At 35.9% G+C, this 53,329-nt stretch overlaps 4 protein-coding genes across 8 annotated transcripts; 2 read left to right on the top strand and 2 right to left on the bottom strand.

Annotated features, from left to right (window-relative positions):
- Nucleotides 1–5: 5 nt before the first annotated feature.
- LOC118751835 (mannosyl-oligosaccharide glucosidase GCS1-like) lies at nt 6–2,223 on the top strand (the record flags this gene model as incomplete). The annotated part of the gene is made up of 2 exons (XM_036486657.1): nt 6–146; nt 209–2,223. Coding segments are annotated over 2 exons (1,917 nt in total), but the record flags the coding sequence as incomplete, so codon positions are not given.
- Nucleotides 2,224–3,921: 1,698 nt separating this feature from the next.
- Nucleotides 3,922–16,993, bottom strand: LOC118751833 (transmembrane protein 68-like). 2 transcript variants are annotated; one of them, XM_036486656.1, is made up of 6 exons: nt 16,751–16,991; nt 16,309–16,608; nt 16,152–16,230; nt 15,949–16,087; nt 5,391–6,057; nt 3,922–5,325 (listed from the first exon to the last, which is right to left on the bottom strand). In XM_036486656.1, exons 3-6 carry the CDS (start codon nt 16,195–16,197, stop codon nt 5,209–5,211), a joined length of 969 nt encoding a protein of 322 aa, XP_036342549.1. In that variant the 5' UTR covers nt 16,198–16,230; nt 16,309–16,608; nt 16,751–16,991; the 3' UTR covers nt 3,922–5,208. The 2 variants fall into 2 exon arrangements, with proteins under 2 accessions (XP_036342549.1, XP_036342548.1); XM_036486655.1 differs by having other exon boundaries at nt 16,152–16,220; nt 16,309–16,993.
- A 3,083-nt stretch (nt 16,994–20,076) lies between these two features.
- LOC118751831 (RRP12-like protein) lies at nt 20,077–25,341 on the top strand. Its single transcript, XM_036486650.1, has 14 exons — nt 20,077–20,317; nt 20,376–20,935; nt 20,988–21,104; nt 21,176–21,966; nt 22,053–22,674; nt 22,739–22,998; nt 23,057–23,191; nt 23,255–23,414; nt 23,475–23,747; nt 23,816–24,084; nt 24,140–24,315; nt 24,377–24,613; nt 24,695–25,010; nt 25,078–25,341. Exons 1-14 carry the CDS (start codon nt 20,176–20,178, stop codon nt 25,181–25,183), a joined length of 4,164 nt encoding a protein of 1,387 aa, XP_036342543.1. The 5' UTR covers nt 20,077–20,175; the 3' UTR covers nt 25,184–25,341.
- A 2-nt stretch (nt 25,342–25,343) lies between these two features.
- On the bottom strand, nt 25,344–27,275 carry LOC118751832 (transport and Golgi organization protein 2-like). 4 transcript variants are annotated; one of them, XM_036486652.1, is made up of 5 exons: nt 27,111–27,275; nt 26,801–27,038; nt 26,581–26,703; nt 26,092–26,350; nt 25,344–26,025 (listed from the first exon to the last, which is right to left on the bottom strand). In XM_036486652.1, the coding sequence occupies exons 2-5, from the start codon at nt 26,940–26,942 to the stop codon at nt 25,503–25,505; spliced, it is 1,047 nt and encodes a 348-aa protein (XP_036342545.1). In that variant the 5' UTR covers nt 26,943–27,038; nt 27,111–27,275; the 3' UTR covers nt 25,344–25,502. The 4 variants fall into 4 exon arrangements, with proteins under 4 accessions (XP_036342545.1, XP_036342546.1, XP_036342544.1 ...); XM_036486653.1 differs by having other exon boundaries at nt 26,801–27,060; nt 27,135–27,275; XM_036486651.1 differs by having other exon boundaries at nt 27,135–27,275.
- Nucleotides 27,276–53,329: the final 26,054 nt, after the last annotated feature.

Below are 53,329 nucleotides of genomic sequence, written 5' to 3'. Positions count from 1 at the left end.
TTTCGAAAACATTCGATCGCACATTTTCATTGATTTGGTATGTAGCGCTAGATGAACGCACCAATGGGCAAATTAGGTACGTTTCCAACGACAACAGTCCTGAGGCAGGTGTCTATGGCGAGACACTTGGACTGGGAGAGTTCAAGGTATGTTATTTTACTATTTCATTTTCATTGCGAAAAGCTAACATGTTTTACCATTTATACAGGTGCGTTTCCATCCAATTAAAGGTAGAGTTCTACATAAATCCTATTTGAGCACAGTAGCTCCATCGCTTAGCAAACTGAAGGAAACTGTCTTCGCACACTTCCGCGTATTTTCTGACAGCCAGGGCAGGCGGTTTATTGGATTGCCAGGAGAAATGATCTCGCAAAATGGCGCGCTTCCGGACGAGCCCAATTTCATTGCCATACAAATCACCACTGAAGTGAATTTTACAATGGATATCACTTATCAGTCCACATCTGGTTATTCACACGGTGAGAGTATATCCAAACCGCCCACAGCTAAAGAGTTTACCAATTCTTTGCAAGATAAATTGGCTGAGTTCGATAGGCAATTTGAGGGCACATTCCATTTGCAGGCCAAAGGATATTCAGCTGACGAAATAAAATTCGCAAAATATGCAGTGAGCAATCTAATTGGCGGTATCGGCTACTTCTATGGTTCAAGTAAAGTAAAATCAGTATACACTAAAAAACCAGTACCTTATTGGAAAGCTCCATTGTACACCGCTGTACCGTCACGCTCTTTCTTTCCACGTGGTTTTTTGTGGGATGAAGGCTTTCAATCCTTAATAATAGCATCGTGGGATTTGGATATTGCATTGGATATTATGTGTCACTGGTTTGACCTACTCAACATTGAAGGATGGATACCGCGAGAACAGATTTTAGGTGTAGAAGCACTAGCGAAAGTACCAGATGAGTTTGTAGTTCAACACAATAGCAACGCCAATCCGCCCACGTTTTTCCTCACACTTGACAAAATACTTACGCATCATAAGAAAGAGCTTTCGGTGAAGGGGCGACTCGACATATTGGAGCGTCTGTACCCTCGTTTACAAGCATGGTTTTCATGGTACAATACTACACAACGTGGTGAAATATTGGGCACATACTATTGGCGCGGACGAAATGCTTCTAGCGAGCTTGAATTGAACCCCAAAACCTTAACATCCGGATTGGATGACTTCCCACGTGCCTCGCATCCCACCAGCTATGAACGACATGTCGATTTGCGTTGCTGGATTGCACTAGCAGCAAGGGTGATGAGTGATTTATCTGACATACTTGGAAAAGATAGCATTAAATACTATGAAACAGCATCATTTCTGGCAGATAACAAATTGCTAAATGAGCAACATTTGAGTCCATTCATTGAGACCTATACAGACTGGGGGCTGCACACAGATGCGGTAGTACTTAAACGTCCAAAGGTGACAAAACAAAACTTTATGAGAAATCAGCAACCACAATTGGAAATGGTGCGTGTAACTCTAAAGCAACCGGAGCGGCAATTTGTCGACTCGACATATGGCTACGTGAATTTATTCCCATTTCTATTACATATACTCGATCACGATTCAGAGTACTTAGGTAGGTTGCTCAGCAATCTCCGTGATCCAAATGTACTATGGACAAATTACGGGATTCGTTCGTTATCCAAGAACTCGCCGTTGTACATGAAACGCAACACTGAGCATGATCCACCATATTGGCGTGGTCCAATTTGGATAAACATAAACTATTTAGCAATAAGAGCGTTACACCACTACGGTACCATTGAGGGACCATATGCCGCGCTGGCACGGGAAATCTACGCTGAACTGCGCGAGAATGTTGTTGGAAATATATTCCGTGAATACAAGAGAACCGGTTATCTGTGGGAACAGTACGATGACACCACAGGACACGGAAAAGGCTGCTATCCTTTCACGGGCTGGACCTCGCTGGTTGTACTAATTATGGCAGAGACATATTAAATTCATTAAGCGATTTATAATGATTTATTACTATAAGTTTTGAACTGCACAGCATAACTGAAACTGCATTAAATGCCAATTTACCAAAGTTGATCTCTTATCACCCCAAAAGCATTTTCTGCCGATTTCCATGATATGTAATGTGTAGAGTTTAATGAGTAAATGTAATATTAGCAATAATAAGGCCAAAAATTACGAAAGTTACGAACAATAAACGAAAAATAACCTAGCAATTAGAATTCAAGTTTTTTGGGTGGTAACAATTCGAAGGGTAATCATCGGAGATTGGATCGTATTGTAGAGTATAAAAGCGTTGTTGTTGTGGTTGTTGTAGCGGCTTCAACAACCCCGCCCAGGTCGGTTAGTATCTCAGTCGTTGTCGTCAAGCTCCACTAACGGAACCCCAGGAAGCGTGCAGCCTCAATGTGGTCGGTCCACAGGGACAAATAAGTCAGTGCTGTCGTGTTTTCCGGGCATACGAAGAGATGTTTCGAGTCGTGGGGTGTCTCTCCTGGTCTGACACATCGAGCAGCTTGTCAGAGGAAGCAAGAGTTGTTGGCGGCGGTGTGTGGGTGGTCGTGCGGTTGGGTCTGTGGTGTGGTCTGTTGTATCGGTGCTGTGGTCTATTGCGTTGTGGTGCGACAGTGTTTGTGCTGATTAGGCGGACTCTGGTGTGCCGTGGAGGCAGGTCGGTTCGATCAGTAAGGGGCCACGTATGAAGTGGTCCATTTGCCTGTGAGTCGAAAGGCCTGAGCAAACTCGGAGGTGACCCCACCCGTTGTAGGAGTTGCACCTGACAGAGGTGGAGTTATGGTGTAGTCGTCTCTTCCACGTGGCGCAGGTATAGGTTCCTGGCTCAGGGTTTGACTCGATGCCAGTCCTGAACAGAAGTATGCGAAGCAGATGTAGCCCTACGGAAGTACAACTTTTAAGGGATTTCGCCAACCTAAACGGGGTTAGATCGCCGAAATCACATCCCTTGGTCGGGAGAGATAGCTGTTTAGTCTGTGGCAGCACCCAGAATGAAGTTGTGCTAGGATGCACCTGTCCTCTCTCGGCAGTTCCGCTTAATCGATGTTAATGGGCGGCGGTCGAGCGCCTAGGATGATGTTGTTGTTGTAGCAGCATACAAGTTCGCCAAAGGGTTTTTGGGGAGTGTTGCTGGAGTGACAGTCCTTGGCCACATATAAATCTGGGTCGTTCCGGTTACGTAGACCCGACTGTCGTGGGATGATGTTGTCCTTTCGGGTGCTGAGATTCGTCCTGACTGCATCGGTTTGTAGGTGGTTAGGTGTCGCTCTGTATTTTTCTACGTCGAATGGGTGGTCTATGCACGGCTCAACGTCGGGTTTCCAGCCGCGCAGGTGCTGTCTGACATTTCGGGGGTGGATCCTTTCGAAATAGGGTGTTGTTGGGATGATTTCCACGTTTGCATTCCACGAGAAACTGCTTCGATGGCAAGGTGTTATGCTCTTCCACCGCCAGCATCTGGCTTTCTTGGTGGAGGTGATGCTTGGGTGACATGAGGTGGCAACCTGTAACCGTGCGTAGAGCTGCATTCTGGCAGGTTTGTAAATTTCTCTACTGTGTGTCGCTGGTGCCTGCCGACCACACTGGCGCTACGTAGTTTGCCACCGACCGGCCGATTGCTTTGTACGTGGTGAAGATTTCTTTGTCGGCTCCCCAAGGGCTACCGGCTAGTGAATGGAAGGCTTTGCTCCTAGCTCGCACTTTTTGTCAGGTGGCTGGTGCGTGCGCTGAGAAGGAACGTGACTATCAAGAATTTGGAACGGTTGACCGTCGGTATTCTGTTGATACGGACGTAAACGTACAGTTTCAGCCTGACCTCTTAGTCCAGGTGGTGAACAGTGTGGCGATGGATTTCGAGGCGGAGATTTTTATACATTTTGTTCATAGTTATATGGTACATATTTTTAGGCTTCGTTTTCAGCATAAAAATCCGCAGTCTACTCATAATACCACGACTAAGATAAATTAGTGGGTCCTTGGTCCTGTTCCCACAAGCAGGAATTCCAGAAGTCCGTCAACCGCGACCCTAGACTTATTAGTGTTGAAGAAATCGTACAAAAATAAAAAACAAATTTAGTTGTTGTATAACAACATGCATATGTGTATCTAAATTGATTCGTATCAGATTTTCGTAAATATTTTTTAGTTCGCTTGCAGTATTCGAGGCATCTTTATTACCATTTGTCCTACTTAAACTCTTCCAAGGTTTACGGAGATTTTAATCATATACCTTCCCCAACAAGAACTGACCTATTTATCTTATCATTAGTAGCTGTTTGCGCTTTTTTCACGAAATAATACGTCAATACGTTTTGAATAAATTGATATGATCTTTTTTAATTTTAATTTTCACATGCCATCTAATTATATAATAAAAAGTACACTTTTTATGCAGCACAATACACATTTACGTACTCAAATGAGTATGTGAATACCGATAAATTAATACGAAGTGAAATTTATTTAAAAAACAAGTATGTTTAAGTATGTGTACACTGAGCGGTTAAATGAAAGCTGGAATACTATTTCACAAACAATTTCATTGTTTTTAAACAAAATTAAAAATTTAACCTACGACTTAACTACGGGTTTTATTTATATACACACACATTTTTTATTGCTGGAATAATCAATTTCCCATTACAACCAGAATGCGCAGATGCATTGTATAATTAATTCTATCATAAAAATATACATAAATGCAAAATATAAAACGAACCCCGATGGTCATATCTGTTCTAATAAAAAAAAATAAATGTTTTTAGATAAGAGAAATTGTTCACATTGCATGATATGAGCTTAGCTGAAAGCATTTTAAGTACACTTAAGGCTATTTTATGTAAACGTTAAAAAAGCTCCAGTTACAGTTGCATATTGCAAGATGGGTTATTGATAAATTGAATGAACTTATTTATACATAGTACTATACGAGTATAGTCTACAATAGAACTATCAACTATCGTAAGTTTTGTTCTTTGTCTTTAGTTTTAGGGTTTTAAGAGTATTTTTAACTATTTATTCTGTTTTGTAAGCAAAACTCTCCCGATAGGTGCACAATAAACTATTTGTATAGTTAGCAGAAAGTCTTTTGCGTTTCCCTCCCCTTAAAAGAAATGAAAAACGAAAATTTAACACAGTAGAGTATGTAGAGATTATCAAATTTAAATACGCTGAACAGATGCCGCTTTAGCGACTTATTCCGGGACTTTTCTTTTGCTACGAAGTGGGGGAATACGATCAAGCAACGCATGAAATATACTGCCAGGAATACGTTGATGCTGATTTATCAATTCCTCCAACGCCGCGGCCACCTGAAACAGAAATCCACTCAAAAATGTTTAAGGTAAATATTTACGTATGTATGTCAAATTGCAACCTTCATTTGCAGCTCCTCTGGCGTTAGCGTGCCATCGTACGCTATCGGTCGACCCACGAATGTGCGAAACTTCACCGGAAATCCACCGTAGATAGGGTAAACCGGTATGCGCACTGTATTGTAGAGTTTCATGAAAAAGTTGCGAAATATGCCCAGCTGTCGGAAACCTTCGCGTAGATTTTGCGTAAAGCAAGGTATTATTGGCACCTTGGCCTCCAGCGCAACCTTTGCAAAGCCAACACGATTACGCCACAACAGTTCATAATATTGATCGCCGAATTGTGCTTCATAAACGCCACCTGGTGAGATGGCTAGTAAATTACCCTCTTTTAGAATGCCAACACAAGACTGCACCGTGCCGGGACTGACGTGAAATGCCTCGGATATTGTACCCCAACCGGGTAATTTGAATAGAAATCGATCGCCAATGGTGTATATAAGACGATCCTTTTGCAGTATAATGCGTGAATTTAAGTAATACATGTCGATGGGTATAGCGCCATGGTAGTACACAATCAACGCAGGTCCAGTTTCTGGTATATTCTCCATGCCGATTACTTCGTAGCCATGATAAATGCGCGCGTGAGCATCCCACAAAGCGGCGACCAATTTTCGACCGAACTCCCAGAATTTACGATCCGTGCGAACAGTGCGCATGATTACCTCCCTGAAAAGAGAGAGAGAGAGAGAGAGAGAGAGAGAGCCGAAATTAAATATTTTATTGGAAATTGGACATGAAAGAAAATAAATGTTAAGTTAATAACTATTGGACTAAATAGATATAATAGTGGCGCTTTCTATAGCCCTCGACAAAGCCGATGCTCGAGGTATGCTTTGCACACCGTTAAGGACTAGAGCCAGAGGGAGTATCTATCATCTCGGCCGGCAATGAAATTGATGGCATGTGTTCAAACGTAAACAGTTACCTCTCCGAACCTTTTCGCTTCTTCAATAGAAACCATTTTTATCACCTGGATGAAAGAGATGAGGCTACATCTTGGAATTCACGTCGACGGCGAAACATTCGAGATCTTTCGGACTAACCTTCGACAAGCTGCTTTCTTTCCCGGCGCACACAACTGCCATTGCCAACAAAGTCCTTAAATCGCTCGACGGCAGTACGATGTGTAATCATTACCTGTGGACGAGGGTGACGTTCAATTGCCCCGAAAAATCCGCGTCACTCTGCGCCTCAATTATGGTTTGAATACCGTAGCCGTCTAAACAGCTACCCATCCCAATTAGACGCCAACATGCCCACTCATTTCAAATCTAACAGCCCTCTCCCACTGCTCCGACCCCGTCGAAATATCACGTCTCCAAGGTCCGCCGTTAGTTTAGATTGACAACAACGATTGAAGGACTCTACAGTCTAGGCAGTCGCTACAGCAACAACAGAGATCCGAAAAAGGAGCTTCCCGAAGCACCGAATGCTAAATTGAGACCTCAATGGTGCAGACCGCCATAAGACGTGAGCTTTTCAACCGGTCAAAAATACCTGGATTAAAACCAGCAAATGACGGTTCGAGAGAAACTTTAAACATGTCCTGATAGATGGTTCAAAGAGAACCTTAGAAGGCATTTTGCGAAAAATTTTAAACAGGGACCAAAAATAACTGTTATCTCAAATTTACAAATTGAAAACGTTGTCCGAATTTAACTGAAATTTAACAAATTGATAACGTTGCCCGAATTTAACTGAAATTTAACAAAAACGTTGTTTCATAACAGTTATTAGATGAAAATATTTGTTACTTCGCGGATAAGAGTTATAGCCCAAGGTTTATTTTTTACGTTGTTTGATAACAGTTATTGCCAACGTTGAACGTAAGAAAACAAAACATACTTTATGCAGAAAAGTTAAGAATTTCATTTTTGTTGAAAAATATTTTTGGTTTGTCTATAAATTGACAGTTTTTGCTGCGATAAAATCGCACAGATGTGTGCGTACTTGCGTTTTCGACGCAGTAACGTCTGTAGCATCAAAAACGGTGCGGATTCGTTGCGACAGAATCGCATTGATGCATGGATACCTTAATTCTTTGTGAATTCGAAATTCGAAGATTTTTTTTTTTCCAATACCATGACGAAATAGAATAGTTGTCTCCTCTTTTCGATAAAGGTTGTAAAAAAATATTTGACACCAAAAAAATTTTGAGGGAGGTGTAAATATTGTATGAAATGACCCTTATATTTGGTAGCAGTGAAGTGTTTCGGAGTGATTTGGGAGGAAAAGTAAAGTGATTATCGTACTGATTGGTTAATCGATTATTTTTTTTTATATTAAAGTACTTCAGTATACATACATATGCACCGATTTCAAATATGTATTAGGCGCCTTTTTAATATTTTTCATAAAGTTGCATTACAATTTAACAAGAATTAGTTTCCTACGCCGGCGCTATTTATTTCTAAGATTGACGACGAAATATCTATCGGCGTAAACCGCTTGTTGGTATATGCTTTTATTCAGACACATTTTTTGAATTGCTACCTATAAAAATATTTAAAAAAAAATTATATAGTATAAAAACTAGCTACTTGTTTATGGTTTTAATACTAAATATGAAACGGCCAATTTAGTTGAAATTCGACACATAGACCATGTTCGGGAACCTCGGGGCAATAAGCGATTTTTTTATAAATGATAAAATTTATTTCATTTTTTGTTACATTTGAAATCATAACGTTAAATAGAACTAAATGCGGGCGGAGCTGCAGGAAAACCTAGTAATTATATAACAAGATAATCCATTAGCAAAAAGTAACAAAAATTGGAATAAGTATGTATTTATGGAAAGTTGCAAGCATTCATGAAGACCCCTATTGATTCATCTATTTGTTAAATGCCGTCGAAAACACAGCGGTAATCTAAATATGTGTGGTATTAAACAATCTCAAACGCCGTTACTGATAAGGAAGAAATTAATCGTTTCGATTGAACGTTGGGAAGATTGTATAGATAGTAAATATGTGTTGATATATTTCAGGGACGGTAATAATTATGTAATTATGGGTAAAATAATATAAATCAGCATTTAATCATTATTTTATGATTTTTGTTTTGTCTCGCTTAAAAATAATAAATTATAATTGAGTTTTATTTTTCGCTCAGCAGAAATAATTATTATTTGATTTTTAGTTTTTTCGATCAAAAATAATGATTATTTTATGATTTTTACTTTTTCGCTCAAAGATAAAAATTATTATTGAGTTTTATTTCCCACTTAAAAATAATAATTAATTATACAATTTAAAAGGGCATAAATACGTCTTAAATACCTCTGAAAATTTTACCTGAAAATTTTGGGACTTATTCCTTTTATTAGGGTGTCGCTACCTCTGCAAAGGATACCTCGAAAATCACGCTGGTACAGCTTTTGACTTTTTTAAATGATCATTATACTTAAGTGAAAAAAATAAAACTTAATAATAATTATTATCTTTGAGCGAAAAAATAAAAATCATAAAATAATCATTATTTTTGATCGAAAAAATAAAAATCAAGTAATAATAATTTCCTTTGAGCGAAAAACTAAAACTCAAAAGTTAATTATTATTTTCAATCTTTAATGGTTAAACTCTTGGAACTGAACTTTTAACTGAAGTTACGCTTTTGGTGGAAATGGGCTATAAAAAACCTTTCGTAATATGCTGCGATGTTGACGTCTAAATTGTAAAGGATAAGCTAGCTGTTTTTGTCTCACTCTAAAAGCCTGAACCGAGGAAGCCAGCTACGTTCATAGTGCTTCTGGTGTCAGGGTCTGGATGGAGGTGCATGCGATGAGATGTTGAGTGTTGTTTGGACCTTGTCCGCATGCTGGGTAGATGCTTTCTACATTTGCAGTTTAGCGTTGTTGGGTAATATGTTTCCAACAAACGTGTCTTTGCCTTTAGCTTAAGTGATGGAGGCAAGCGATTTGAGGACTTTGTTGCGATTCAGTACTTTACTGAACAACTGCAATTTTTGACGACCGCTTAAACTTACTAACCGCTTAAATTTTCGGTAATTAGTTATTGGCGTACGATTGCTGCTTGGTTCCCACCGCCCAAGTGGTTGTTGTTGCAGCGAAATCGGTTGGCTGTCCTTTTTATCTTTCCCCTCTAAATCCTCCAACCTTAGTCCCAGGAAGCGTTGTTGTTGTTGTAGCGGCACTACTAAGCCCCGCTTATTTCAGTTCAACCTTCAATCATTGTCGTCAAGCTTAACTAACGGTAGGCCCAGGAAACGGACTGAAAGTAACTGAGCCAAGGTAACGCGGGTCTCTCTTGGGCTCCGATTACGGCATTCATAGGCCCATAGGCCGGGAGTCGAGGTAGGTGGTGACCGACTTCCTATGAATGTCGTTGATCGCTCGGCTGTACGTCGTCGGGTCTAGTGGTTGGTCTACGTATTTTTGGACTGTGTCCTTGTACACGAATAGGTGCCCCCCTGACGTGCCTGGGCGGAGGCTCCCTCCTCTAGCAGTGGCCTGTTGGGGTGTTCACTTCTGTGGCACTGCTTACAAAGCATTTTGTTGTGCTCCATTACGGGGAGCACTTGGGCCTAGCTGTGTAGGTGGTTTTTAGGCGACATCAGAAGGCACCTAGCCGCTGTCCGGAGTGCGGCGTTCTGACAATTCTGTAGATTCGTTCACTGCGCCCAACTAGTCCCCGGCGACCAAACTGGTGCGGCATCATTTAGAACCGGACGGCCAATTGCCTTGTATGTTGCCGGCAACGCTTCTTTGTCTTTGCACCAGGTGCTGCCGGCGAGCAACTTGACGACCTCGTTGCGGTTCTGTACTTTGTTGACAACTGCGGTTGTGACCCCTAAGATTTTAGGGTTTTTTACTTTCGGTATTGGTATGTCATCGACGTGAATGCCTAATTCAAGCCTGACCTCCTTCGTCCAGGTGGTAAAGAGGGTCGCCGTTGATTTCGTTGGGGATAGTGTTAGGCTCATCGCAGTGAAGAAGCGAGAAAGAAGCGACGGCTGCAGAGATAGCCGTTTACTTTTGAGCAGAGGTCGTCAATTTCATTCCCAGACGCCAATATCGAACAGTCGTCAGCGTATGAGATCAGGGAAACTCCCTCAGGTGGCTGGGGGACCTTCGAGATGTAGAAGTTGAACAGGAGGGGGAGAGGACACCACCTTGTGGAACCCCTTGTTTTATTCTTCTTGGTTTCGAGGTTTAATCTCTGAAGATTACTGACGACAGTCGGCCACCTTCTTATCAAGTCGACGTTTAACCTTGGTTGGTTGAGTTTAATTGTTTAATTTAATAAGAAATTTTGTTTAATTTGATAAGAAAAGCAGTGCGTTTTGCGAAGTAGGTGGGCCACAGACTCCTGCAGACCCTACAGGATTGTAGGTCTTTCCATCTACTATTAAACACCTTTTTCCAGTGCTGGGAGATGCGGTCCTTAATATAGCTCAGAGGCACAAGAATCTCCTCTGCCTCCAAGATATCCAGAGCCGACCCATTCCTGGCCAGATCGTCATCCATCTTGTTGCCATGAATTGTGCGGTGCCCCAGCACCCAGATCAGAGCAACGACTTGCCTGTCAGCTAAAACCATAACGTTCGCCTACACTGATTTATTATGTGGGAGGTGATGCTTACAGAGTCGAGTATCTTGACCGCTGCCTGTCTATCCGAGCAAATAGCAATGCTGGTTCTCGCTAGCTTCGAGGCTAAAATTATTTTGCACATCTCTTTTATGGCAAAGACTTCTGGTATCGCAAAGAATTTGGTAATCGCATAGACTCTTCAATTTTTAGGTCGGTTGAAAATATTCGCGCCCCTACGCCACAATCCACTTTTAGAGCTGTCCGTAAAAATTGATACTTCGAAGGGTTCAGTAATGCAGCCTCCCCCCCACCCCCTTTACGGTCTTGCTTTTTTCTATAAAGTTACGCGGTTTTGCAGAACGACGATACCTGGTTTTGTACTTTAAACGACGATATGTACCTTATATGTACACTGGCGGCAGAAATAATAGACTCGTCGTACTTTTAAGAATCAGTAGCTCGTTTCTGTAACTATTCTCTACCGATTAATTCTCTACTGGGAAGATACGTCATTTTCTACTAGTCATGAGCAGTAGAGAAGAACAAGGCAGATAATTCATATATGAAATCGCCTTAGTAAAGAATAGTTACAGAAGCGAGCTACTTGGCTATATTTCTTTAGTTTATTTTATATTTAATATTTTTTTAAAAAGCCTAGGTGGTTATACAACAAACATCATATAAATCCGCCTTTTAAACTTTAAACAAAAATTATAAAACTTCGACAAATTATCAAAAAATTTTCAAACTTTTTATTCAAAATATTTGGTATGCAGTTTTGTACATGTGGTATGCTACAAAATACCGCTGATTTGTAAGATTTTTTTTTTTTGCTGATGGTGCCACGCATTTTTTTCCCATACAAAGAGTGCACGACAATTTTTTTATATGAAAGAGAATGCCAGGCATCGTCAACAAAAAAAAAAAATTGTCAAAAATGAGCGGTATTTTCTAGCTACTTGAAACTTGCACTTTATTATACTAAAATTGAATGGGCTACAAAACTGCATACCAAAAATTTTGAATAACAATTATAATAATCTGAATAAAAAGTTTAAACATTTGGTGACAAATTTGGCGAATTTTTATAATTTTTGTATAAAGTTTGTAAATGGGATTTATATGGCTTTTATAAAAAAAAAATATTAAACATAAAATAAACCATGGAAATATAGCCAAAACTTTTCAAAGTAAGGCGAGTCTATTATTTTTGCCGCCAGTGTATGTATGTAAGTATGTATGTTAAATTGTGAATAATATGAATCCAAAATGCAACAACGTAAAAATATAGCTTATTTTAAGCAAATTTGTTTACATTGCTTATTTGTATGTACATATCAGTAATCTACTAATGTGTTTGACCGCAGTAAATAAGACCTAGCAATAAGATTTGGATAAGGGCCATTTCATCGTGACTTGCTTTAACAACAATACCAAACGGTTTCTTAGTTTTATGTAACTATCATTTGAATGAATGTGACTGGTGGGCCACTAGAAAAAACTTTATTTTTATGTTGTAAAACATGTACTATACGCTTTCTTTTTCAGTAAAAATTAGGCTTAGATAATCTTCATAGAAATATTAAAAATTATATAAATTTGTGACTGGAGGGGCCTGTCCTTATGACTAATGTAAAGTAATTATGCATGAAATAAAAGATTCCATAGACAAAACTTCTTTTTATTCTTTTCAATGTTTTTCAACATATTAATGAAATGTAGTTATTAAAAAAAATGGTATTAATGAAAAAAATATAATTAGGGCATTTTAAAATTTATGTCGTTTTCGTCTTTTACATGGAATGAGCCATAAAGCAATTTTAAATATTAAATAAAATAGAAAAGCTGCACCGAAACGATACGGACTAGGACTGCCTTAGTACAGCGTGGCGACGAATAACTGTAGCACAGTTTTCTTTTTTAAATAGAATGGTTCTTTATAGCTTTTCCGAAGAAAGCATTTTATGGTTAATCTTCCACAGATTTTACTTTAATTTTATTAATTAGTTTTAGAATTTCAATCCTTTTTGAAATTGCCAGCTTTCTAAACTTTGGGAGATGAGTACAAAGTACTTTTTTCGCAAAATTTATATAGGACCCTTTTATTTTTCAAAAAAAAAAAACTGGGTAAAAGTTATTCGTCGCCACCCTGTAATAGCGATCTTATGACGATTCTACTATGTCACAAGATCCAGTCAAGTCGGCTCGGTAAACAAAAACATCATATCAGCTTACTCTCAAACATTACCCCTGAAATATTTCTGCTACAACAACTACAAATATTGCAAAGTAATGCAAATATGATTGTTTTGATTTTTTTTATTGAACGTTGTCGGCAACTATTTGATTAAACGCAATTAAAGATCTATTAATTTTTCTATATGTAATTAGCTTTGATAGCACGTGCGCGTATGAATGTGTATTTGGATATACATACATATCTTACGGTATCTTAGAGTGAGAAGTTGCTAAGTCCACTTCTTTTGAAAACTCATATGCGAGTGAAATTAAAAATGCATCGTCTCCAAAAGAATAAAGGTACTTGTTTTATTTAATCACGCTTATATTCAATGAAAGGCAAATTTGCTTAGTCCAAAAGTGACACAGAAAGACCAAATCAATTCGAAATATTTTAATCAACATCGAATCCGTCTCGTTCGTATGGAGTTTAGCAATGCTTTAAACACTCAAAATGTTCTATTCAAAGTTTTGCAAAATACTTGAAAATGGCTATAAGAAGTTTCTTTCCTCTCGTGTAAAATTTGTACAAATGAACTTAGCAACCTTTCACTCTAAGCTAGCGATATGTATGTACATATTTACATCTAGTCAAGTGGATTACGAGCATACAAGATTAACCTTGACTGGAGATTAGAATTCAAAGTAATTATAGCGCAAGCTTTCGCATATTCAGGCAGGTCAAGCAGAACATCGAATATGAGTGTGTACATACATACATATGTAGTATGTATTTATATTTAATTTACATTAGAAGTGTATAATAAAAATTAATATCATTACACATATCGCTAGCTTAGAGTGAAAAGTTGCTAAGTCCGCTTCTTATGAAAACTCATATTTTGATTTTAATTTTTATTTAATTTTTTCTCGGGTGCATTCAATGAAAAGCAAGTTTGCTAAGTTCAAAAGAAAATCTGATAAGGCTAAAATAATACGAAATATTTTAATAAAGGGCGAATCCTTATTGTCCGTTAGAGTTTTGCTTTGCTGTAAATACGCAAAATTTTGTATTCAAAGTTTTGCGAACAACTTGAAGAAAATGGCTAAAAGAAGTTTTTTCCACTGCCGTAGCAACTTTTCGCTCGCAGACATTTTTTATTTAGGGATTGAAGGTTTGCACGTCATATAGGAAGAGGTGATTCCAGGTGATTCGAGTATTTGTACATTCCAGCGTACTTTTATAAGTAGGAAAAAATAAAACGAATATACCATACATGCATACATACTATACCTACATACATATGTAAGTGCCAATTAAAAAAACTAATTACATTTTCAAGCATCTAATAAAAAAAAATAAATACAGCATTCTCTAAAAACTAGCAATTTATTTGTCACTAAAATTATGCGATAAAAAAATGTAAACGCAGTAATAAAACACGTCATTGCTTTCAAACAACTAGTATGTACATATGTATGAGGAAATGTTTTGTTTAGAGCAGCACCTAAACCTATGCACGTACATATGTACACACAATCATTTGTATGTAGCTAATCATGCGTGTTACACTTAGTAAATAAAAAATTATATACAAAGTACCCAAAACAGTACTACCCAGTAGGCTAAAGGAGGAGTGCTCTTAAATAAACGCCTTCAGAAAGGGATTATTCAATACTATTTCTTTTGGAAATTTAATTAGGTCTATTGGAAGCGCTGCCATTCGAAGGCAAAGTCAAATAATTGTCTTTTAATAACCCCGTTCCTTTCGAAGACAGACGTGAAGGCGCGTTTCCATGGCAACCAAAGTCAAATAAAAAAAAATAAATAAAATAAAATAAAAATCGGAGTGGACGTATCGCTATGTGTGTACTGCAAAGTCAAATACAAACTGTTTCATCATGCAAATTTTCCCTTCTGTGAAAAGCAGAAGGACTGGAAATTCTGGCCATTCCATACAAAATGAAAAGGAGTAAAGAATGTGGCAGAAGGCCCCTTTTTCCAAATTTGTCGACTGGGTAGGTATGAATGCACATACATACATATATGTGTATAGCATGGGTATAGAGATACGAAAGAACTTTGATATCGTTTTTTCGAAGGAATGTTCTTTTTTATAATTTAAAAACTTTGCTTTTCGCCCTAAGACGAAATAAACACTTTCAAAATTTGGTATTTATTTGGAAAGAAGTGAAAAGTGGCTTGTAATTTACCAATTCATCTTAAATCTAAATACGCAAATGGATCTTTTTTTACAAATATTTACTAAAGCCCGCTGGTTAACAATTTCCTGTTTTATTTGCTTTCAGTTCGGATTTTTCCTCTAGAGCATTGAGAACATACATCACCATAATGAAATACATTGCCCCAAGTTTAAATCAACTTACTGAAAGCTTAAAACCATTTGCACAGAGTTTAATTTCATTTGCCAAAAGTTTTACTTAATGTAACAATACTATACATAGTCCAGAGAGGGTTTGAGGCCTCGTCCTTTATACCATAACCAGATACGTATATTTTGCACAGATACGATAAGTTTCTACGATCTATAATTAACGTTTGTTGGTTAAGCTAATTTCATGCATTTACTTCTCTCAGCCAAATGATTTTTAATGCAGGTACTAAAATACTTATCTATACAATTGTACAAGTAAAATTATACATACATACATATGTATTTTAACTTGTTCGAGTATTTGTGAACTTATAGCAAAACAAACCTAACTAGAAATGCTTAACTAGGCGTTTTAAGAGGCACAGCAAATAGCGAATTTGCCTTAGTAAAATAAGAGTTTTATGCCGATTGCAGCTAAAAAAACATCTTACCTGTGCAGTTTGTAAATGAAAAGCATCACAAATGAAATGTAAATGAGTGCCACGAAGACTAGTGGAAGTAGGAATGTTACAATCAGCGGCCAAAGTAATCGGTAAAGCCATAGTGAGTAATCCAAGTCGATATAGGTAGCTAGATACATATAAATCCGTAAAAAGCTACGTTTTTTGAGATTAAAAAGAATGTACAAACTTACAGAGGAACTCCTGTAGACTCTTAGTCCATTCCTGTAGGTAGTCCATTGCGCATTAGCCGTTTGCCTTTTCTAAATGTACCTCAAGAGCCGCCACACAATAAAGAAACAGCGGTTGATGGCCTCAATTTACGTTTACGTCAACAAAACAAAAGCTAACCTCTGTATTTGGGCAGCAGCAAGAAGCGCTCCGACATACAACTTCCAAATGATCCGTGATGCGTTTCTACACAGTCCCACACCTCGCCAGGTTATCAGCTTACAGCTATGTTTAGTATAAGCGTTGTAATTCTTACTTTTGCCTTTTTAAATTATGCACCTATTTCTGCTATTTTCACTTTGCATTCAAAATTAGTTTCTTTTTTCTTCTCCCAAACGTGTAAGTTCCCTGAAATTATTTTATCGTTTCATCATGTGGTTAAATGATTCCTTTCTTCTGTTTTGTAAACCACACAGGAATCTATAATTCTTAAATATTTATAAATAACGCCAATCCTCTCATAACTATTTCGCCAATTTCTTTTTTACAAACTCTATCATCAATTACACATGAGCTCCGTCTTTTTCATTATCACACCTTTTTTGCAAAAGTGATTGTTTACCTTCTTTTTATACAATCGTAACAAGAAAATCGAACATCAACGACGAAAGGCGAAACAGCAACTGAATGCAAAAACAAACATAAGCGCCAGCTGTTTTACAGTCAGTGCTGTGTTTTGGCGTGTATATCAGTGTTGATATTTTGAGTACAATTCTACTATTTTTTCGGTACAATCAAAGAATGTAAAATATGAGACAAATCATTACTTTGAAAAAGTGCCGCGCCGATTTTGACCTTATACGAAATGTGTGCAACTGGAATTCGTCTCCGTTTTGACTCTGTCCGCGGCAGATTTTTGACTTTCGTCTCGAATGCGGAAAACACTAGCAAAACAGAAGAAAAGAAGTGAATTTCGGTGATTATTTTGCACAAGTGGTTGGGGAAAATGTATTTTAATTAAGAAATTAAATATGAACGTGTAAAATATACAGTAGTCACTGAAAGCGTAAAACACTGAGGAGCTTGTGAGTGAAAGTGTCTATATCAATAATAAAATATGTTTGTGAGTGCAAAATGTTTTCCAACAAGTGCCGATTGTTGGTGTATATGGAGAAAAGTGATCATTATCTTAAACAAAATGAGTGTACGTTTATATAAAAATGCATCAGTTTATTTGGGCATTTTTTGGATAAAGTGTGTATTTTGGCGGCATTATTAACAAAACTAATGCTTGTTATATATAAATTTAATTAGTCTAAATGAAATCTATGCATTTTTATATATTTTTTTTATCATCGGGCAAGAATAAATAATTATATTTTTCGCGTAAATTCATGCAAAAAAACAAACGCGAAAATGAGAAACATCAGTTGTTTCCGTCTTTCTCACATCCTCCGCCTAAACAAACTTATAAATATGAAATATAAGTTGTCTCCGTCTTTCCTACGTCCTCTGCCATATTTATCTTGACAAGTTCTTAAATTCCTGCGAAATGCCACGTCCTGACATATTTACGCGCATACAAACGTACACACGTATCGTCATTTACAGTACAAAACCACGTATCAACAAAATGCAAAACCACGTATGTGAGATTGCATAAATTATTTTTTAGAGGGCAAAAACACTCATATTTCAAAATGGTTCTCTTTTTTATAAAGCAATCAAATTTCTGGCTAGTATATTACACGACGAATGGATAAGGATTGAGCCAAGAGCTTATGTGAGCAAATTCAATTTTTGGCAGCCAATGTCAGTTACGCGGTTTTGCAGAATGACGATACGCGGTTTTGTTCTTTAAACGACGATATGTACGCTTACAGTAGGCTGCTCATAACATGATCATTTTGTAGCTTTTATTCTGGCAACACTTATCATAGAACTTTCTGTTCGGCCTCACACATATATGTAATACTTCTATACTGGTAGTATGCATGAACCAAAAAGACAAGATCACGCGGGCAGGAGACTTGCCCGTTAGAATCGCATTTAGGAAAAAAGTTGAACGATTTTGACATTAGCCGTTTGTTTACATTTCTACATTGTTTAAATTTGGTGGTGGCTTTTTACTGCAATTTTCTTCATTTTCGCTTGTGACAACGTGTGTACACATAAGATAAAGAATAATTTAACACAACGGCATGATTTATAGAAGAATTTGCATAATAAAAATGATTTTTCATGCGTTCAACAATTTCGCGGTTTTCTCCGTTCTCTTCGTTGTTTACTTCTTACAACAAAGATGGCGTCGAGATTTCGGCAGCTAGAAAATAACTTTTTTCGTTCTTTCCTTCCCGCGTGATCTTGTGTCTTTCGTTCATGGGTAGTATGCTAACATCTCAATGTGTAAGCATTCCGAAATCAAAGCGAGACAGTCTAGTACTGTTTTTGTCAATGTATTGTGTACTTGAGTGCCGTTTTTGTAAATGTGTTGTGTACATGTTTATTTATAAACGTATGTGTTCCTTTCCCTGTAGGGAAACCGCGGACTAGTGAATCAAATTTCTAGTTCCGTACTAGGTCTTTATCGCCAAAAAGGAACTAGTTCGATAGGAACTAGATCCCCACCAGTCGAAAATCGGCGAAAAAGTGGTACTTTTAAAAGACTAATTTTTTCAGTTTTTTTGACTAGAAATCTATATCTAAAGTGAAGAATTTAGAAATGGTTCGGAACTATAGAAAAAGGGATGCAGAACGAACTAGATCTTATTTGTCGAATTTAGAACCAGTTCGGAACTATCGAATAAGGGATGCAGCGGGGGGCTTGTTTACTTTACATAGATATGTGTTCAGCGGCTTTTTCGTTCAAATACGCTTCTATTCTGTGCTTCACAGATGCTTTTTCATAGCTTGGTAATACAAAACTAAAATTTGTGTTAACATTTCAACATCTAGGGACAGTCTGGAATCTAAGAAATAACAGCGAGCACCTCTGCAAACTCAGCTACAGCTAAAGGTATGTTAACGTACATTTCTTACAATCATTCAAACAAAGTTAATTTCAAATTGAAAACATATTTCTTCCAAAATAACTTAAAATCGCACACACGGAAGAACCAAAAAGATTGAAAAATCATGATACTTTTTTCTTTCGTCTGTCGATTTTAGAACTGGTTCGGAACTATAGAATTTAGGACTAGTTCGGAACTATCGAAAAAGGAATGCAGCGGGGGGCAATTGCCGGCAACACAAATTGTTTGGTGGGATCTGTACTGTAGTGTTTTCGTACGGTACTAGCTCTCATAAACCAACGACTACAGATCACGTAATCCGCCATCGTTGTATTTGTAATCGATTTTCAGAAAAAAGTTTTCGTAGCGTTTTTGATGTTTTTTGGTTCTGTTTACATCGTCTTCTACCTCTTCGTAGTGATATTTTAGCGATTTTATGTGTTTTCTGCAGCGGTTTTAATTAGAAATTTTGATTTATTACAAATTTATGATATAATATGAAGTGCTTTGTGATTGGAACAAGTTTGTGCGTCTGTTTGATTTGCCAAGAGGAGAGTGGGTGCACATTTGTGGTCAGAACGTTGGCATTGAAAAATCGGCCGGAGCCGATAATATGCGATTGTAATCATTAAAACCATATTTTATGAACTTTTTTTGCTAATTGTCATCAAGTTTCACTTTTTATATTTTATAATAAATACAAATCTAATCGCACTCAATAACCGCGCCTTTTTCGTTTTCTTTGTTTGTTTTCATATTTAGGCAGATGTCAAAAACGCTCAGAAATTTACTTTTTTCATTATTTTCCGATTGCGTGATCTTGTTAGTTGGTTCATGCTAGCTCTTACTGCCAATATAGTAGTATTACATATATGGCCTCACAGTAACCCCTTTCTTTGCATTCTGTTTTTAGCTGACATTCTTTGCTGTTTAGATTCTTTTACTTTGGCAAAGTGCATCAGCGACACGTGTTTTTGTTTTCGCAGTGTTCTTGAGGAATTTTAAATAAATTTTTGGGCAAAATAACTACCGCAGAATGGGAAAATTTCGTTCCAAACTGAAGCGCCACACTAAAGGCAAAACATGGAGCAAAGGGCAGTCATCTACTTCTAATCCTGAGCAAATGAGGCATCGATTAAAAGCCAAGTCGCGTTTCTTTCAGCCAAACTTAAGTTTAGGTAAAGTAAATTTGATCCTAGTTATTAACGTTATTTTTATTTTTATTTTACTTCGCAGCACCACCTGAACATGCTCCAAATTCCAACACGCTTACTTTCGATGCGGTATTGAAACATGATCAAAGCCTGGCTTATAATGCTGAGACAACGACAGTCAACGATGTTGCTGGCAGTTTAAAATCTTTCAGTCTCCACGACGATGGCGGCTTGGAAGATGAGAGCATGTCGGAATCGCAACAGGGCACTTTTAAAACTTTCAAAACATTTGCTTCCAACTACAGTGCTTGTAGCAATATGAGTTTTAAAAGGCTCCTCGTGGGATTTCGTGCATCGTCCGACTTGCATAAGGAAATGCTTGCAATCTTAACCGCACTTACCGAAATCATACGCGAGCGTGGGGGTACAGAGTCATCGACGGAGTATTTCATATTGCTTATGGAACAGATTGAAGCTAGCACTGAAGACAATGATATAATTGCGGGCATTTCGCTGTTATCAATGGGTATCAAATCGGTGCCAGAAGCGGTGTTGCGCAAACGATTTGGAGATACGGCTCAGACCTTTTTATCATGCTTACAACGCTTTATGGAGCCAGCGAATCAGACCATTGTAAAATATGTAAGTAAGTACACAACTTCTTTTGGATAAATCTGCTAATTTACTTTTTCAGATAATTGGTTGCTTGTCCGTACTGCTTTGTGCCCAAGAATATATCACATGGACTTACTCCTCCACTTGGCAATACATTGATGCCATACTTTCATTCACCATACATTCAAAGCCTAAAGTATTCACTTTTTTAATACTTTCAGCACAATTTTAAGCTCATTAAATGTTTTTTTTTTTTTTTTTTTATAGATTCGGAAAGCTGCGCAACACGCTATTGTATCAATCATTCATGGCAGCTCCTTCATGCGACCTACCCATGAAGAAGAGGCCGAGGATGCTGATTATGTAGCAGAGCGGAAAGCTAAGCACCATCCGGCCAGCAGTCGTGTAACAAAATTCTGTTTAAGCCAATTTAAGCCTGAGGTTCTAACCAATTCGCAGACAACAGTGCTACATACGCTCACACTTCTCAAAGACATTGTGAGTGGCTTTAAAATAGAAGACATCCGTTCAGTTTGCGAAAGTTTACTTTCCATCATGACTGCTGCTAATGTGCTCATTCGCACCAACTGCTTCCAAGCTCTGCATTCACTTTTCGCGTCACGAACAACCAATTTGAATGGTTCTTTGTGTGCGAAATTGCTAGCTGCCATACATGAATATCGTCCAGATCGTGCTGATGTGCGTCAAACGGTAGTTTGGATTACGGTGCTAAAAGAAGGACATATTCATCTGGCATTATTGGATTTGAACTTATGTATGAATGCGTTGCCAAGATTTTTCGATATTTGTGCCACTGACTTGTGGATGTCCGAGCGCACAGAAATAATTAATAGTGTATCGAATTGTATTAAGGAGCTTTTAAACGAATGTATTAAGTCGGCTTGTGACACAACTGAAAAAGCTGAAGTGTACCGCATTCCAATAATGCGAATAATCGCCACATTGGAAAAGGTACTTAACGCACCCTTCGGGGAAATAGCCAAACATGTCATACTTATATTTTCAATTGTCTTTGAAGTATGTGGCAAGTATTTTAGGTAAGTTGTCTTCGCTGATGCAAAATAATTCGTTAATATGTACATATATACTAAAGTTTTGATTAATCTTGCCTCCTTTTTTGTAGCAAAGAACTGACACCATCACTTCAGACGCTTTCAAAGCGCTACGACACACAAAGCACGCTGCGTGTGCAAATTGAGCACTCTATAATTGCGGCAATACAGTCAATGGGTCCAGAGATTATTTTGAAAACTATACCATTAACAAATAGCAAGGGCGAAGTTTTGCTCGAACGTTCATGGCTGTTACCGCTGCTCCGTGAGGGTACCAAAGGTGCTTCATTCAAATTCTTCAAGGAGTATATTTTGCCTTTGGCTTTGGATTGCAATAATAAATGGCATAAATATGCCCAAGAGAAACAACAATCAATGTCACATACTTATGAGCTGTTGTGCTGCCAACTTTGGGGTTTATTCCCAGGATTTTGTCGTGACCCAGCAGATGCTGAAAATCTGCGCTTAATTGCGCCCACTCTTGGCAACGCTTTGGATAATAATCCAGAATTTCGTGCACCTATTTTCGATGGTCTCACTGAGTTGATTGGAAATGAGGAGAACGTCGAAATTAAAGAAGCTTTGGCGAAGTATTCTAAAAACTTCTTGCCGCGTTTATTCAATATTTACGCCCAAAAACCAAATGGCACATACGAAGCGGATCTGCGCAAGAAGGCATTAGAAGTAATAAAGGTACGTGCCTACATTAACAGCAATGACCAATAGCTTTATCAAATTGTTGGTTTATATGTTTTAGTTGTACCTAACAAGAACATCAGAAGATGTACTGAAGGAACTCTTCGAAACTGCAAAAACTCAACTGTCGAATACAGCGGTTGGAACATTCGAGTATGATGCAATTTTTGATATCAATGCTGCGCTCCTGTTATTTCAAACCAGCGAAGTTATACGCGTTTTCTTCGAGACCTTCATTGTGCCCGTTTTGAAGAATGAAAAATCTAAGTTGGTATCTAAGGATGATCAAAAACTGAAAAAGCAACAACGTCGTACATATGAGTATGTGTAGCAAGTGAATCGAAAATTTTGCATATCCTCCTTATATCTTAATTTTTAGACTTCTTCGTGATATATTAACTTCCGAGGCAGCTTCTTGTCAGAAATTCGGCCGTAAGAATAGTATAGCCTTGCAAAAGCTACTTTTGGATGCATTTGTTACGAGTTGCGCCGTTTGTCAGGCTGCGCGCTTAAGGTAAAATTCAGAGTTCACCACTTTAAAATTTTTACTCATACCGTCTCACGTTTACCACTTTAGATGTTTAAAAATTCTTATTGAAAATCGCAAATCTCTTACTGTGAATGACAAAATTGTTATGAAAACTATACCAGAAGCTGTGATCTCTTACAAGGAATTTTCGACGCGCAAGGAAAATGTTTCAGAGGAGCTCATCATATTTTTGGCTAATCTATACCAGGTACCCATCCCTAAGAATACGTATTTTTTTGGAAATTAAATACTCGTTATCTATAAATAGGAAGCTGGTAAACTGAACGACTTTGTTGATATACTAACAGCAGGCTTTGCAGGCGACGACTCGCTTATTACAAATACGATTTTGGCCTTCCGCGCCGTGGTACAAAATCAGGGGAAAAATTTAACTATTACCACGCTCGAATTCATAATGGAACAAATTCTCGTTTTTCTTGTGCAAAAAGCGCGTTCCGAAGCCGAAGCTGCTGTAGCGTTTCTAATTACATTTATAAAAGTGATGCCTTCGCCGTATGTGGCTAATCATTTGGATACCATAGTAAGTATTTCATTAACTTATTTGCTTTAGTTATATAGAATTCATATTCAAAAATTTAAATTCTTTAGATGAAATCTCTATCTGCAATGTCCAAAGATACCAAACGTTATTGCCGTATACAAATTGGGTATTTGTTAAAGAAGCTTTGCAAGCGGTTCACAGCTGAAGAGCTAATTAAATTTGTGCCTGGTGATGATGAAGTAACGCATCGGCGCCTGAAGAAAATACGAAAGCAAATGCGTCGTGAAAATAGAAAGCAACTGAACGAAAAAGATAAGACCGATGACGACGATTCGGAGAATGAATTCGTCGCTGGGCTGGAAAAGAAGAGCACAACGTAGGTTAAAATATCCCTTTAAAAGACCGTATTTATTGTAAATGCATGCTTGCAGCATTGATGACATATTGGCAGATTCCGATTCAGATTTGCCAGAAGATATGAATGCGGATAATGGCGATCATAATAAGGCTGAGAAAAGGAAACCGAAACGCAACAGCACTTATATACGTGAAGATCCAGAGGATATTGTCGATTTGGCTGACATTAAGTCGATAGGAAATGTGCTAAGTTCGTACGAGTAAAAGTTATTAAAAATATATTTGTATATATATATATTTTTTTTCCATAGCAAACCGACCAGATGAAGCCGCAAGTGCTGCTGGTAGCACCAAATCCAAGAATAGGGATCCGAATCGTGGTTTTAAAACCGCCGAGGATGGAAGACTGATTATAAGTGATAAAGCATTGCGCGGTGCTGGTGGTGATGACAACAGCAGCAGCAGCGGCGAAAGTGGCGATGATGATGACGAGGCAATTGAAGCTAAACGAGCGCCTAAACGCGGCATGGAAGTGGACTCTAGTGATGGTATGTCTACCATGATTATATTAAGTAGTCATAAAAAGTGATTTACTCTTATTATCGTACTCTGTAATACGGAAACAAAAGAGGAGGAACTGCCAGCTACAAGCCGCAAACGTAAAGCTACCGATGCGATTATTATGCGTTCGGGTAAGACTTCAGCTTCGAAATATGTAGCCGGTGGCAAAGGTATTCATCGGCCCTTAGGCGCCGCCGGTAGTGACGCGATATCAATGAAATCCGGCTACTCTGCAAAGTCGGCCAAATCTGGCAAATCTACAGCGGTTTCAGCCTACGCCGGCAGCGAGTATACAACTAAGAAAGCTAAAGGCGATATGAAGAAGAAGGGCAAGCTCGATCCCTTCGCGTACATACCACTAAGTCGAAATACGCTAAACAAAAGGTAAGTTATTCAACGGTAATTATACTAAACGTTCCTGATTTAACAAAAATATATACATTTTTGACAGAAAACGAGCAAAACATGCGGGCACATTTAAGAATATCGTAAACGGAGCACGGAAAGGTGCGCTGAGAGGCGTTAAACAAAGAGTCGCTAAGCCTAAAAAACAATAAGCTAATAAAACGAATGCAATAAACTAAGGCTATGTATGTATGTGTACATAAAGATTATATATGAAGTAAGCTACAGTTACTACTGTTTCTAGTGAGAGTTATAAATCAAAAGATTGCATAAAATAAAGCTAAAAATTACTATTTAAACTTTAAAAGCAGATAGCCTCTATGTTTAATGATTTTATTTTTTAGTTAGCTTATACAATTTATGTAAGTTAAAAATACTTTAGTCAGTTCACCTGAGTTTAAAAGCTTATATTCTGAGGCTTTTGGGTATTAGCACCCAATCAACAAAATTTTTCATACGATTTGGGTACATTCAAATTTTTGAGCACTCAAATAGTTGTGTTGTTGAGTTTTCGTTTTGAAAGTATTGTTTTTCAATATGTGTTTGCCGCCACTCGCCCTTGGGATCGGGTCCAGCCATTGTGTCTTCGTAAAAATGCATTTTATTTTGTCCATCAATAAGTATAACTGTGTGTGTACGACTGCCGTACCCAGCGGATGGCACGCTTACGTTCAATGCACTCAAATATTCACCCCAATTGGGTGCGCGTCGTGCCAGCTCTGCATCTGGCCAAAACTTGTGTTCACATTTTAGTAAATTCTTTAAATTTGTGACAAGATCTGCTTGCATGTTATGCATAGCCTCAGTTGGTGCTGTTGCCAGCTTACTGTGAAAATCCTCTACAATGTTCTGAAAGCGTTGACGACCATTGATAACCTTTTGAAACGGTGCCGAAGCTAGACTGTTGCCGAACCCATAGCATTTACCCTCAGCGAAATGTTCCAAACCAGGTGGTGTATTGCTCAGCAACAGGATATTCGCTGGTGCTTTTGAGCTGATAAAGGGGAAAAATATGAACGTTATTTTGAAAATTTTCTTAACAGAAACTTGCTTTACTAACCCGATTTCGATTGAAACAAAATTAAAAGCGCTGTACTTTGTACACTCGCTCAACAGTTCGCTATTGTAACCTTGTATGTTGCAATCATCCTTAGAGGCAGCAAAATTCGAAACAATCATACCTCGGCCTAGCAAAAAATGTTCATTGTGTAGTAAAGAAGATGTGTCTGCAGGCTTGATGATTCTTGTTGTGTCAGCCTTATAGTCGTTATGATTGGGGTATATTATATTATGGTTTTTAGCTACACATTCGCCATTAACTATTAATTTTAATATAGTTGGTATTCAGTATTCAAAAAGGTAAACGAAGAAAGGAATCATGCATGTTCAATTGGAAGATAAGTTTAACAGAAATGTATGTATGCAAAATATGTAAGCAAATAAATATGTTTGTAACCAATAAGATGTCAATGATCCGTAGTGAGCAAAGTACAAAGGTCAACAACACGTTACTGTCATATACATACATAAAACAATTATCACTTCTCACCCACAGCATTCCTCGGTTTAGGCTCTCCTGTCAAATTAAGTAGCGCTCCTACTTTGAATACGCCGCCATGGCCACCAATTGCCAGCCAAGTGCCACCTTCACGACCAGGCTCTAAGTCAATGCCTGAAACGGAATATTTAAGTAAAGCATTTCGTAAAAATTTAATTTCATAGACGCGGTGCTACAAACAAAATGTATTTAATACACCTTGGCTACAAACCTCCATAAACATGCTCTGCATTAGCCCACTTTGCTGCATCCTGTGTATCGCGCGCATAGAATTCATCTCGATTAGAGGCTAATATAAGTTTGTATCCACCAGGGTTTGGATTTGAGTTCACATAGATAAATATCACACACATATTTTTTATAATTCTAGTATTCTAATGTCGCTAATCTAGCCGATGCAGTACTTTCCGTCATACGTGTCAATGCAGCTACTGAATCACAGACAGCTCCTAATGAAAACAAATGTTAAATCTTTGCATTTGCATAAACAACAAGTGCTACCACTATAGATTGTCAATTACCCACTTAAAAGCAATACTTATCACCTTATTTCTTATCTAATCGCACAGGCAAAGCCACAGTGGTAATCATTAGTTGCTAAAACAAAAATAATCCAATCGGAAAGTAAACAATTGAAGCTGGAAAACTTTTTGTTTGTGTCGTTTGTCGGCAGTGTTGTGTGACAGCAAAAAAAAAAGGCTAAGTTGTCCTCTTTAGTGTTAGTAACACTGCGTTTACATAAGACAACTTGAGACAAGACAATTGAGAATGTGTAGTAGTTGTCAAGTTGTTGTGTAAAGTAGGCGTCCAGACCATTATAAAAACAATGGCCCGTAGTCATAGTCAAAATAAAGTCGACTTTAAAGTTAGTTGCAGCTTTTTTGACAGATATCCCATTGAAAATTATGTCAAAAAGCTGCAACTAACTTTAAAGTCGACTTTATTTTGACTATGACTACGGGCCAATACATTTTTCAGCAGCCGCCTTTAGTGTCGTTATTATTTACTAAAATATCCAAACACAAACCACTTTTTCGTAATTCTGCGATTTTTTGCGGTTTTGTCTTGCCTCTTCCTCTCAAATTAACCAAGACGTGACCGAATTGTCCAATTTACTGTCCAATTCACTGTCTTCGAAAAATCAAAGAAAGTGAAGAAGACAATTGTCTTCGTGTTTGTGGCTTTTGGCTTGATAAAATTGTCTCATGTAAACGCCGGGAAAGCACCATATTTCCGTCTCAAAATCTCAATAATAGGTTTTTTCCTACAAGCCGGGCAACCCTGCGAGTTAAAAATGTCAGACGAAAGCAGAAATAAAGAAACCAGTTGAGTGCATAGGATTAGGGGTGGAGATATTTGCTACCATCGATGTTTTCGATGTATTAATAGAAAACATCGATTTAACATCGATTGTTGTGAAAAAATAGGTCGTTTAAAGGCAAAATTAAGTTGTTACTTGAAGTTAAATGTAGCGATTTCGACAGATAACCCATTAAAAACTACGTCAAAAAGCCGCAAGTAGCTTTAAGTATGAATTTAAATTTGACTATGAATACGCCCTAATAAGTTATTACAAATAAAATAAAACAAAAGTACCTATTTCCTTCCATGAAAGTAATATATATGCGTTCCAAATATTAACCATATCGGACCATAAATACGGGTATTTCAAACATCTCTAAACCTGTGCCACCTAGTGGATTAATTCGTCCTTCATATTACACTGCCATCGGGGTTTGACCTAAGTTTAAAGTCCCAAGTCTCTAGCTCATCGGGAAGTTGGGTTAGAATTGACAATAAAATTCAAGGAGATATATGTATGTAAGGGAAGTTAAATAAAAGCTAGTAAAAACGTAACATTTTTATTCACTGAGATTAACATAAAAGTATTAAAGAGAGAACGGCGGCCGCTAAGGTGTAGTGGCTCTGCAGTGCCTAGGTTCAAGCCCTGGTCATAGCAACATCACAAAAAAATATAGAAAAGGTTTTTTCTTAACAGTTTTCGCCCCTCGGCAGGCAATGACAAACCTCCGAGTGCATTTCTGTCAAGAACTTTTTCTTCTTCTCATCAAAATACAATCGCCGTGTGGAGTCGGTGTAAAACTCTAGGTCCACAAATCGGTGAGAAGCTCGGCCAAACACTAACATATGTGTAAGCGCTAATCTAATATTATTATTATTAAAGTTTTAAAGAGATAAACGATTGTTTTTTGAAAGTGTTAAAAAATATTTTGATTTTTGTTTTGAAAGGTTATAAGCTACAAACTAATCAGCCTTATCATGAGTTTCATTTTCCCCGAACCGGTTCACTTTTCACTCTTGGTTTCCATAGTTTTACTATGATCAGCTGATTTTGTGTATGTGTTACGGCTTCTATGTCAAATTGAAAAATTTTGTTTGAATTTCCACACACAAACTTACAGATTTTGACAGTTTATGCCGCCAAAGCAAAAACAAAATACATGTAAATTTTTGTTTTTGCTCTCCAGCTACCACCTTATTATTATTCGCCTTGTACAGGATAAGGCAGAATGGCTGCATTTCTTTATTCATTCTGAACGTTTGGAATAAACTTTTTTGTTTACTTATTCTTTAGAACGTTCCTGATGATATGTTAACGTATATTTCAAACGCATTCTCTTTATTCCGGTTGTGAAATGGGATTATCCGGAATGTATAAAGAAACGCAGCCAATATTTCATTTTATATGCGCAGAGGTGTAAATAAGAAACATCGATAGTCGCCATCAACCATCGATGTTTAGCAAAAAAATCGATATATCGATAGTGCAACGATGTTTTCTCCACCTCTAAAATTGATGTGAAACGAAAATCAGTTTTCGGCATAGAAATTGGACATTTTCAATCATCAAACTTTATTAAAAAATGCAAATTAAATCTTTTAATAAAATATTTACTGAAAAAACCAATATAAATTGTCAGAATTTAAGGTAAAACATGGACATTGTAATGGCGTTCCATTTAAACTAGTTCCACGAACATGTGTGCGTGTTAAGAAAAAATACAAATTCACTAATAAACAGCAAAAAAGGAAATGAAAACGGTAATGAGCAAAACGTGTAATACAGAAAAATTGCTAAAAATAGTGACGAATGCAGGAACAAAAAATAATTGTGTAAACTAAAAAGTTCTACTAGTTCTTGGTGATTTGTAAGGAAAAATACAAGTTTTATGCTATCAATTTGATTGAATTTAAGAATTATACTAAGTACTGTGTTTCACAATACTAGGTGTCGTAGTATCGCTGGGGGGAGATTCTGGAACCAGTTAGCGACAATTTGACCACTGAAATTTATGTACAAAAAATTTAGCAACTGCAGTTAAGTTTACCGGATTAAACTTTAAGATACATTTAAAAGGGTTTTATTAAAATATTGTTTGACTTTAAAGGGGTAAAAATGCTTTTAAAGTGCGCAAAAACCACTGGGAGCAGTGCCGCCAGCAGCTCCAGTCCTTCCACTACGGCTAATGCTCGTGTAACAGGTTTGTCACTAAATATTAAGTTTATTGTTTTACAGATTTGAATGAAATATTATCTTATATAAGAATACCGGGAAAATCAATTACACTTTTTAAACTATCCACGTAGCAGAAAACTAGAGGTAGTAGTGCAGGTTCCGTTCACTTGCCGAAAAGCCATCAAATCAGTGTTTGAATACCCAGCTTATATTTTATGGTACACCACCCTTTTGTTACTTATATATAAAATACCTGTTAATGTTTCCAAATTCTTCTAGAGCATTTTGAATTCAGGAGACACAACAAATCCGGTCTTGCCGGCTTTATCGCAGCTTGGCGTAACAGTTGATCAATGAAGCTTACATGTAAATGACCAAAACTTCTTATATGATCCACTCTTCCTATATTTCATATTCGTCTTTATTCAGTCTATGATTTACAATCTTACAGAATTGAAGTAGGCTAAAACTATTAACGGTGACTAGTATATGTACAATTACGAAAATAGGTTTCAAGAGATGATTTAAAAAGACTTCTTGGAAACGAAAAGTCGATATCTAAGCTCTTTGATATATTGTTAAATTCCACAAGGCCTCGAAAAATAGGCGCAAAAGATGAGTAGTTAGTCTTAACGACAGGAAGGTAAAAGGGGATGTGAGAGCGAAGAGTTCTGAGAGGCACCTTAAAGGTAACCTGCTCAAGAAGAGATGGGCAGTCAATGGGCCGTATGAATAAAAATAAGCAAATGCTTTTTCTTAATATTTCAGACCTTTTACTCGATTTATTCAAACAAAATTGAAGTAACAGGTATGAAATTTTAAGAAAAAGCAATTGCTCAGTTTTTATTCATACGCCCCAATGGAGCCAGAGATAAGATCGAAGACGAATAAGAGTAATTGGGTATGCCTTCTATTTTCCAATGATAGCAAATTTATTAGTTTACACCGGGAGTAATATGAGGGAATCTGAGAAGTTAAGAGAGGCGAGGGCAAATCGAATAAACACCTTTTGAACTCGCCTCAATCCATATGTAGCATTTATTTCTCTTATTTTTCAAATTTTTTAGAGTGACAGAGTACCAGGGTAATTTATGAGGCTTGGAGGGTAAAGCATCCAGTTGCTCAGAGAAGACTTCAGACATGAGAATAACAATAACAGAGTCTTACATTCAGAGAGATTAGATATAAAATTTTCGTCTACAAACACTAGATCTAATAATTTAGATAACTTATTGAATATGCAATTAATTTGCGTAAGATTAGGGCTAAAAAGACTATTAATAAAGTTTATTTCATGTGAACGAGTAACGTTGGTTGGGGTAAGGCGCCCCGAGTTTTGAAAGCATGTCCAGTTAATGCCAGGGAGATTGAAGTCGCCAAGAATACAAAGATTACAATTTCCATTACTTTCATAGATGTGTGTGATATTCTCTATGTGATAGTTATATAACTCATCTGAACTGTTAGGTGGGACATATGATACACAGATAAATAAAGAGCCGAACGAGCCACACATAATTGGTCAATTAAAGTATCGGGGTTGAGCAATTCAAAAAATGACGACCTTAAGCTACGCCTTAAAGCAATTAGTACACCACCCCTTTTGAAGTTGCCAGTGTTCTCAGCATCACAGTCTTTCCTATAAGTCTGGAAAATGTTGGGATTGTATAACACTATTTGGAACTTACACTATTTGGAACTTGCTTGGTTAGCTTCTGGTTGAAAAAATCGAAAGAGCCGCACAATGATATCAGACGGCCACACATTTGGATTTAAGATGTTGTTGTAGAGGGAAGATATCACACCAATCTTAAAGTTCATGCTCCGAAGACTCAAGTGGAGTTCCTTTTTTTTACTAATTTGTAGCACGTAAGGTATGTACTATCGATCTTTGCATGTGTAGATACATACGCAATAAGGTTTTCCTCAGATACAGACGGTTTAAAGGAGGAATTGTGCAACCATTTCTTCTTAATGACCACCTCGAGATCTGTTTTATTATTACGCCCATGAACAATGTTTATGCGTTTGGGCCTATTTAAATTTATATGTATATGTACATATACATTAGCGAACACAAGGGGTGGGATTTAGGGTTCGTTTTTCTTGAGAAATTTTAAAAGTTTAACTGCGAATGAAAACATTGTCCTAAGAAAGGAGAATTGTAGGTAGTAAGAGTTATAATCCCTAAGCGCAACCGAAAGCCGCCTACGCATAAAGAAGTTCTGCCCCACTTCTCCGGCAACACATAGTCCACGTAATTTTACCGTTAAGCTACGGTAATTTTTACCGTGGATCTACGGTAAAAGTTACCGTGGCGCGTGTGTGTAGACACTGCCCCTAAAAATATCTCTGGCTTCTTGCTTCTGGACAGTTTGCCACTGAAAAACGCTCATTTGCATACATATGTACATACATATAATATGAAGTATGTATGTACATATAGATATTGCTACCTAAAGGTGAACGGGTGCAACGTCCAGTTTTTTTTACCTCCCTTTTATTAGCTACTACTAATAAAAAAGATGACTCAAGTTGATTATAGCTTTTGTAATGTTATTCCTAACATTCGCATTCCGAAAATTCGCATTCGCACATTCGAATTCCGAAAATTCGTACTCGCGAATGTAAAAAATATAACATTCGAAACATCCCTAATATGTACATACATGCATACATATGTATTACATATTTAGGGACTTCACACGGTGTCGTATACTGTCGTATTGTTATATTTTGTAAACTTTAAAAGCTTAAATAAATGCTTAGAGGACTTGAAACCACAACCAACCATTTGTTAACACCGAAAATTCATAATATGACTCTTTAGGTACCTTGCGAACGCCCTTCATATATATTTAGCCGTTTGAAGTTTACGACATACATACAACTATACGAGTGCATAAAACACCTATAAGCTCGCTAATTATGTCTTGTTAAATGTAAACATTTTTCGAGCAAAATGATATCTTACATAATATGTACGTATGTATTATGTAAATATGTATTTATCTACTAAAGAGTGCACAAATTTGTTTGTTTTTCAAGAGAGGAAAGCAGCATAGAAAAATGATCATTCATAAAATGGAGATATATAGATTGCTTTTACATTAAATAAACCATATTTTATATGTATCCATTCATTCATATGTTATATCTATCTCTTTAATGGTCTGCAGCAGGGATGTCGCGAATGTGGAATTTTAGACATCCGCGGATGCGAATGCGGATTGGAACATTGTATCTAATTGGAACATTGTGTTTAAGGAAGAGTAATTTTGCTGCCTTTTCGGATTACAGCCTTTTTGCTAACGGGTAGTAAATCAAACCTGCGCCACTAAATAACTACTCGCTCGAGGCGACAAACTTGAAAAACTTGAAACTTGACAAAATTGTAAATTCTTTTCGATTGACGCTGCACCAGTTGAGAGGACTTTCAGTTATATTTCTTTTTTTATTGCGGTGCAACAATTCCTTTTTGGGAATTGCATCGGGGCTGCAAATGTCGGATGTATCCTCCTGACTTTCATCTTCACAATCTAGCATCATGACAAGATCGTTGTTTAAACACTGTTATGTTCCAATTTGGGGCACCAATTCCTTTGGTTCTTTCAGAATTTGGATTACCTGTTACGTCATCAGCGTTTTACGACTTTAGTTTTTGTAACTCATTTTTAATCCTGTCTTCTGTGACTGGTTTGAAAAATGTGCGCTTATAGCGCGGTTGTGAATAGGTGAATATGGCAAATAAATAGTTATTTTCTAAGAATGAAAATTTCGAAGAAAATTCTGTTTTGAAAGTCGTGGCTGTCAGCAGAATTGTTTAAAATCTTGTTATTTTGTTAAAAAGACACCCCGTTTTTTATAATAATTTGAATTATTGGAATCACTGACGATGGAGGTCTCAGATCTGCTTAGTTCCCGGGTGACTTCTTGGAAAGGTTCACCTGTAATGAATAGCTTGTAATTAGTGCTTTTATTAGCTGAGCTCGACTTTTCCTAGTTGCAGGCAGTCACAATTAATTACTCACCGCTGTCGGTACCATAAGCCATCAAATCTGAATGAGGCGAATGAACGCAAATTTTCAACATATGTATCGTTAATACTATTTCACATTGTCGCTGAAATGCAAAAAACCACAACTAATAAATTTTTGTATTGCCTAAAACGATGTGGGGACTTATGATTCGAGGAAATGCATCATAATCAATCAAAAAGTTAATTTTGGATTTTTAGTTAGTTACGTCTTTTTGTATTTCAGCGACGATATACGATATTACATGCCAAGTTCCACTCCACAATAGATATAAAATTCACCTTGAATTAATTCTTATTTAATTTGTGAACTCGGCTGTCGACTAATTTACATATCATTTCATCTTTATTTCGATGTGTGCTAATTTTGACAATTTACACAAAATTAAAATAAATGTTTTTTGCTTTCGAGCTGAAAGACTAATAAAATGAAACACGGAACTTAAGAATAATAAGTTTTATGAGAAAAAAATAAGCCGTTGAATATTTCCGCTGGAAATACCTACAATTATCTTACTCTTTGACTTTAAATTACGAAAGAAGGTCGACGTAGGGGACAGTCTTAACCTAGCATCTCCACAGGCAAAAAAATGTTGGCTAAAATTTTTTGTTTGCCAGGTATACGTTTTATCAGTGCACTTGCACAATATTCGCATTCGCAAAAGCTCCGCATTGATTATTGCGAATGCGAAAGCGAATGCGAATGTTAAAATTTATGCGGAAGTTCCGCGGTTGCGAATGCGAATGCGAATATTCGCCACAACCCTGGTCTGCAGATAACGCACGCTATATATACATATGTATGTACATATGTACGAGAAAGTATTTACTTTTTGTAAAAACAATTCATAACAAGTAATTATTAATTGACGTCAGTGGTACACACGACCGTGTAAATATGTACATATATGAATATTTACTGTATATTACACTGCATCACTCCCCATACAAAAAACAATCGGTACTGTGTTTCCATTGGAATCATAAAATCTATTATATTTTAAGTCGTCCACTAAAATATTTCGGAAAAATATTAAAATTTACGTGAGCTGGACCGATTTGAAAATACTTTCAAAAAAGGAGTTTTCTTATGAATAAAAATAGTTTCTTAAAGTTATAAAAAATCCCCTCAAATGACCAAACGGTTTAACGTTAAAAAATTTGCATAAAAATATTAAAAAAAAATTCTCAATGGAATCGTGCCCAGTTATTAAAGTTTTTCGTAAATAAATATTTGAAAAAAGTAAAAACAAACAGCATTAAAAATCTCATTATTACGATTCCGTTGAAAAGATTTTTAAATATTTTTATGCCGATTTTTTAAGCTTCATCTGTTTTGTCATCTAAGGGTAGTTTTTTCAAAAAGTTTTTGAAGAAACTATTTTTACTGTATTTACCGAATTTCTAATAGATCTGATCCAATACTTTTCGTGTAAAATCCTGTAAAAATGTCAAACATCAAAATTACTCTCTGAAGTGAGAGTAAAAAGTGAGTAACAACAAAAAGCACGGGAACAAAAAAAGCATTTTTCCTGTAAAAACGTCAACCAGTGATCGCTTGACACTTTTCATGATCTTACCAGAAAAAAAAGTTCGGGTAAAATCTTGCAACTTCATTCTCTACACAACTCTCCAAAAATCGCTCTCATTTACAGGATTTTGGAGGAATTTGGAGTACGGGATAATTTTTCCTGAAACTTCGTGTAAAGTTCGTGTAAAACCTGTAAGTTCATGTAGTACAGGATCAGAGCTAATGTATGTCGTGGAAACAGGGTAATTCACGAATTACTTAGCGAATCACGTAGAGAGTGAATCACGAATCGTGGAAACATCGTGCAACTGCCTCTCTCCGTATGACGTACTCAAATTCATTAATAAACGTTTACTTCTACCTGGACTTTGTAACTTTTGTTCAACTCACAATTTATGACACTAAAAGAGTCCGCAATGAGTCAGTCTGGTTGACTGGTCTAAGAATCATATATTTATAACGAATGAACGATTCATTTTTGACTCATAAATTCTGAGCACTCAGGAATTGATTAAAGGGATTATCCAGTTTTTGTTTGGTGGGATATGTTAAGTGTATGTTTAAGTACACACTTGAATGTATATAAATCTTCAATGAAAAATACAAACTTATTTATGTACATTAGATTGCATCACTCCCCATACAAATAAAAACCGGCACTGTTTTTCCATTGGAATTATAAAATCTATTATATTTTAAGAAGTCCACCAAAATATTTCGGAAAAATATTAAATTTAGTTTCTTAAAGATGTTTTTTGAAAAAATCTCCTCAAATGACAAAACGGTTTAAGTTTAAAAAATTTACATAAAAATATTGAAAAAAAAGTAAAAATAAATTTTGAACGGAATCGTAAAAATGAGATTTTTGATGCTGTTTTTTTAACTTTTTTCAAACTCTTCCGATTTAGACTTATGAGATCTCAGTAGAAAGAAATTTTCCCACCCTTTTTATTTCTTTGCTAATAAGCTCATTCAAAGGATGAAAGAGAAAGGTAGGATGAACGAAATCATTCAAAGTTGAATTAAGGTGTGTTGGTATTTGAAAAAATTTGGACACGAATGACTTGTTTTGCACATAAATAAAATTAGTGGGAAAATACCTTTCTACCGAGATCCCATAAGTCTAAATCGGAATAGTTTTGGCCCAGTTATTCAAGTTTTTCGTTAATCAATCTTTGCAAAAAGTAAAAAAACAGCTACAAAAATGTCATTCTTACGATTCCGTTGAAAAGATTTTCAAATATTTTTATGCAGATTTTTTAAGCCTAGTCTGTTTTGTAATCTGAGGGGACTTTTTTCAAAAAGTTCTTTAAGAAAATATTTTTATTCATAAAAAACTCCATTTTTTTCAAATCGGTCCAGCTCGCTTAAATCTTAATATTTTTTCGAAATATTTTGGTGGACGTCTTAAAATATAATAAATTTTGTAATCCCTGCGGAAAAACCGCAACTTTTTTTGGTGATGCAGTCTAATGTACATACATCAGTTTACATACATACATACATACTACGTGGTTAGAGTTTAAAGTTATAAAATATATGTATAAATATACACATAAATATTTATTTAAATTATTAGGGTAACCCATAAACATACATACTTACATACATACATAGATAATCTTCTCGTAAAACTCAATGAGGTAATCACGATAAGTCGATTAAGATGCTGAAATCCTTGTGATCGTTTATTACTATTCCATCACACGCTATGTTTGTGTTGCTGGTGCATACATCTGTATTGTTGGACATTGTATTGTTGTAGTCTAATATTTTTCCCCCCAAATTAGAAGATCTTAAAATTTACAAAAGTCGACGGAACATTGATTTATTAAATTCCAGAGGCAAATGCTCAGACCCCTTTCATGTTTTATTATTAGTAGTAAACAAGAACCGTTAAATAAATACCAAGATTTTTATTTTTAGATTATTGTAAAATTGTTACTTTTTAATTTAAATTTTTTTTTCGATGAATTATAATCATTAAATTTGGGTATTAATTTTTTCGATCAAATTGGATCGTTAGTTTGTGATTTTTATCTTTATTTTTGATTATTTTTATCCGTTATGATGGAGACTGCGTTTTTATGACCGATTCAAATTCGATGTAAAAAATTAATTCTGAAAATACCGGGTATAATATCGATCCCTGACCGCCAAAATAACGTAAGCGACATTTTTTTCAAAATTTTCATTTTGATGCAGAAATGCATCTAGATGCTCTACGAATATTTCTGCATCAAAAAGAAAATTTTGAATAATGTCGCTTACGTTATTTTGGCGGTTAGGGCTCGATGCTTTATATGATCGACAAAATAAAGATTCAGAAAAACACTTAAATTTGATCGGAAAAATAGAAATTCAAATATGAAGGTTAGATGACCCCATTACCACCATATATTTAAATTCTAATAGGTTTCAGTTTGACGGTCCGGATTTTCATAAAAACATACAGCGAGTATATTTTTAACCGACTTCCAAAAACGGAGGAGGTTATCAGTTCGTCGGAATATTTTTTTATTTTTTTTTATTTTTTCTTGTTAGTCTAATAGTGTCAAATTGGTTTTATGCAATGTTTAGCGATCGGCGATTGACAAAACTTTCGACCACTGGCCTTCCAGAGGGTGGTGCATCTTTCACATCATAATTACCGAAACGGAATCGAAGAACCCAAAATTGTGCGTCTCAGTATAAAGACCATAACATTTTCACCTGCCTTTTTATCGGGTTATTTGTGTTATATGTATGTTTATTTTATAGTTTATAACAATAAAATACACTGAGGAATAAAAATCTTTAATCAGGAAGGTGTGAATGCATTTTTTGTTGTTGTTAATTAAGACACTTATCAGTTTGAAGTTTTAGATGAAATTTTTTCCGAATCTGACTTTGTGTGAGAAATTTTGCAAAACTTGATTCTTTTTTTTACATGTTAATGCTTTGCGTGATCAATGTAATTTGTCGGCACTATTGTCTGGCTATCTTTTATTCAAAGCTATGGACTTTTGACAAAACAACTTATGTAATTTAATAAGGTTTGGTTTTAGTTGGAAAAATAATGAACTGCCTCACAAAAAGTGTTTATTTTTATCATGCTTTAATTGAAATGCTGTTTTAAACTACAGATTTTGTTTAATAGCAAAAATAATGTATAAACTAACCCAACAATTTAGTGCTTTGCAGAAAAAATTGCTGAACTGGATATTCGTTATTTTGCTAAATGTCGGCAGATCTACATATGTGTAAGCCAACATACATATCGAGCCCTAACCGCCAAAATAACGTAAGCGACATTTTTTCCAACATTCTCTTTTTGATGCAGAAATATTCCTAGAGCATCTAGATGCATTTCTGCATCAAAAAGAAAATTTTGAAAAAAATGGCGCTTACGTTATTTTGGCGGTTAGGGCTCGATGTATGTGTACATAGTCAACCTGTTAAATTGCATGTTATGATGGGTATTATTTGCTAGCTATATAAGTACATACATACATTTGTATATACATTAGGGTGCTCCAAAAAAAAATGCATGTGAAAAAGTAAAGTCGGAATTTTAATGCTCTCGCCCCCTAAGATTGTTCTATATCGAAATAAAATTATAGTTTAAAAAACTAAAACCTCCCTATTATAATTGCCATTCGCACTGTCATCAGGTAGAATAGAAATCGCTGCATCATTTAGGGGCATCAATATTACATAGTTACATCCCGAGCTAATAAAAGGAAGGTAAAAAAAACTTTACCCCTGATTTTTTATTTTAAAACAAAAAAATATTTAGAGGTCGCTCAAAGCGCTCAAAGTATTCCATGTATTTTATATATGGGATCCATTTGAGGTTCTTAGGGGTCTTATAAAAAATAATTAATAATAGCAAATGGTTAACTAAAGAATTGGGTATTGTTATTCTATGTAAGTCTCCTGAAGAGAAACGAAGAACGATCGAAAATATTGATTTTCAAGAATTCCATACCATTTCTACGAAAACTTGTTTTTTCGCCATAAGTATAAAATACATACGCACAAGGAAAACTTTGAGCGCTTTGAGGACCCCTAAATATTTTTTGATTTCAAAACAAAAAAAAAACGGGTATAATTCTTTTCGGTATATAACAATCCTGGGGGTGAGAGCATTAACTTTTACTTTTTTTGGACCACTCTAATATACATACATACTCGTACTATATTAATTTCTTTGTATGATCAGTTTTTTTCTTTAATTCTTTATTTTGATTTTTTATTACTGATTATTGCTAAGCAAAGTAACTTCCCTACCTATCTAGTGTGACTACAAATCAGGTCTTACCGCATTTAATTTGCTATCGACTCCCATTGAAGAGTGAAAAAAGATTTTAATTCATGTGAATTTCATATATTGTATGTGGACTGTCCCAGTGGGAAAATTTAACGAATCGTAATCGAAAAAGTAATCAGTAAAACAGCCGTTTTCACATTCGAAAATGCATTGTTTTTCCCCCGGCGATGTCCTAAGAAAAGTGGGGCATTAATTTTTGCATTACCAGTAATGCAGGAATGAATGTGATTTAATATGAATTTTTTGTGACTTTTTGGATACATTAGAATTAAATGCTGATTACATATTAAATAGTAATAGAACCTAGAACTCATAAGAAATACATTACATTACTTATAAAAAGGGAACGGATTTTATGGAAATTGCCTTTTTTTCTGCTAAAGAGATATAGTATATTCGATTAAGAATGTCCACGATTTAGCTTTCGCTGATTCCATATATACACATTTGATGTTGCCTTTTTTAAGATATTTGCCTTTTTTTTGCCTTTTTTAAGATATTTGCCTTTCTTTGCCTTTTGTACCTTTAAAAAGTTATTATAGCATTTACAATTTTTTTTAAAGATAAAAAAAATATACACATGCCCATGCGGCTTATAGAAGCGCAGGCACCTCTTGCCAAATTGGTGTTGGAAAAATTCAAAGACGTTTTCTCAGCTAACGTAGGCTTGGTGACAATAAGGGGTGTGGATAAAATTGTAAAGGGCGAGGAAAACGCCCTTATTCCTGATAATATGAACGTTTCAAACGTTCCATATTTAAATTGGGCTCCACTTGTATCAACTTACGTCGAGCGCACATTTAGTACATTCAAGGCTTTTCTTCGCGAAAATCGAATCGAAACTTCAAAATGCATCTTGTGGTTCAATGTCACTACAACTATACAGATTAAAGTTTTATGAGTTAGAAACTCGAAACGATAAAATAGTCAAAGATTCAAAGTACAAATTTTTCATATAATGAAACTAGTTCATAGTTTTTCTCTTTTTACTTGTAATATAAACATTTCTAAAATAAATGTATTTTTTGATTGTTCTTCGTATTTTCTGTCTTTTTTAGTGCCTTATTTTGCTTTTTTTGCAGTGCCTTTTCCTGCCTTTTTCGATATTTTGTTTTGCCTTTTTTTGCCTTTTTTGCAATACCTAGTGCCTTTTCCTGTCTTTTTCGCTATTTTATTTTGCCTTTTCCAGCCTATTTCGTTATTTTAATTTGCCTTTTTTATAGGTTTCTAGGTCCTAAAAACCCGTTCCCTGCTTATCACGCATGTAATGCATTACTACTACTACTATTTTCCACTGGGATTACGTTGTTAAATGCCTGTTTATGTGTGCATATGTACAGCGTCGGAGAAAATAATGGAAACAAGCGAATTTTCTGCAATTTACATATCATAAACCAAAACAACCCAGTTGGTAAAAGTGGTAATAAAGACACCTTCCAAAGGATCTTCTTCATGATCTTTTGAAGCGATGGACCTTGGTGGTGCCAAGAAAGTAAAGGTATGGGGTTAAACCTTCGTCATAATGCATTCTCTTTTAGCTAGTTTAAGCAATTTGCTAGTCTTTTGATCTGCTATTTCCCTCTGTGGGTCGGAGAAAGCAGAGACACTGGAGCTGTTCTAGTGTGTATTGGGGTTACCATCGTCAGATGCGTTTTAGAGTTGCGGCACAAATCTCAGCCTCCGGAAGCGTAGGTATGTGTGGGTGTTCAAGTTGAAGCTCCGGACAAATACAGCAGCTCCCACTCCTTCACTCATTTTACACTCGTCCGATCGGATTCATCTCTCCCACCCAACTTGTTCTATTAGGATTTTTGGACCTTTTTATTCTACTAGAATGGGCTTTCTAATATTAATTAAAAAGTTAAAGTTTTTTGTTGAATTTTTTGTAAATATTGCACAACGTTTGCAACTTGGATTTACACGGGTTTCGTTAATGAACGAACTATAGTTTTATAAAAAAATAACCAAAATTGAATAGAAAAACAAATTATATGGTAAAACTAGTCAAAATTATAGTGTGGCTATAATTTGTTCGACCGCTGTATGTACATATGTATACATATACAAATGTTCAAGTGCATACGGAAATGCCTTTAGCCAATGACGTAGGTTTGTCGGATTAAATTGAACTATGAATCCATCAATTACATATTATTCACTCTAATCAGATACGTACTCGTACATACATACATATGTACATATGCATGTATAATCACGGTTGCCATTTTGGCCGAAATGTATCATTTTTGGTACATTTTCTCCAGTTTGGTACACTGACACATAACTTTCAGATTTGGTACATTTTTGGAACCTGGTAAAACGAGATAATTAATACTGACATCATATATATATATACCTATGTATTAACTCCACACCGGTAATTGAAAATCATTACAGCATAACCAAATAGCCACTTGATCGTTTCTTGATATTTAAGCTGCGTTTAATGGTACATACATCATACGAAGCAAAACCAAGGCCATGGCAAGAAAGCATTTTTCTAATGTAAATACATACTTAATTACAATAAGGCAGTAGGAACTAGAAGGTAGTAGGCAAGAGCTCCTGGCAGGTTTAACATGCAAGGCTTTTGGCTATGAGATAAGCTTTTCATCTACGTGGTGACTGCAACATTGCCTCTAGATTTCAAATGCTCTGAAAAGGGTCTATCAATAATTGCACTGAAGTCCACCATCGCCAACTTTATCAAAAGAAGGAAAGTCAACGTAGCTTAATCTCGACCGGAAATTTCGAAGATTTTGTTATCGCAAGAGGTCAGATACCTAGAGATACCCTGAATAAAATGTTTAACTAAAACAGTGGAACTCTTCATAGAAAGAAGAATCGGGCCAGGATATATATCATGTTTGACAGTCAGGCAGCATCAAGGCTTGTAGACTATTGAAATACTATATTGATTGTTTACTTAAGCTTGCATATTAGGGAAAGGGTAGCCCTTTGGTTGATACCGGGACATGAGGGTTTTCATGGCAACGAATGAGTTGACGTTCACGCAAAACGTGGGATGCACCGGAGCCTACATAGCACAGTTACTAGGCTAGTGGGAGGATTCTCAAGCTGCCGAATGGCGAATGAGAAAGGGATATGGCAATCTAATTTAGACTACCCCTAAATGAGCACTCGGAGCGGCTTCAAAATTTCACAGACTACCTGACGGGACTGCAGGTTCTGTGGCTGGAATATGTATATAGGGCCAGCACAGTACATTTATTTACATAGGTCGCGTTTATTCGCTCAACTAAGTTTATAATAAAAAACTATTTGTATGTTTCACAGAGTTTTTCTTCTTAAGGAAGGTATGTTTTAGCATTTTAAAATAGTTCACAAAGCACGCGAAAAATTGGTTTATTAACTATGTCACCAAGGTGTATTTGTAAAATGTTTGAATAATTAAATCTAGAGCTAAAACATATTTTGGTTAATTTTTTACATTCTGGTACAGTTTTTTTGTACACAAAAAAAGAGCTAAGTGGCAACCGTGTGTATAATTTGTTTGAAAGAAATCATCTAGCGCTCTCTCTCTCAATTTGTTATAATGTCAATTAAGAGAATTTTGTCTAAGCTCATACCAATGTTGCCGCTTTGAAACTAAACCCTGCCAGCAATTGGAAGAGAATTTTATCGCCTATCGTCCTGATGTCACTTCTTCGTCACTATTGGAAGTTATCAAAGCGATAGTAACTTATTTTACAAGAACAAAAAACCATTTCGGTCACTTTTCTATCTTCTTAAAAGATGCTCGGACGATTTTTACTCTCTGAAGCTTTAAAAAATGATTTTAATTTTTTAATTTTTTATGGAAATTGACAGAAAATACAAAATCATTTTCCAATAAAATTTCTGGTGAAACTGGCCATTAAGGATATACTTTTTTGGTTGTTTTTGTATAAAAAAATTGTCTTCAGCTCTAGCCAAAACCATATAAATCAGAGTTTCAAATTTAGTAAACAATTTTGGAAATTCATAAAATTTTTATCAAAATTTCGAGCTTGTTACTCTTTACAAAATTTCTGGGTACGCTATAAAACTGCCCATGCAATTTTAGTCTGTTGAAGTGCAAGTTTTAACCGGCTAAAAATTTGCGTTGATTTTTAATAATATTTTTTTTTTACGTTTTTTTTTAATAACAAGAGCAATTTATGAAAACTGGCGTTGATTTTTTGACATTTGGCTGCGAATGGTCTCCCGCATTTTATTTCATAAGAAATTTACGCTTATATAGAAAAAAGGCAAAAATCCGTCATTAAAAAAAAAATTCAAAAAATCAGTGCAATTTTTTAACCGCTTGAAACTTGTACTTCCTCTGACTAAAATTGTATGCGCTATAAAACTGGATACCCGGAAATGTTCTAAAGATTCAGATTAAAAAGCTCGAAATTTTGATGTATAAAGTTTGAAACCTTGATTAACATGAGTTTGGCTAAAGGTCGGACAATATGTTTTAGAGAAAAATAACGGAAAAAATTTTTCCTTGAAAAATGTTGAAAATATTTAAAAAAAAGTATACACGTGAACACTTGTGTAAGTCACTGCATGTAATTAATGTTATGAATATATGTAGTTACTTAAATTCAATCCACCTTAACGCGTTTTTTTTGGCCCATCGTATTCCCCGTAATGGATTATGGAAATGTGCCCAAAATGATGTATAGGCTATTTCGGATGGTATACAAATCTTGAACATTACTGTCGTTGACTGTCAATTATGTTAATCGGCAAATTCGATAAGATTGTAAATTTACTAAAATTTTTTACAAAAAATTCTGAAATTCTGAAATTCTCCACCGTTATGGTTTTGACCCAGGCATAGATTCAACCTATTTTCAGAAAACTCAGTTTTCCCTTCGGTACCCAAAAATTATGTCAAATTTAGCTTATCATTTACATTCGTTCTTTTTATAGCCAATTTCAAATTTCATATTTTTGTCGCTTAACTTTAACACTCTTCAAAAGCATTTTCTTACCTTAGAACAAAAGCGGCAACACTGCTGATAGAATTTTTGTTTTCATTTGTAGCGCTTAAGAGCGTAAAAGAGCAACTCGAAAGTCTACATAGTTGCTGAATCGTCGGGGATTTTTATTGTTATGAGATTGAATTCCGGATTACTTAATTACCGGCTGAATTATAATTATTTAGATAATAAAAATGCAAACGTATGTAAAAAAAAGTTAAATAAATTGCTTACTAAGTAGGTATCTATAGTTGAATGTGTATCTTTTATCGATTGTTAACACTATCTTCAACATGGTCGATTAAATACGTGAACATACTTACAGAAATACTCCTAATTTCGCTGATATATGCGTTATGATGACGCTAACAAGTGAAAAGGCTTGTTTTCTAAGAAGAAAATGAATATGTAAAAGTAAGTTTTAGAGAATTTTTTTCTTGATTTTGCAATTTTATTGTACAAAATTGGTACAAATTATTTTATTGGCAGTATTGTTCATCATTAGCTATTATTTTTTCCTACTTTTATGGCAAGGCATGGATTCCGCGCCAATAAACTTATACCTTCAACTGAAGTGAAGCGTACTGCGACACAGCGTGCTTTTTGAACACTCCATGCGAATTAATCGTAGCGCTTTCGGTAGAAGCAACATATCGATTATGAAACCAATTGGTTTTGAAAGCTAAAGTAGTCAAAAATAGTGTTCTTCGAAAAAAAACATGCAAAATCCCCCGGATTTATTAAACAAAATATATTGTTGTATGTTTTAATATACTAAGATTTTTGGAGCCACAAAGGATTGATTCAAATTTAAAAGCGCTAAAAAAAATGGCTGGCGGTAAAAGCATATTTCTGGAGCAATTTAAAATAGAAAGAGCTAAATCTGACTCCAAAAGCACCAAAATGGCAGCACTGGTCTGTAGAGAGCCCAGTCGATGATCTGACCATTTTTATAAGCTCATGCTAAAGGATTCGCTTCTGGTCCCACCAAATGCAGAGCATTATCTTATTGCCGTGCTTTACATAAACCTTACTTACGCTTTGGATTGGATCGTAATGAATCCATTTTTCATCGCCGCTGACCATACAATGCGAAAATTACTTTGCTTTATACCGCTAAAGGAGCATTTGCGAAACAGTGACACGCTGTCCGATATCGCTTGGTTTGACTTCGTGAGGCATCCGACTTTCTGGACGAGACCAATGGCTTTCAATCGCCATGAAATGTCTCCTCAAGCCACTCCCAATATTTACACAAGTTTTTATTGGGTTTTGCACGTGTCTTCGTGTCCGGAATGGCCTTCGATACGGCTCTACAAAGGTTTACGGGCTTCATTCGCACTCCCTGGCGGTTGTTTCAAAATCACCACATCTAAAACGTGGGAACCTCTCTTACTCACAGGTTGAAATTGATTGATGGAGTATGCTCCCCGTAAGCCTCAAACAGCAGCCGATGATATTCTCCTGCACTTTTCTTCAGATCGAAACAAAGTACCTACTTGTACTAATGCCTTCCGCGAATAGAGTTTTGTGGGCACAAAAGCTCGAATAGTCGTCGCACGGTGGCTGCAACATTATCCGGTATGCTTAAACAGCAATGGTGCCCTCTGTTCACAATCCATTAAAACTTACTTGTCTACCCAATATAATTTGCGTAAACAGAATATTTACTGTTTTCCTAATTGGGGTTTTTTTTTACCACAAATAAACCAGTTTAAATTGTATAATATGTCAACACCTTAGTGACTAATATTGTATTGTCTTATTGTTTTATATTTTTGCTTCTTGTTGACATGCATATCGCACTTTAGCTGGAAGAATGTCATAATTCAAAAAGTATACAAAACATATATGACTCTCCTTGAAGTATGCAATATTTAGACCAGGGCCGGCGAACCTTTATACATATACTTGCCATTATTTCCTCAGAAATATTCAATGCAACCATGACGTCCCAACAAGAAATCATGACTTATCGCCGTTCTTGGAGATATTAATTAACACACAAATCGTGCAAAACTTTTTAAAACAACGAATTATGCGCCTCTTAAAGGTCTCTGTGGAAATATTGTCAGCTCCTGCAGACAGCTAATATGTCTGGAATTAACTTCGAAGTTTCTAAAATTTTAGTCTTCGCAGTTTTGGTCAAATTGACCGATGGTATTTCTAATTGTTTTGATTCCAACTCTTTTCTTGTTTCGACAAAGTTTTTGGTCCATATTGAACTGGAACTCAATCAGCAGCATTTCAAAATCTTCGATTTCCAACCAATAAAATTTTTTGGTGATTTGGTTTTCTTCCAAAAAATGTTGCCATTGCCAGGTGCAAAATGTGTTAGATGTTACACGCAACACTGTCGAAGGGCATGTCTTTGCCTTCTTTTCCGTGTCTAGCTCACGCAATTCATAATATTATATTTTTAAGCAACTATCTGATTTTCAGGGCAACCATTACCCCTGACAAAGCTTTAAAGGGCAGGGAATGTGCCTTTTTTGCCTTACAAGAGTGAAATATTTTAAGAAACGAACACAACATTTTCTCACCGTTTTAATTTATTTTAGACCCGACCACAAAAAGAGAAAGGGTAATGAAAAGCCGAAATTTTTTGGTAGAAACGAAATCACTATTAGACAAATTCAGTTAATCAAGTAATGTCACATGTCATTTGTAATTTTTGGAAACAATATCTTTACCAAAAACTTTCAAAAGCGCGAATGAGATATATCCTAATTATAAGAGTTTTATTGGAGCCTTGAAAATTTACGTTAAAATTCAATAATTGCTGGCACATATCCTTAAAAACCATAAACTTTGCAAGCCACGCATAAGCCTCAAATATTCGTTTATTTAATGCCTCCGAAGATATGGAGTTCACTATTTTTTGTGACTACGCCCATTATATTACAACGAAGGCGAAACCATGCTTTTCAAACAAAGCTTGTTCTTTCACTGGAACTCAATAATCGAATGTCTTTTGTGGATTTTGTTAATTATCGTCTGTATTTTTGGCCCTTCTGAGCTATGTTGGGTGTGAATAGATCTTGCTTTGGTCTCCGATTTAAACGAAAAAAGAAACTGCTTTGATTATGTAATAATTACTACTAGTAATTGAGGAATTGGGGCCTCAATTAATGTCGTGCCCAAGTTATTTTGTTGCGTTGCGTGCTTTTGGTTCGCCAGGCCTGATTTAGACACTAATCATTTTAAGAAAATTTGTTTTTTCGAAACAACCGGTCATTTACTCGGGTGTACGTGGCGTATGAGTAACTTCCTTTCCTGCTCATTTTTCATACAAAAATCGTTGCGCATATCGTCACTAGACACGAATTAAGGCGCGAGCTCAAAAGTTGGCCGCGAATAAAGGCGCATAAAAAAAACTTCAGCGAAGAAAGACTCTTAACATAGTTGACGGCGAAGAAAGACGCGTAAACTTATTTTCGCGGTCAACTATGTTTGCGGGTGTAATAGTATGTACATTCCGTTAATGGTTTTTGGGGAATAGTGCTGAAGTGGCAGTCCTTCGCCAAGTATAAATCTATGATTACGTGTCTTTCTTCGCCGTCAACTAGGTTAGGCGTCTTTCTTCGCCGCCGTTTTTCTTAAGCGCATTTTTTCGTAAAATTTTTGTATGCGTCTTTCTTCGCCGTCGAAACACTAGCGCGCCTTTATTCGTGTCTAGTGACGATGTTCGTTTGACCACTCATTATTTCGTATTTATCTATCGATTTTCTTCATCAGTAACTTGAACAGGCTTCAACAAATGCAAAAACCTGATATTTTTTAAATTTTTCTTCTGTTAAAGTTTGATTTTTTTCATATTTTCATAAAAAGCAGCTGCAATGATTAATTAATTTGTCAGAAACCATAAGCCCTATCGGAAAGTGATGTATATACGGTTTATGGAGAATTTCATTGGCTTTCATTTAGCGTATTTATTATTAAGATTTTTAAATTGGTTCGTAAGACATATGTACGTGATTAAAAGGAAATAATTTTTGCTTTAAGCTGAATAACGGTAAATTGAAAATATCTCGAAAACGTATCCATAGAAGAAAAACTTAACTCGATTTTCGGAATCACCGAGCAATTCTACATAGGAATTGGATAGAGGCATCCATAGAACATTTTTGCTGTAAACCAGTGATATACAGAGCCAATAACCACCAAAAAACTGTCTATGTACATTGGAGTGAGTCAAATTGTTCGGTAGAAAGAACCATGTAACAATGAGTATAGCAAAAACGCAATCTTTGGAAAATTCTAAGAAGATTTGCTCTAGAAACTATGGGTCCCAAATGATTTTGAGGTACGTGCATATTGATGTCAAAACTTCACCTCCATAATTTTTTAAGAATTACTTCCTTTTTTCAAAAAAAAAAAAAAATTAAAAATCAAATTGCATACGTCAAAATAATATTAGCAGACCAAAGTATACAATGTAGGTTTATCAAAACAATTTCATTAATCCATTTATAAAAAAAAAACTAAGCGAACAGTTAGCGATCGGCATTAGGACCATACGACCGTTAAAAAAAAAGCATTTACTTTGAAGTAATCATAGTGAAGTTTTGATGAAAACTTATATACTGAAATCTTATAGAAATCCCGCAAAAAGCTAAAATAAAAAGTAGGTTAATTTTTATCAGTTGGTTATTTTTTCTGCAAGGCAACTTTTCTCGAGTGAAGTAATTTTCTTTTCAAAGCAGTAAAACATTGAGTTCTCATATGATATTTTTATTTATGCTATCGTAATGAAAATTACGTACATACATACATGCACACATAAAAATTTAAAATTCTTAAATGGAATATCCTCATATTTACTCCAAATTCCAACCATATAAGTAATATTTCTATATTGGCAGTATCTACTAGAGTAGTGAGCAAACATTACAGTAGGGATGTATAAAAAGGAACACCTAATGAAACTTTGTTGATTGTTTTAATTGTTGCACAAGGTTTGGAATTTGGATTTATATAGTTTTTATTAGATAATGAGCTCTAATTAAAAAAAAAAAATAGCGAAAAGAAATGCTCATTTTCCAATATTGTTTTCGCACGAATCGAAAATCATGATATTTCATTTTCTATACAAAAATTTCAAGTTTTCGATTCGTACGAAAACCAGAATATGCCTCATTATATAAAGATCACTACAATGTCGAGTGAGTCAATATAGTTATTTATTCCTTTTTACCTGAATAGTGAGTAAATTTTTATTCAGTGAAAAATTGAGGTATATGTTTGAGTTAAACATTCTTAAATAATATATTGCTAATCATTTTAAAAATTTTCAAATCGGGTTTTTTTTTTTAAATTTCCAGGTAGCTTTAAAATAAAATGTTAATACTTCATAAAGTTTCAGTTTGTATAAGTAAACATCGTCAACAAAGGGGCATAGCCATCCCAAAGTAAAATAATCTCTTCAACTTTATTTTCAAGCGCGGATACGTCAAATGTATTGAATGTATTTGTTACATATGTATGTATATTCACAGATAATAATACATAGAAAACCTGCGCATGCGCAAAACGTACATTTGGCTCAAAACTATCTCCCTTTGATTGCTGAATCCAAACATATTGCGCAGATAGGTTACTGCCAATATACATAGAACTACTTATTAAATATATGATTCCAGCTGAAAGAAATCACGGACGTTGTTTCGTCAGTCAAAAGTCCATAGTTATGTATGTATAGTATGTTCGAAATTCTATTTTGTGATAGCGTTGAGATGACGGCAACATAGAATCAATCGAAAAGTTTGTAGACGCTTTTAGCCGGCAGATATTTATAAACAGAGTTAAATAAATTAGTTAGTAAAAAGAAGTCGACGCTAAAACAAAGGAAAATCACTAGACAGCTTTGTCGCGCATTCATTTGTGTGTTAAATATGTTAATGAGTGCGTCAGATCATCTTTTGCGGTTTAATATACATATGTATTTACATATCAGCCACCAGACTTAATTTAATTTGTAAAGGCTTTAAATCTCCTTCTGATGCGTGGTTTATTGGCTTGTACTTTCCATTTTGCAACTTTTGTTTGATTTAACGAGGGCCGTTAGATAAGACAGTGAGTTTTTGAATTTTCCGCATGGTGAATTGAAATGCAACCCTGCTCCGGCCAACTAACATCTGCTAATATCGGATCATAGATCACTATAAAAGCTATGCCAATAAGTTTGTCTTGTAAATTTTGACAAAATGAAAAAAAGTGAATTTCGTGTGCTTGTCAAGCATTATTTTTTACGTAAAAAACCATCACCGAAACCAAGCAAAAGCTTGTTAAATACTTAAGGGACTCTACTCAATAGTTAGATAATGGTTTAATGAATTTCGTTGTGCTCGTACCAGCACAATTGAAGTCGAATGTACATATATGGCGAACGCAGACGATGGAACGATAAGCTGTGCTTTTCAACGATATATCTACTAAATACTGCTGCTACGCCGCCGGCTTGGTAATGTCGTACGAATGGACGGAAATGCTCCAGCTCTGAAAGTACTTAACGCGGAGGAATGGTTGAATGAATTTACAACAAAAAAGCTACAATTAATGCCGTTATAACATTTTCAATATCTCAATTCTATCGACTAGGTGTATGGTGTCAAGTTAGCACTATATACCATTTTTTTCTTAAAAAACGAGAGCTACAAATTTTTTCTTTCCACCACAAATTTACAACAAAAAAGCTACAATTAATGCCGTTATAACATGTTCAATATCTCAATTCTATCGACTAGGTGTATGGTGTAAAGTTAGCACTACATACCATTTTTTCTTAAAAAACGAGAGCTACAAATTTTTTCTTTCCACAACAAATTTACAACAAAAACACTACAATTAATGCCGTAGTTAACTATTCCAATTTCGAAAAGTGTAGTGCTAACTTGACACACGTAATGGCTTCAGTTGGCACAGAAGAAAAACGACTGGCGTGATTTGTTGAACTCGGCAAAAAATTCTTAGGCGGTTATACAGCATCAATCACTAAGAAGAAAAGCGCAACCGCGTAACCATTTCAGAGAAGTAATTGGCGATTTCAACTGTTATCCGGTCGAATGTTTACGCCGCGCCATTTCGTAACTGTAGACGAAGCATGGATCTATCCAAATACATAAATAAGAAGGCAAAGAACAGGCAAAGAGTGGACGGCGCACAAAAGCTCTCCAAGGTGGATTGGAGCGAGAATCTCTGAGGGCCTAAAACGTAGTTTCGCAGGCTGAAAATAAGTGATTTTCAGCGGCGTTTTGCCAAAACCGAAACCAATATATGTAAGTCAGACGGTGCAAGGTCTGGGCTGCTATACAGTGGAAGCATTAAAATTTCTCAACCAAGTTCCGAAAATTTTTTCAAAGTCAATAAAATTTGTGTGTGATTCTGGTCCATCTTTTAAGATGTTTTTCGTTCAAACGATCGTAGTAGTTCATAATGGACAATTCCTTTCCAATACCATCAAAAGCTCAATATAACGTCGTTTGGATGTGAAGTCGTTGGTGGAGTGTCATCGGTGTTTGACCATGATCGTCCGTAAGGATTCCTTTGAGAAATGGTCCGATTTCGTTGCGTTTCAGCAGTGGTTTAGTCCGATTTACTTGCGTTAATTTATATGGCTCCCAAACATCGAGCTTCTTTGACTGCCTCCGTTATCTCCTGGTTTCGTAAGATATCTGCCAATTTTGGAAACTATCTTGAAAGCTCTTTACTGTATTTCCAAAGGCTAATTGAATGATCTGCTAACGCGGTAGTCTTAGCGTTATGCTTTCCGGCTTTTAGAAATTAGTTTTTTTTTTTTTTTTAAATTGAATTAAATTAAGTAATCTATATATATACATATATATGAGCCGCTTATTTTGACAGTGGCATAAGTCACTTCACACCACCATGGCCGGCTACTGGTTGTATCTGAACGCATAGGTTATTCGTTCAACTTCATCAACCGAAGGTAGAAGGTTTTTGTAGTTGGTTTATGACAGTAGTGCGATTTAAAGATGCATTCGGTTACACGTAGCTGGCCATTTAAGCACAAGAGGCACGAAGTGACTTATGCCACTTTCAACATAAACGGCTTATTTATGTAAGTATATTTTTCTTTATAAAAGAATAAGAACTAATAAATAAAAGGACATTCGGCAAATAAACAAACTGACAAATGTTGCGAAAAATACAAGGTTTAGTCATAACTAAAACGCAACAAGGGACAGATTAGGTCATACCTACAGTCCAAAAAGTACGTTTTACAGATTTGCGGTTGAATCGACAACGATCTCTGACATATTATAGAAAGTGTGAAATAAACAGTAAAACAACTTCCATAAATAATATAAACAAGCTAAGAAATATATATTTTTCTCATACATATTGTTACGATTATCCTCGAAACCTTGAGGGATTACCCAAATATAAT

This window comes from Rhagoletis pomonella, unplaced genomic scaffold (assembly GCF_013731165.1).
Source record: "Rhagoletis pomonella isolate Grant_MI unplaced genomic scaffold, Rhpom_1.0 Rhpom_scaffold_01030, whole genome shotgun sequence".
In the NCBI taxonomy this organism is placed as follows: Eukaryota; Metazoa; Arthropoda; class Insecta; order Diptera; family Tephritidae; genus Rhagoletis; species Rhagoletis pomonella.
This window is presented reverse-complemented; position numbering and strand designations above follow the sequence as displayed.

Excerpts from the sequence above, each read along its gene's own strand:
- LOC118751833 (XM_036486655.1), bottom strand. The coding sequence starts at position 16,197 with ATGGACTACCTACAGGAATGGACTAAGAGTCTACAGGAGTTCCTCT. Across the intron at positions 16,088-16,151 it reads GAGTCTACAGGAGTTCCTCT|CTACCTATATCGACTTGGAT; the intron begins GTAAGTTTGTAC and ends ATATGTATCTAG. Across the intron at positions 6,058-15,948 it reads TTCATTTACAAACTGCACAG|GGAGGTAATCATGCGCACTG; the intron begins GTAAGATGTTTT and ends CTCTCTTTTCAG.
- LOC118751831 (XM_036486650.1), top strand. The coding sequence starts at position 20,176 with ATGGGAAAATTTCGTTCCAAACTGAAGCGCCACACTAAAGGCAAAACA. Across the intron at positions 22,675-22,738 it reads AGGCATTAGAAGTAATAAAG|TTGTACCTAACAAGAACATC; the intron begins GTACGTGCCTAC and ends TATATGTTTTAG. Across the intron at positions 23,192-23,254 it reads TGTCAGGCTGCGCGCTTAAG|ATGTTTAAAAATTCTTATTG; the intron begins GTAAAATTCAGA and ends TTACCACTTTAG.
- LOC118751832 (XM_036486652.1), bottom strand. The coding sequence starts at position 26,942 with ATGTGTGTGATATTTATCTATGTGAACTCAAATCCAAACCCTGGTGGA. Across the intron at positions 26,704-26,800 it reads TGCAGAGCATGTTTATGGAG|GCATTGACTTAGAGCCTGGT; the intron begins GTTTGTAGCCAA and ends ATTCCGTTTCAG. Across the intron at positions 26,026-26,091 it reads TTTGTTTCAATCGAAATCGG|CTCAAAAGCACCAGCGAATA; the intron begins GTTAGTAAAGCA and ends CCCCTTTATCAG.